Source organism: Cucumis melo, chromosome 4 (assembly GCF_025177605.1).
Source record: "Cucumis melo cultivar AY chromosome 4, USDA_Cmelo_AY_1.0, whole genome shotgun sequence".
In the NCBI taxonomy this organism is placed as follows: Eukaryota; Viridiplantae; Streptophyta; class Magnoliopsida; order Cucurbitales; family Cucurbitaceae; genus Cucumis; species Cucumis melo.
The window spans coordinates 9,082,569-9,154,657 of NC_066860.1; the positions used below are offsets into that span (position 1 = coordinate 9,082,569).

Below are 72,089 nucleotides of genomic sequence, written 5' to 3' on the forward strand. Positions count from 1 at the left end.
ATGATTTTCTAGGTAGTCGATGATAACACTTTTCTTTCTTTGTGTTAAAAGCAATTTAAAAATTGTTAGGCATATGTGTCGATTTTCTTGTGATTTTTGGGTTATTTTGGAAATTTTGTTTATATGGATAACTTAGTGGTTAGAGCTTTCTTTCTTTTTAGTTGCAAGTCTTTCGAGTCTAGTTATTATTTAGTTATTAGATTTTAAAATATTAGTGTGTAACTTTTGAATTTATTTTTTTATTTAATTTAAGTTTCAGAATGTTAAATTTGAAACTTACAATTTCATGGTTGAGATTTATATTTAATTTTTATTTGTTCCATATGTTTCAATATGTATACTTTTTATTCTTGATTTTGACGTTAATTTTCAATCAATTAATTTAATACAACTATGATGTAAAAGCTAAATTAATCATACTTTTTATTTAATTTATTTTTTAATGAAAAATATTTATTTGTATTGTTACATAAAATTTCTAATTTCTTAAAAATATAACATTTTGAAACTAAAAAAAGTTAGAGTAATAAATAAAGAAGGAGCTTTTGGAAGTTATGAACTAAGTAAAACTAGACTTCAAGCTATAGAGAAAAAAAAGATACTTTTTTCCAAATATTTATTAAAATTGACTTTGTTAATATGTTGAGTAATTTAACATATTTGGTTCATGAGCTTAACTATCCAATTTTTTTCGTAATTTGCTTAAAGTTTATGATTTGAGAAATCACAATCAAATTAGCAACAGTTGCAGGAAAGGATCTTGAAGGGCAAGAAGACGATTTGGAGCTTCCATTATTCGACTTAGCTACAATATCTAATGCCACTGACAATTTTTCAAACTCCAACAAGCTTGGAGAAGGTGGCTTTGGTGCAGTCTTTAGGGTAAAATTTATGAGTACCAAAAAAAACATAACCATAATTTTCCTTTTTTTTTTTCACTTAAAAAAGTCGTTATAAACACTCTTCATGTAGTTGATGAAAATTATGAATTTTCACTTTCAGGGTAGACTTAAAGATGGACAAGAAATTGCAGTTAAGAGGCTTTCAAGCTATTCAAGACAAGGGACAGATGAATTCAAGAATGAAGTGATACTCATTGCCAAACTTCAACATAGAAATCTTGTAAAACTTTTGGGTTGTTGCATACAAGGAGACGAAAAGATGTTGATTTATGAGTACATGCCTAATAAGAGTTTGGACTCCTTCATTTTTGGTTAGTTTGTATTAAAATCTAGCTTTATTGTTAGTCTACTTATTCATATCGATTGTTATTCAGAACTAACTTTGACTCATCCTCTTTTACACGGTCAGACTCTGCTAGAAAGAAGCTTTTAGATTGGTCGAAACGATTCAATATCATATGCGGAGTAGCTCGAGGTATTCTTTACCTTCATCAAGATTCAAGATTGAGGATTATACATCGGGATTTAAAAGCAAGCAATGTCTTGCTTGATATTGACCTAAATCCAAAAATCTCGGATTTTGGAATGGCTAGAACGTTTGGAGGGGATCAAACCGAAGGAAATACTCAGAGAGTGGTTGGAACATAGTAAGCTTCTCTTCTGCGAGACTTTATGGCCTTTTTGGTTGACAAATTAGATTATTTTTTATTTTTTCAAATTCACTCGGTTCAACGATATATGATTAATAGATAGTCTAGATTATATTTTTGAAAACTATATTCGAATTTTGTCCAAACCGTGAAAAATCTGAAAACAACATTTTTAATGTTTTCAATGTATCTAGATTTTGAATTTTAAATTTTAAAGTGCACAATTATGTTAAACTAAAATAAAAATGTTTAGAAATACATATTTCCTCCCCAACAAACCTTTTATATTTGTGTTAATCTTTAAGTTTTATGTTCATAGATTGACACATTTTTTTGATAATATCTTGTAGTGGGTATATGGCACCAGAATACGCTATAGATGGACAATTTTCCATTAAGTCGGACGTCTTTAGTTTTGGAATTCTAATGTTGGAAATCATAAGTGGAGAGAAGAATAGAGGTTTTTTCCGTCCTAACCACGCTCTCAACCTGATTGGACATGTAAGTCAAATTTACTTGACCCAATCATTACAGGAATTACAATCTCAAGTTTTAGTTAATGTGATTTTATTTTTGGTTTAGGCATGGAAATTATGGAATGAAGGAAAACCATTAGAGTTGATTGATGCAAGCATTGGAGAATCATATGCTTTATCAGAAGTGCTGAGATGCATACATGTTAGTCTTTTGTGCTTGCAGCAACTACCTGAGGATCGGCCAACCATGTCAAATGTAGTTTTAATGCTAAGTAGTGAGAGCTCATTGGCACAGCCAAAACAACCAGGTTTCTACATGGAAAGAGATTCTCTTGAAGTATTTTCTGTTTCTGGCAAGAATGAATCTTCTACTACAAATGAATTAACTATTACGCTCTTGGAGGCTAGATAATAAAGACTCGATCTACCCTTTTTCTCCAACTTCTACCTAACTTTTTCAGTGCTTTATATATTGTTCTTCCTTTGCATTTTCATGTAAAGTGAGTTTTCAGTTTTTACTTTGATATAATTGTAAGATCAAAAGATCAAAGTTAAGTAGATATATATAAATATATATAGCCTTTTTACTCGAAGACTTGATGATACTACTTACATTTTAGTATAATTCACTCATCTGAATTATTGGATTTATATAAGTTAGGGATTTAGATCCTCATGTGAAATCAATTTAAACCTAAAATCTTGGAGTGTGAATCGATGATAACTTCAACCTTCAATTTAAATTATATTTGATGTGTTTGAAGACTGATTTTATGTAGTTTTATCACATTTGAAATCAACTTAAAAATAAAGTAATTTTCCTTTTTTGGAATCTTCTTCTAAGATGAAAAGCCATTGGTATAAAGAAAATACCTATGTAATTATTTTTCTATGCTTAGAGTTTTAACATGAAAATAAGAATAAAGTTGTGTCTACTGTGTGGTTGTTATAACCTACAATGTTACAACATTCCACACAACAATTATTAAAAATATTGAAGCTATAATGAACACAAGAGATTGGTAGCCTAGTTCGGTGGTAAGTGTCTGAGGCGATGTGTCCAAGAAAAGATAATTATACTAATAACAATTATAAGTACTGTAGCAGTTTGCCTAGAATGAGTAATATGCTTGTCTAGACAGAATGCTAGACTGATCGCTTGATGTCACACCTTGTGTATCATCAAGAAGTTGGTAATACACCTTGTATACCACCTAAGAGTCAGCTCTCAGGAACCTGTCACGTACTAGTCAGTTCGTCTAATGGTTAACTCTCAAGATTAAAATGCCTACTGCAAAATAGAAACTAGTTAAGAAAGAAACGCTGAGCCACAAATTTCACTTTTTTTAAGACGTTTCGCGGCTCTTCTCCTTTGTGCAAATATATTTGTATAGTCTCGTCATCCCTAGGATAAAACAGGCGTTCTTCAATCAAAATTGCACTAGAAACTGATTGGAATCTCAACATTCAAATTGACACACCTTTTGCTCGGAAAGAAAGAGAATATGAATTTCTAGTTTTTTCTCATACTTTGAAAAGAAAACGATGAGAAATTTATATAGTAGAGGAATAAGAACGGTAGTACCTTATTATGAAAATCCCGTTTGGTAATTAAATAAAGAAAATTTAATTGTAGAAACATTTGTAATTAAAGGAGAATAACGTTGGAAATTAAATATTAAATAAAATTAAAACGCTTCTCTTTTATGATGCGAGATAGTCACAAAAATTTTATCTTAAAGAGTTAACCATAATATCATTATTACATCTCATCTAACCTAGCCATCTCGCCTAGGATGGTGGTATGTGCATGGAGATCTTAGCAAATCTTCTAAGCCACATTCTAGGAGGACAACTTGTGTTTGGAGATTAGCCAATCTAATTGCATAGCATCTCTTTGGATGGCAACATGCAACTTATTTGCTTAGCTTTTCTCTATTGTAATAATGACGTTTTCAAAAATTTTCATCAACAATTCAAACATAGTACTGATATGTAATGATTATACAACTACAATTCAAAGGCAATGTGGCCACCAATGCAATCTTATAACATTTGAAGACGTAAAAGAAAAAAGAAAGTGTGAGAGTTAGAACTCATTTTCATGATATTTTGCTTTAAAAATTCCTCCAAGAAATTCAAAATATTTACTCTTCTCGTGGAAGTGGGCACCTTCGCCAAATTGTTAATGTCCTTGAGAGAGAGAGGGAGAGAGGGAGAGAGGGAGAGAGGGAGAGGGGGAGAGAGGGAGAGAGTGTGTGTGTGGAAGTAGGCACCTTCGCCAAATTGTTAAAATCCTTGTTTCTTTTTCATCTTGTTCCTCTCTCTGTTCTCACATCGTCTTCATTCATCTTGAGAGAGAGAGAGAGAGTTTTGTTATGTTTAAAGAACAAGGTAAAGTGACTGATTAGCAGAGCCACTTACCTCAATAACCATCTTTCTACATTTGTATTAGCAATTTTCATATTGGGTCATCTTTCTAAACCTGTTAAAAAAATTAGTATCAGAGCCTGTGAAGAACAAAGCAAGATCACAAGAAGAGGAAGAACTTCAAAAAAAGTAATCATTATTGTTGCAAGATATGACATTGAGTCTTTCGGAAGGCAAAAATGAAGGTTGTTTTGGGCCAACAGAAGCACATAAAGCTTTAGAAGATCCTTCCAAGTTACCTGAAACATTGACAATTGATGCGAAGATAATATGGACCTAATTATGCTCGTGGAACTCTTGTTTTCAACCTATCTAACATTGTGCTTCCATAAGAAATTGATCACGACACTACTTTTAAATGTGGACAAAACTAAAGGAACTCTATGAAGCAAAAGATCTTAAAATGAATCCATCCAATTAAAACCATGATTGAAAATCATGATGATTTTAATATCACAAACTTTTCAAGGGGGTGGGATAGTTTTAATTGAATATTTGAAGGGGATGGGTGAAAATTTGGGGGGGGGGGGGGGGGGTTGAGGATGAAATTTTGAAGGGGTAAGTGTTATTACTGTTTTAAAAATTCTGTAATTTGTGTTAAGATTTGTTTTGCCTATCTTACAGTTATCGTAGTCTTTAGTTCAATTCTAGTTGTTTATTTCTTAGTAGTCTTGAATAATTTTGTTGTTGATTTGGGACGACTAGCATGCAGTTATTGTAGCCTTTTTTCTTTTGAATTTGTTTGTATTTCTGAGGGTTTGAAAGGATGGTAGTAGGGTAGCTTGTAAGCTAGCATTGTTGGAAGGGGTCGGTAGGATGTGAAGATTGAAGTTGTTTGTGGCTAATTAGGTTGTGTAACTATCCTACAGTTATGGTAGCCTCTGTAGTTTGAAGTTAGTTTTAGTGAAAACTTTGGGAGATTGTATATTCAGGTGAATAAGTTTAGGATGTGAGAGGAGAGGAATATGCTTTTAATCAAACCTATATATTTATGTTTTATGAACTTAAACGATGGACAAGAGTTAGATGATACTTAGGAATAAGTTTTCCCTTGAGTATAGAGAGGGAGTGGCCCAATTATTAGAAGTTGCCAAGTTTCACATTGATGCCTACGAACGAATAAGGTGTTCATGGAAGAGATATATGAACTCAAATTAAAACTCACTAAAAGGCGTGGAACTAGATCTATTGACTAATGGAATATCCTTCTACTACACAGAATGAGTGTCTCATGGAGAGTCAATTAGCTTTAAAGGTACAGTAAACTTTGATGAAGGAACTAGTAGTAGACAGTTTGATGAATAAGATGATATGTTTGGTATGCTAAAAGATTTACAAGCCTCGATTGAATAGGAAGAGGAAACGAAGGAAGGTCATTTGAAGGATGAAATGTCGAGGAATATTGGGGTAGATTGTAACGCCCCAAAGTAAGTAATTTTAAGTTTAATTATCCTAAGTTAAATTTTTGTAATTTTTGAAATTGTTTTGGGTGTTATATCATTTAATTGTGGAAATCTTTGATTTGTAGAATTAGAATTAATTAGATACGTTGGAAAAATATCTAATTAATTGAATTTGGAATTAATGATTGATTTGGTTTGCTTTTTAGTAGTTCTTGTTGGGAGATTTGTATTTGAGAGAATTTTGAATAATTATAGGAGTATATAATTGTTTGGATTTAAGGTTAAAATAAATATATTATGAAAATAATATAATTATTTGAGATTGGTTTATTTATTTTTGAAGGATAAAGTGATGTGATTGGTTGAGGAGAGAGAAGTATTGATTTTTTTGAGAAAAGTTAAAAGGAAGATATAATGAAGATTTGGTGAATTGTGCACTTCATCCCTTCCAATTGGTGAAAGGTTTTTAATTGAAGAGAGAGAAATAAAAATAATAGTAATATTATTATTATTATTTATTTAATAAGGCATGGGGAGTTGCACTTCATCCCTTTCAATTGGTGAAACCTTAAATTGTGAGAAAACTCATCTCCGCCGTGTCTCCTCCTTTGCCAGCCGACTACCGTCAAGCTGATCTTCGTCTCTGCAAGCTGCCATCGCCTGTTCGCATCAGTCGCCTCCTCCTTTTTGCAAACCGTTCGTCTAGAGTGTCTCTGTCTTCGTCGTCCGTCAAGCAACCGTTCACTTCCATCGCGTTTTAGCAGTCGTCCGTCAACCGATCGTTTGCTTTTCGTCGCGTCGACAGTCGTCCACCAACAGATTTTCTGCGTTGCTGGAGCAAAAGAAATCGAGCTACACGCACCACCTTTCAAGCCGCAAGCGTCAGCCGTCAACATCCACTTCGAGCCGTCTTCGTGCTCCTTAGCCGAACCCTCAATATCCAAGTTGTGTGCATGAGCCATCCTTAGCGTCTGAGCCGCACTCGACTTGCCCCTGTTTTCCAAGCCGTACCCTAGCCATGTTCTTTAAAGCCAAGCTGCCCACCTATTTTTGATAATTTTTTCCCTATTTCGATAAGCTTGGGTAAGTTTGATTGGGTTTTTGGCATACCCAACAAATATTAATTTTGGACTCTAATTAATTAATTTTGGATTAAATTGGTTAGAGTTTAGCTAGAATTCGTGAGCTGTGGAACCTTGTCCTATATTAAGGTTGAGTTGGATTCAACCTCAACTTTGTGTAAGTAGAATTAACTAGATTTTTGGATCCTATACTGCAAATTAAATTACCATCTCAGTATTTATCCTTACTATTTAGGATTTTCTTGGGAAGCTTGACTTTGCTGTCAGGATTGTATTTCTGTGAATTAAGCTAATCTCCAGGTAAGAGATTCTCCTGCTAGACCTTCGAATTGAAGTATGAGATTACATGTAAATGTTTCCATTATGCATTAATGTAGCTAATATGACTAGTCTATGCTTATGATGACAGTTAGGTCTGACTGAGTTATGTTGATGTTGATGTTATGTATAAATTATTAGTCTCATAAATAAGAATGCTATGGTTAATATGCATGCCACGATTATGATGTTATATTATGCTACATGTTATGGATAGATCGTACTGTTAGCATTATCTATTAGAGTCATATCCAGATGGATGTCCCTCGGGATTACCACCTTTTAATCATTGTGTAGTCCGACGAGATCACCAGTTCAGTATAAGATGATATGTTACGAGTGACTCGACGGGGTCACTCACAGCCCGATTCTCTTAGTATCTCTTTTGAGATTCACTAAAGACCAGTTTCTCCTAGGTGTTCCTTGTGTTCACCGAAGACTAGTTCTGTCCTAGGTGTTCCTTTTAGTTAACCGAAGACCAGAGATGTTCCTACAGGATCACAAATTGTGCATGTTCGGAAACGTGCCAGTTTAGGGGTACCACTTTACAGGACTCTAATAGGAAGTTAACAGTCACCTAGCGGAACTAGTAGTAGGTCCATTATTGAGTATATTTTTATACTCTCTTTTATGTTTAAATTTTTTAGGCAAAGGTAAAGGGAGAGGTAGAGGAAAGCTGGCGAATGACAAGAAGTGACCGTGGCATGCCACAGGGAACGTTTTGCTTCCACCATTATGATTTTAGTTTGATTTTAGTATTTCTGGTACTTTATTATTACTCTTTAAAACTAGATAGGACCTGAACTAGGATTTTGTTATTTGGAGATTTATTTCTATTTATTTATTTATTTATGATTTTAAAAGAGTATTTGAAGTTTGGATCATGAACATTTGTTTTACCTTCCAATTTAATTTAAGAAATTTTATTTTCCTTTAAGTAGTAATGACCTCAACTAAGTATAAAGAGTTGGATCGTTACATAGATATAGTTGAAGATACAACAAACATATTTCAGGCCTTATTGAATGAAGCACGTCATGAGTTACACCTCAGTTGTTCTGAATTTTCCTCCTTGAATTTTTTGGTTAACTTAATGCATGTAAAGGTTCTGAATGGTTGAAGTAACAAGTACTTCGACATGTTGTTGAACTCTTAACAGCAACGTTTCCAATGTGTAGTAGTACTATCTCTAGTTTACTTTATGAAGCGAAACAAAAACTTTATGGCTTGGGCTTAGGATACGAGACTATTCACACATGCAAGTACGACTGTGTATTGTATTGGAAAGAGTTTACTGGTTTGCAACATTGTCTTACATGTGGCGAGACATGGTACGAGGTTAATCATAACACAGGGAAAAAATGCATCATAAGGTATTGTGTCACTTTCCTTTGGTATTGAGATTACAGCGCTTATTTGTATCGTAGGAAAGGTCCACTGATATGAGATGACTTAGGGATAAACGTGTTGAAATAGATAATATGTTGAGACATCCAACTCATGTGGAAGGATGGAAGCATTTTGATTCTGAATTTCCTGATTTTTCTTCTAATCTACAGAACGTCCGTTTAGGGTTGGCTTCAAATGGGTTTAACTCATTTGGTCATATGAGTACCTCGTACAGTATGTGACCTGTTGTGTTACTTCTTTACAATTTGCCACCATGAAAATGCATAAAAGAGATAAATTTCTTCATGTCATTGCTCATATCTGATCTTAGATCTTCTGGTGGTGAAACAAATGTGTATCTCCAACCATTTATTGGGGAACTAAAAGAGTTATAGACTTTCTGGATGCATACGTATGACTCTCTTTCAAGTCAGTTTTTTCAGCTACATGCAGCCTTGTTGTGGACGATTAATTACTTCCCAGTATATGGTGACCTATCAGTGTGGAGTACAAAGGGGTATCAAGCATGTCTCAAATGCATGGATGATAGATCGTAGTTCGGGATACGGGGTAAAACATACATGCTATCTTCCAGAGAACTACATGAGGCGTAGAAGTAGACTACATGATGGAAAGGTAGAGCATAGGAATCCTTCAATTATGATGAATGAGCATGAAATCTTAGAATAGTTACGTCGGTTGGAGGTTCTAATTATGAGTAAACAACATTTATTAAAAGATAAGAAAAGAAGAGCACTCTTAATTGGACGAAGAGAAGTATTTTTTTCAAACTTCCTTATTGGTTGAGGCTACTGTTACGCCACAAACTTGATGTAATGGATATTGAGAAGAATGTTTATGACAACTTGGTTGGTACCTTGTTGAATATTGAAGAAAAAACAAAGGATACCTCGAATGCTCAGTTGGGTCTATAAGATCTAAAGATAAGAAAGGATTTACAACTTATAGAAATTGGTAACTGATTGGTCAAGCCACATGCGAACTATACGTTGACTAGCAGTGAACGAGTTGAGTTTTGCAATTTCCTGAAATTAGTTAAGTTTTGCGATGGATTTGTTTCCAATATTTCACGATGAGAAGAGAAACTATCAGGTTTTAAAACGCACGATTGTCATGTTTTACTACATCGACTGTTACCTATTGATATTTGAGCATTCTTACCAAAAAACATTTAGAATGAAATTACTGAACTATGTAATTTTTTCGTGATTTGTGCACTAGAACGATAAGAGTAAGTGATTTGGACAGATTGCAAGTGAACATCATAATTATACTTTGTAAGTTGGAAAGAATATTTCCACCTGCCTTCTTTAGCGTTATGGTACATCTTACCGTTCACTTACCATATGAAACCAAGGTTATTGGTCCAGTTTCTTACAATGGGATGCATCTCATTAAAAGAAGTCTACACACTTTAAAATAGTATGTTTGAAACAAAGCACGTCTTGAGGGGTCCATTGTAGAAGCGTATGTGATGAATGAATCGAGCACTTTCTTTTCACGTTACTTAAGTGGTATAGAGACTCGATTCACAAGAGATAAGTGACATGATGATACCATTCAAGAGGATGAGGTGATTGGTGAGTTTGAAATTTTCAAGCAGAAAGTACTACCCTTAGGTGCATCAATTCTTTGTACTATATCATAAGAAGAGAAACGCATCATCCATTGGTACATCCTTAACAATGTTGATGAAATATCAAGGTATCGCAAGTAAGCATTTCTTAGCTTCGTATTTCTTAGGTATAGTTGTTGAGTATTTGTTACACATTGTTGTTACACAAATTAAACTCATAATTATCCTCGTCAGGAAACATTTGAGGCTAATACGTTGACATGCTCAAAATGCTATGTAACTGTTCCCGGTATATGCTATCAACGGGGATTCTTGAATTGTTTCAAGCACAGATATATAGCAAGTGTTCGTGTGACATGTATGCACTAATGTATTTAAGCACATGAATGTATATAATCATGGTCACATTGATTTTAGGTTATAGAACTGTGTGAGTTTGAAAATCTATCTCACGATTTCTTCTCACTTGCGATAGGACCATCATTTGACGTTTGTTGCTACAATGGATGCATCATGAATGGGATGAGATTTCACATATCAGAACATGATTTTTGACGTACTACACAAAACAGTGGAGTGATGGTCATTGGTGAAAGCAATGCAAGTGGAAGTGGCGACAATAATTTCTACAGTGTTCTGGATGAAGTATTGTACGTTCAATATCCGATGGAAAGAAATGTTTGGCAATTTAAGTGTCGGTGGTATAATACGAACGTCAACAAAATTCAAAGAACACACGTTGAATTGGGGTACAAATCTTTCAGCACGTCCCTTGTTTGGTTTGTCGAGGAACTTGTAATTCTTACGACGCAAGCACATCAAGAATTTTACCTTGATGACCCAAAAAAATGGTAGTAATTGGAAAGTTATGCAAGTCATCCAGAATAAGCGTATATGGGACGTGCCAGAAGTAGCGCTGTTGAGAATGAGCACTTGAAAGTACTAGAAATTATTTTCAGCCATCCAGTGGACGAGCACATTGAAGATAAAAGTTTGATCAGGATTGACGTTGATCCCACAATTGTTGAAAGATCGATTGTATGTCATGTCAATAACGATTTCATAGATGATGTGGATGAACATGTCACTGACGACTTCATAAATGATGTGGATGAACACTTGTCACTTCAAAACGGAATAAGCGACAACGAACCACGTACCAACATATTAATAACCCTATGAGAGGGTCATCGTCTATAGGTAAAAATTCGGGTGAGTAATAATGGTATACTTTTTAACTTAGGATTATTTGAACTTTTTTTCTAACATTATATGTTCTGATAATTTATCCAGTAGGTACTTTTCAGCCATCTGTGACTCTGACTCCTAAGAGACGTGCATAATCTCGACTCCTAAAGTTACTTGATTCTGCTTCTTTGAACCTCCCGCTCTTTCTTCCATCTCTCAACTCCGTGAAAAGGAAAGGATCCTTGCTTGTGGAATCAGACTCGTCCTAGAGCGGGAACTCACTCTACGGATTGATCAGACTCATCCTATAATTAGAGTTATGGTTTTCGCCCGGCTTCAACCTTGAAATCTTCTTTGAACCTTGCAATTTCTTGGCTTCTCAATTCATTCTTGGTGTAATACTCACTTTGGGATTCCCATTTTGAGCTTCTTGAATTCGAGTTAAGTTCCGATTTCTCTGGATGTTATGGTTCCAACCCCCTCACCCTTTTTACGAGAAAGAGGCAGAAAGGAGAAGAAGAGAGGAGATAGAAGAATTTTTCAGACCTAGAGCTACTTCTATTAGCGTCGGACCTTGAGTCGAATTTCTCGCCACCAGCGGCGAAGGGATGGAGGTGGGTAAGATCAAGAAATTCCTTTGTTCATACGTGCCGTAGGTAACCTGTCGAAAAAGGACGGCTTTCTCAGCGGGGTGATCCAGTCTTCTTTCCATAGGTTCAGTGAGCATCTCGGAGGGCCAAAAGAAAAAGATGTGGAAAGAAGGCATGCATGGAGATTTCGATTTAAGAGAGTCCTTCGGACGGGGAAAGATGTCACGCACCTCTTATTCATTTCATTCATTGCCTGAGATTTAGCTTGACTTCGCCGCCTCCTTCTCCTTCCCCTACCGATGGGCCGTGGACGAGTTCTCGGATGAATCCCATAAGAAGGAAGAGAAATCCTAAGCAATAAGATAGAAGATCGGAATGATCGATCAGTTGAGAAAAGTAGGAGAAATTACTGAATATGAATCAAATTGGAATGCGAAATCCTTTCCAAGGCCTTGTTTTAGTGGTTTTTCGCATCGCAAATTCTTTGCTCCACTCAGAAGCAGAAGCTGTGGGCTTCCGAGAGCCCCAGCACAGAGCCGTCCGGAGGCTGAATTCATATGAGTTCCTTCGTCATTAGCTAAAGAAAGCACTACGCGGGAAGAAAAGAATATCCGAGTCAGTATATGCCTCAATGGTCTTCCTGTCTGTCTTTCTACCTTATCAGTCGAGCCCTAGCTTTTTCTTCATTTGAGCTAAGAAAAAGAAGAAAAAGCAAGGGATTGAGCGCAGTAGGTCTTCTATGAGAGAAAAGAGAAGAAAGTATTACGTTGCAGCCAATAGGTGGATTTTGATGATGATCGCCCCTGGCGCAGAGAATTCTATTTCCCCATACGTCGTTTGCTTCAGCCAGTCGATAGGCGTGTGTGTGCGGAAGATATTTCTCGTCTGCTGCCTTTAGTGGTTGGATGTAAACAAAGAATACATTGAGGTGGTCAAGGACGATCACCAATTAAGTCCAGTACACATTTCTGTTTTCATTTGAAACATATTTAAGCTAACCAAGCTAATGTGTTGTTTTTGTAACTTGTAACAGTTTTTTGTACTTGATTTCAATGATTAAGTAATGAATAGGTTCGTTGTGCATCAGATGGGCAACACCTTTAAAGAGTTTTGGGTCAACTGTCACAAACAAATCAAAAAGTACAGCGACCTCAAGGAGGCCCGTCCAACCCACCACACATATTGGTAGAACATAATGAGGATTGACACTTCCTCTGTGACCACTACATGAGTCGTGCATTTCAGGTGAGCAACTGAACCCTTGATAATGGTTAATTATGATTTCAACTTTTAATATGCATAAGAAATAAACAATATAATTATTTTCATGTAGGAGCAATCACGGACGAACGAGGCTACTAAACAGAAGCGACCTTACAATCATAGCAGCGAGTCAAAGTCGTTTCTACAAAGATAGCACAAGCTCGCTGAGTAAAGAGAGAAGCTAATCTACCGTATGGAGTTGTTCTGATAAACACACGTTTGAGATGGGACGTTCATATTGTAGGCCGTAGATGATGCGCATGTAAGTTAACCAAGCAACACTTCTGCCCTTATTTGTCCTCTTTAATAATATATTTTTACTTACTAACTTAGTTTCTAAATTTTTTGTACAACCAAATGTTGGAACTTCAGTCCCAGCCTATCCCAGAGGGTACTCAGCCACTCTCTAGGGATGAGATATGTGAGACGGTGTTGGGTAGACGATCGGGCTACTCAAAAGGTCTTGGTTGGAGACCTAAGCCCTGACCCGCAAAATGGCCAGTGCAAGAAGTTCCACGACCTCATGTTTGCAGTCCACGGTAGAGCTCCAATTACGGGTTGCACTTGATCAAGCTATGCAACAGATTGATGAACAGATAAGAAATTATGATGTGTTAGTTTAGAAGTGGAACGAATGCAAAAGTTTATAGAAGTCATGAGTAGGGCACAACTAGGACCACCACATAATCCCTAGCTTTGCGATACGTATATAGGTTTCCATTATTATAAGTTCTTAAAATAACAGTATTCAGTGATGATATACATATATATATGTACTAAACTTAGCCACTTTTGTATTATTGTAGGACCCACAGTGTATAATGGCGTACGAGGCTCGTTAGGAGACGTATGTTATGAAGTATGACTTTCTTTGCACTTTTTTTGGAACGAGGAATATTTTTTATTTGTATTATTAACTTTGTTACATTTTTTGAACTTCTTTGTACTATGAACATTTAATTTTTTGTTGAATCTATGTTTGTATTTCGTAATTTACTAATTTATTTTTAATTTTTTTAATTGAATAAAAAACGAATGTGAATATTTTAGGAAATAAATCTTACATATTTAAAATATTTCCCGATGCAATAGATACGTTAGAAATATGGTGTAAACGTCACGTTGGGGATGGTTATTGTCGATGCACAGATGATGCCGGATATACGAACGTCGAGAATAGTTATTTCCGACGCATAGCTGACACCGGAGTTGTAGATGTCGGAGATGCCTTGTTGTCGACCATTGAAGACGTTCTACCGATAACGTCAGAATGAGTATATTCACGATGCCTTGTTGGAAATGCATCGGGAATCGGTCTCTCGACAGATTTCTTTCGAATGTCTTCTAGTGTTTTTATGCGTCAGGAGTCGCCTCACTTCTTCTAGTATGTATGTACGCACAATAACCATGCAGTCGGGCATCGTGATGCCGTTTGCGCACACACTTGCTACTTACACCTGTGTTGTGTGGCCAGTAGTGCCATGACTTAGTTTTTAGGGCTGTTTTGCTATTTTTGCAATTTTGATCATATTTTGGATATTTTTCATGGCCAAAGAATTTATTAAAACCTAAATATGGATTTTTCAGGCCAATGATAATTTGGAGAAAATTCTAAGCCAAGTTTTGAACTGAGTATTGTGAGTGACAAAATAGATTTCTAGATTGGTTTCTAAAGCGTGTTTACAAGGTAATGTTTTTAAAAGCATGTTCTAAAAGTATATGAGCTTACTGATTTCTATTGAAATGTGCAAAGCATGAATGTTTAAGTATTTGCAAGCTGAACTTATGATTTAAGCAAAGCATGATTTTAAGTTGATTTCCAAAAGTCTCTGTGATGTTAAAAAGTATATTATGACCATAAGAACTGAAACCAAAAGTATTGTTTAAGTTTTCAAGCATGTTTTAATCCTAGGAAAAAATGTTTAAAGAGTACTATATAAAGGACCTATTGTGCATATGTGGTTAACTCCTCTACTAGTGGGAAAGCTAATGAGCCTATGGTCTGCAATCCATCAGGGAAGGTATGCTTTGTATGCCTATAAGGAATAGGATACAACAAAAATGGTATCCTATGTCCATCTTTAGATGACAAGGTACTCCATTGCCTAGTATGTTCATTGATGATGGGGTGAATTGACGCCCAATCGTCTTATGATGATAAGATGATAAGGATATGGATCCATGGTTTACGAAAGTTTATGAAATGTATCAAATGTTTAATGTTTACCAATATCATGTTTATGAATTAAATTCTTACTGCTTGAATGTTTTTAAAGCTAAGGTTTTATGCTAAACTATTTGTGAAAACATGTTTTATAAAATCGTCACTCACTAAATTTTTCGACTTAACCTTTCAAATATTTTCTTACTTTCTAGGTATAGATTGTACATCTTCAAGTGTTGAGCTTACTAGTGCCATGCTTGTAGGTGTTTAATGATTGTTAAGTAATCATGGAAAGTTAAGATTGACTCTGTAAGATAAATTCCAAATGAGCATGTCTACTTTTAATGTTAGATTCTTATTTATTTGAGTCAGACTAGTTAAAGAGGGTTGCACCATGTTTAACGCTTCTATTGATTGTTCATGTTTAATCTTCGGCTGATGTCTTATGTAAGTTACAATTAGTAGTCTAAGTTATTAACAAAAGCACATAGCTTGTGTTCATGTATGATTTTTGTTTGGTAAATGCTAGTTGAGTCAGACAAGTTAATCAGTTGATGAGTTTGGTCAAAGTATGGCAATACCAACCCTCGCACCATCTTCTAGAGCTAGCTTGGGAGTTTAGTTTAAGAACTCTAGGAGGGAGTGTGACAAGAGGCAAGGGTGCTTCGGTTGCATGAGCTTCAAGAGTATCGTTTTGAAGCTTATGTGAATGCCAAAAATTATAAAGAGAAGCGAAGGTGTGGCACGATCGCCAAATCCATAAACGCGAGTTGTACCTTGGACAAAAAGTATCAATCTTTAACTTGCATTTACGCCTGTTTCTAGGTAAGCTTTATTCACAATGGTCTGGGCCATTTATGGTAAAAGAGGTTTTCCCACGCGGTACTATGGAGATCACATCACTGGATAGAACAAACTCCTTCAAGGTCAACTAACAAAGACTCAAGGTGGACTATGAAGAGGAAGATCATATCAAAGTCTATGTTAATTTAAAGTAATAACGCCTTCATAAAAATTTTGTTAATGCCTTGATGCATTTTTGTATATTCATGAACATATTCAATTACAAACGTATCATTTTTATGCATCTTTTATTTATTTTATTTTATTTTATTTTCTTTATTGCACTATTTACTCCTTTCTTTACCACTTACTCTTATTGCTTTCTTTTATTGCTTTTTAGAATAGTTATTTTTATGCCTACTGAGGACAAGAAGAGAAACAATTCCTAAGTTTCAGTATGCAACTTCAAAATGAGCACGCGAGATACCTATTAGGTGTTAAGACATACTATTTGTAAACCCAAGATTCTCTTTGGATTATTATTATTTTTATTTTATATAAAAGAAAGAAAAAGAGAAAGAAAAAGAAAAAGAAAAGAAAAAGAAAATGGAAATTAATTATTATATTTTTTATATACTTAAAAGTTTTGTTTAAAAAAAAAAGAAAAAGAAAAGATAGGATAAAAGGGAAGAAAGAGGAAAGGAGGGAAGCAAATTCTTTTTTTCTTCTCTTCGGTGAATATTTCTCTCCACCGCCCAAAGAAAATCCTTCATCATTTTTATCCAAACTTTTAGAGTTTTCTTTTAATAGAGGAATTAGAGAGAACCTGAGGAAGAAGAAGAAGTTCTGTTGGTTCTAAGGTTGAAGAAGAAGAGGAAAGACTCAAGGGAAGTTGCAACCATGGCAGATTTTGACGCACACTGCATACTTCTGGTTTTTAATTCGGTTTGATCTTCTCAAGAAGAATTAACATGTAAGGTTTGAATTTCTTTAAATCTAATGCATTTTTAAACAATTTTCATGAAGGAAGTTTGAGTCAATTCAGTATTTGGGTGATATTTGACAGAGAAGACAAAGCAGGTGCTTTCCACGCGAAATCAGACATCCTTTGGTTTTTTTATCGTTCTAGTGTGTACACATTGAGTTAGTTTCTCTATTTGATATGGTTAATGAAAGATTATTCAATTTTCTATAACTGTTATGAAGATGTGGAGAGCCAATTATGACTAGAAATATGTTAAATTACAGGAACAATTGGAAAAGCTATAGAGTGCGCGATTTTAGATTGGTTCTATTTCGAGGTATTTCTGAGATTTTAGACTAGGAATCCGGTTTACATGTCTTTTGATAAATTATAGAGGACATCCAAATGAAGAACTTGACATAAAGAACAATCATTTTGGTTAAGTATTGAGGGAGTTATAGTCATTTGAAGTTTGCACTAAAGATCTGAAAAATGCAAAGAGTTGTGTGGAATAGGATTTTATTTCTTAAACTTTGAATTTGTGATCATCATCTTTATTGTGACATGTTTTATCTATCTTTAGAAAATCAGAATATTTAGGGTTATAATACTCAGTTTGGTTGTTGATAGTCCGAGAAGAATTAAATCGAGCTTACAGACCAAGGATCTAACTCAAGACAGTGAGTGACAAAACAAGTTTTGAAATTATTTTCCCTAATTGTTATTTATGATTGACCGCTTTACACGTTTATTTACAAAGCTATGAAAATCATTTGAATTCCATGACTATTTTCAAGTATGAGTTTCGAGACTAGATTTCTTGAGCTTTACTAAACATAACATGCATGTTTTAATGTTTTCGTATGATTTTCTAATGTTCTGTTAACTACATGACAAAGATGTTGAATCCGAGGCTATATGGTACCGCGTGCACACATGTTAAATTCCATTGTTAACGTTGAGTATACTTCGTAACAACAATGCTGTTAAATTTTGCATCGTAACAACAATGCATCGTAGAGCTTGTAAACGGTTAAATTTCACTATTGACTTGAGTGTACTCCGTAACAACGATGTTGTCATAAGTGCTAAGTGGGCCCCACTACAACAAAGACAACGGGAATTTCGAGTGGACCCCACAACATCGTAAAGCTTGTAAACGTTGGTGGTACTGGGCGTGCCCTACACAACGTAGAGTTGTGATGTTAGTTAAAATGTTTTGATATACTCATATGTCTTACTAGATTTCAATAGCGTACATGCTGAGTAATTGAGAAAGCTATTCTTATTTGCATACGTGTATATTTATAGCTTGATTAAAGAGATTTATATCTGTAAAGTTTTCACGTGCTCTTATCTGTAGTGTTATGTTGTATATGTCTTTGTACGTAAGATATAGATACTCTACAGTTTGTGTAAGCTCTAGGCGTTGCAGTTGTGTAAACCTTTGTTGATTATGTTTTTTGTTAAGGTGTCTCCATCAGGTTTACTTGCTAAATTAGTTATTTCAGGGGTGCACTTCATGTATGTCTATGATTGGTCTAAGTTTTTCTATAAAGCTAAGGAGTATTTTGTTGAACAATCGTATAGGAAGTTAAATGATCGTATGGCAAGATAGATGATCCCGTAGGAAGTAAACAATTGTTTGAAGGTAGAAATTAAGCTAAACTATCGGGTAAGAGGGTATACAGTCGTTTAGAAAGCTAAATGATCATGTAGGAGGTTGTAGGGTAAACAATCGTGATAATACAATCCGACAACCCAAACCTACACATATTTTACGGGTTGGGTTTGGTTAGGTTGAAAAATGAATTCAGGTTATTTGGATTGTCAACCAAACCAACCCGAAAATATGGGTTGGGTTGAAAATGTCTCCTAACCCAACCTAACCCGTTTACACCCTAAATGTCATTCACGCATGAGATTATACCATTATCCATTAAACTAAGGAATAGACCTCGAGTTGATAGATGTTAGAGGTTGGAGAATCTATGGAAGGACATCTAAGGCTAAGTAAGGAAAAATAAAAGAAAGTTCATTTCTACGAAAAGTGATGATCTCGTTTTGCTTGCTGGAAGAGAGGAAACTTCTGGATTACCTTTTCCAACCAGATAGCAAGTGATCACTCAACAATGGACACTAAGAGAAAACGACTGGGAATGAATACCTATCCATTATTGGAATCAAACCCGTGTCTTCAAAAGACAATGTCCTAACCACCGGACAAAAGTGACTAAAAAGCCACTCTTCATATACCCCAACTCCAAGAATAGAAGTGATTCGTTTTATTTTTATATGCAATTTGATAATTTCATTTGGTTTTATGTTAGCGATTTCTTATGTGAATTCGGCGGGTCTCTCCCCTTCCTTTAAGTTCCCTTACTGACCCAATGATACACCAACCATGCCCCTTCCCATTCTTTAATCATAAAGCCCTTGTCTTTCGTCTTCCATGATGTTCATCCTATACAAATAGTTAAATGAGGCCTTGTTTTTTCTAATTCAAAAAATAAAATTGGGGTTTCCTATCCCGACTATAATGAAATACAAAACAGTGTTCTTATAGGAATACAAATTATAAGATTACTTGAGTCCATTTATGATTCTGAGTTTTCGGACACGTCGCACTTCCACTTGGGTAAAGATCGCCACTCAACTCTTAGACGAATCAAAGAAGAGTGGAAAACCTCTCAGTGATTTTGGAATTCAACATCTTAGAAGGGATGTATAAGTTGAAAATATGTATAAGAAAGAACTGTTTATTTCAAAGGATATGGTCGAGCTTCCCCTCTATGGTTGACCAACTAAACCATCTATACTAATCGATGTGGTTCACATATTGGTGAATCATGAATACTACATTATTGTAATAAGGCCTCCATATCTCCAACATTTATGAATGCTTTTCTAATTAACATTATTTTAGAAGCAAAAGCCTTTCTTTTATCGAATTAACTCTAACTAACCCAATTCATATCTAAAGGTAGTTCTCTGAGGCTAAATCAATTCAGTCTTGTTGTGAAAAAAGCTCTTGCCAACCTCCATATAGTTTAGTGTGTCGCAAGTAAGGATGAGATGAAAGATTTAAATCAAGGTGAGTGATGCATAGAAGAGGACGAGGTCGAAGCAGCACAATGTCGAGAGAGTCAAAGGTTAGTATTAAAGAAGAAAGCATGAAAGTCACCAAGTATGTAAGCAAGCCACCCTGGTGCCAAGCCAAGCTCATCCAAGTTCACCTTTACGCAAATATGCTCAAACCTTGGCTTTAGTTTTCAAGCATGCACTAGTGTCAATCTTAAAACAATGTATCAAGAAGCCCACGAAAGTCTAGTCCAAGATTCATAAGGAATCTCAATATTGATTTAGTGGGGTAAGGCCTAGAGATGTCCACAGGGTGGGGCGGGGTCGGGGATGCCACTCCCCGACCTCGTCCTCACCCCCTATCCCATTCCCCATCCCCACCAATTTTCCTGTGGGAAACAAGGTGAGGATTCCCCGCTGGGATTGAGTTCCCCACGGAAAAATATTTCCCGTTTCTTTTTCAAGTTTAATCTCATTTTCCAATCCACATTTACTTGAAATGTATATACATTTCCAATGTTGTTTTATTTTCGATAGAATATTATCAATTTTCTTATTTAAAACAATTCAAAATGTCAACTTCTCATCGTAGATAAAAATAAAAATTCAACTATTCGAAGATACATTTAGAAATCCACCCATAAAATTCAAAATTCTATACAAAAAGTTAAAGATCAATCCATAAGTATTCTAACAAAACCTCCAATTATATCATTTTTTTTAAGACACAAGAACATATTTTTTTTAAAAAAAGTTTACAAATCACAAGTAAAGTACAACATATACATATACTTTTTATGAAAAGTTCACAACATAGAAATGAAATTAGGGGAAAAAGAAATAAAGAAATGGAATAGAGAAAAAAAAAGGGAAAAGAAGAATATCAAAATAGTTTTTTTTTTTTTACTCTTTTACATATTATTAAATAAGTAAATAAATAAATACTATATTTATATTTAATTTTATATATATATATATATATATATATATATATTAAGTATATTTATGTTTGAGGGAGGGTGGGGATCGGGTCGACGGTGGGGATCGGGTCGGGATCGTGGAATGTATTCCTTGTCCCCAGCCAAAGGTTGCCAAAGGGAAAAAGTTTCCCCACTTCCTCCCCCGTTCCCCGTGTACTTGGGAATTCTCCGCCCCGTTCTGAGTGGGTCTCCGTGGGTTAAATGGACATCTCTAGTCAGGCCTAGTTTACCGTCTCAATGAACAAAGGATTGAGTATCGATCGAAAGAGCTTAACCATAAAGAACTCAGAATGTGTCTAAACTGAGTGAACAACTCTTGGGGCAAGCGTCAGTACGAAAGGGAAGACCAAGAGTCATAATCAGTTTCCTTAGTCTTGTGGAGGAAGTTGCTTTCATCGTAGTCGCTATCTTATAATAGTACTATTCTTAAAAGATAGAATTCTTCTTTATGAATCTTGACCTAGAAAGAGCAGCTGAGCGTGAAGGGTGCACGAGGCAAGGAAGAGTCAGCAAGGGAATTCTTTCATTATCACTTTCCAAGGTTCAAAGAATTTGAGAAGAAGCTATGGATCAAAGGAGATCAACCTGAAAATGGGTTCTGTATTAGCTGTTGTCTAACTTCAAAAGACTGAGAGGCAAAGGAAGTACTCGAATCAGAGTCAAATGAATAAGTACGACCGAAGAATTACTTTTTCTATAGGAAAAGTCAGTCAAGTATGAAGGGTATGAACGAGTGAGAGTTGAGAGGATTTCCTTTCACTTTCTTTCTCGAATTGTTGAATGAGTTCCTTCAAGCTAGGTCAAAGCAATAGGAAAACATAAGACGTTCTATCTTGAACTCATTAGGCCTACCGACTTATTTAGAATGAATAAGCATGGGATAGGAAGAAAATCGATCTTACAACTTTCCTTTGAGTAATATCATTATGAAACAGTTTGCACTCCCGAGAAATTGAAGAGAGAAGATTATCCTAAAGATTCAGTAAGTCGCTCCACTGAAATCCATACAATATGAGACTGGTTGACCAATGAGATACTTCGATGACCTAGCTAATGCCATGCCAGCCCAGCACGCTCTCTTTCATTAAATGTCAAGACAGTATCCAAAAAATTATATCTACTCAAGACCAAAATTTGTGCATCATTTGAGGCTAGGGGGTCAGATTTGGACAGATCCAAAAGTATCCCTTTAAGAAGTAACAGTGGCAGGTCTGGCTCTCCTTTCTTTTGTTCTTTGTTTACTATATCATATTTCTAATAGAAAGCTAAATAAACTTGGAACATGATAAGTTCATAAATTAATCTGACTATCGATGGTGTAAGAGTATAATGGAAAAAAGAGAATATGGGTATAAACAAGTCCTTTGGATGGGTCCTTTGAGGCATGTCAAATCTGAATTGAGGTACAGTTCTTTCTCTTTTAGAAAGTCGGAAAAGATATATTTTTCTCATTCGGGTCAAAGACGCTCACGAGAGGAAGGAAGCCTACCTTGAATAGTCTTAAATCAGGTTACTTTCAATATTGCTTAGGAAAACGAGACCCAAACGTAAAGACTCTAATACATCCTGTACACAAATACTGGAATGCAAGGTTGAACTCTATTCAAAATAGAATGGGGTTAGGTTGGCTCCTCATTATCTTTTTATCTTGAATTTATTTATGAGAAGCTGGTCGGCTCTCCTTTCCATCCAAGTTTCAATGGATCACTCGTCGTTCATAGCCCTAGCGCGCGAGATCGAAAAGAGTAGCCTACGTAGCAATAAGGTCAGTAATGCTGCTACTATTTGTTTAGTTTGATCGGTTTCACACTAAGGCATGCTTTTCCTTGAATGAGGTCTGATGAAAGAGATCTAAGGAAATGTATAATTCATCGACTCATCTGTCTAAACAGAAGAAATTGAAGGGGCTATAATGAAAATGGGTTGGATAGAATTTGAAATAACGGAAGCACCTTAATAAAATATATTTGCATAATTGGTGCTAGAGAAAAGTGGTTTTATTAGTCTACAAGTTTGGACGTATGATGATTTTGGATATAATAGGAGGAAAGTAAGTATGAATATAAGAATATTGGAATAAATCGATAGGTGCTTGGAAGCCGATCTTCGTATGGTTAGTAGAAAGCAACAGAGAAGAATCAAGTCGAGGAAAACGCTTCTTTCTAAGTAGAGCATATAACGTAGAATAAAGGCTGAATTCAACAGCTCGAGTCAGATTGAAAGTGAGAGCCTTGGGGCTAAACACTTTAGGCTCTAGCCTTCGAAAGGTCGAAAGAGAACAAGAAGATCGATATTCTTCACCACAACTATCTTCATCATATAGATTGACTTATCTAATTTCAAATTCTCATTTCCCTTGTTCTTTCTATTATTTGTTGGGATCAACAAGAACTAAAGCTACTTCTTCCTCGACCTTTGTAGGAGCCTAGGCTTTCTTCTTCTTCTTTTTTCTTAAGGGGAGCCATCGCTCCCGATTCCTCCTATTCTTTATAGGTCAAGTTGCTGAATACCTCTTCGACTCGATAATAGTTTTACGAAACGGGGACAAGAACAACGACTACCACTTTTGAAACATCCATTTCTTTTCACTTTGACGTGGGTTGTCTTCTTATCTGACGTGGTCGATCTAGCTTACTCAAGAGAGAAAGACCCCATTATAGTTTGCATCTTCAAATGGCTTCTTTTTTCGAAGTTTATTCAATGTGAACAAGTTGATCTTCCTTTCTCACTTAACTTCAAAATACTGGAATAACGAAAGACCCTCGTATTCTCGACCAGGGTCGCAGCTTATGCAGCTTCTTTATTTCCCCTTTATGACTCAACTGAGATAGATCCATCCGAGTTGGTCTTATTCTTACTTGTGACCAAGATAAGTGATTGATCACTGCCTAAACTGATCATACTACTTACGATCCAGCGGAAGGCTGATTATTGCAGTCGGAGGATAGGCTTTTCGACGGCTAGGATTTCCTCTAAATAGTAGGCATAGAAGGAGCTCTTACCTCTTTTGTCCAGACGCTGGCTATTGAAGAGGAAGATGTGAAGCTAGTAGAAAGCCCACAGAGTGGAAGGAAAGCCTACCAAAAGGAGTGAATATAGTCGTGCAAAAGATGAAATTGCATACTCTCATTTCCTTTTCTTGCTTATAGTATATGCATGATCTTTACTCTTCTTGCTTTTTGATGCATGTCTTCTCCTCTAAATAACATAGAATAACATAGAAACCTTTGAAGACGTAGGATTAATAGAACATAGATTAAGAAGAGAGAGGAGAGAAAGAAACTTAGAAGAAAATACTTTAGGGCCAATCAATCCTCAAGAAGATCCAACCTTAAAAACCCCAGTTTGAGAAAAACTTAGAACAACCTAGAATGGGAGAGGAAGCTAGAGATAAAACTTTAAGATAACTCTTTGAGGCCAATATTAATAAAAAAAACCATCTAGCATTGTAATTCCACCTACCACCCATCCTTTTAAGTTAAAATCCAATATCCTTAATCATTTGCCAATCTTTAGAGGATGTAGTGGGGAGGATCCAAATAAGCATCTCAAAGACTTCTCCACGGTATGTGAGTCAATAAGACCACATAATGTGACGAGGGAACAATGGAATTTGAGAGCCTTCCCATTTTCCCTCATTGATGGTGCAAAACGTTGACTTATTACCTAGAACTCGACTCTATTACAACTTGGTCCCAAATGAAAAAGAAATTCCTTAAGGAATAAGTTGCCATAACCAAGGATAACTCAATCATGACATAAATCTATAAAATTAATCAAGCTAATGGGGAAACTTTGCATGAATATTAGAAACGGTTTAAGGAACTTTGTTCTAGTTACCTAAACTACCAAACTAATGACCAAGCCTTACTACGATGCTTCTATAGTGGCCTAACCCCTTTAGAGAGAAATTATGTCAATGTGGTGGCGGGAGGTGCACTTACTGATAAAACCCCAACTGAGCCTAGGGCATTTATTGCTAGAATGGGAGAAAATACTCAAACCTTTGGGAGTAGGACCGAAAGCTCAAATTCTTCCTCTAGTGAGATAAGTGGGCTTAAAAATCAAATGAGATGCCTTATAAGCATGGTTAGAGATGTCAACCGGACACTTTAATGATCAATGTCCACAAGTAAAAGTTGTCAACCTAGCTAATGGGTTTAGGAGATATGAACCACCAAGTTCCAACTTTTGCAATCCTTCATGGAAGGATCACCCAAACCTTAAGTGGGGATCTGAAGAACCTAGACAAACATACCCATCAAATCCTTCTTTCTCAACTAGCATGAACTTAGAGGACATTTTAACCAAAATGGGAAACAACAATGCGATTTTTTGAACAAACTATGCAAGATACCATAGCTTTTCAACAACAAACAAGGGCTGCAATTTTTAGTTTAACTAGCCATTCTTCTCACTATAGTGTGCATGTACTTAACTACTTAGAAAAAGTGGATAATGAGTACGAGTTAGAAGATGAAAATGCAAGCTTAGAGAAAAATGTAAGCTTAGAACAAAATGATTTGTTTGACTTTGATTATTGCATTGAGGCTTTAAACTTTAAGCTTGTTATCAACTACATCTTTCTAAGGCAAAAATATGCAAGGAATAAAACTTTTCCATCTAACATTTTTTGCTTTCCTCTTTCTTTTCCATCCACTCCTAGCTTGGAAGTCCTCCATCGATAGTCAACCAAAGCTCGGAAGGTCTTCAAGAATCACACGAAGAGGAAAGAAACCCTTGGTCATTGATCCGGGTTGAATTAGGGAGAGTACGATCGTGCAACCGAACTTAAACGATGCAAAATTTTACTACTTTCTTCTAAATTCTGCACGTTTTTTATAGAAATTTTTATTTTCTTTTTGTAGGAATAAAGGAAAATGAAGTATAACCAAACTGGGAACCTTTACAAGCAAGCTTCTACGAAGGACTAGATTACAAGGGGAGGTTTTTTGTTCCCCGTCTCTTTCTTTTCCATTCTTAGAATTTTTCTTAAAGTGCTTTAAGGACAAACTAAGTTTTTAAGTGGGGGTGGGTTGTAGCCTTGCATGTTCCATGTCTTTTGGAAAATTTTCATTTTGCCAAAAGTGCCCAAATTTTAAAAACTTTCAAATGCTCTATTCTTAGAATAAATACCATGTCTACTTTGCTTTCTAGCTTAAAAAAACATGTCTACCCAACCTTGAGCATAGAGCTTGGGTTTGTGATTGTGTTTGCTATTTGAATATCTTGAATATGTTGAAAATGCATACTTTGATAGCTTAGAAATGAGTAGAACACATGCTGTCCATTTTCTAAATATTGTGAATTCTGTACATACTTGATAATATGTGCTGAAAACATGTGCTGTTGTTTTTCTTTTATATTAATACTCTTCTTTTGGTCATACCCACTTGTATATGATTGTTTGAATGCCAAGTATGATTGTTAGTGAATGCTTGATTGTTTGTATAAAAGAATAAATGTATAGATGCCTTTTCTTAGCTAGTCTTCTTTGTTGCTTAACTAGAACGTGCCTATGATGCAATTGTCTAAATTTTAAAAAAAAATTATATTATGAGGATAATATAATTATTTAAGGGTATATGTTATTTTTTAGAGAATTTTTTATTAATTATATTTAGGAGTATATAATTATTTCGGTTTAAAGTTAAAATAATTGTATTATGAAAATAATATAATTATTTAAGATTGGTAGTTTTTATTTTTGGAGAAAAAGGTGATTTTATTAGAAAGAGAGAGAGTATTGGATTTTTAAGAGGGGATTTTGTGGGTTTTAAATGAAGAGAGAGGGTATGAGATTTGTTTTTGAAAAAGATTAAAGGAAAAAGAAAAGAAAATAATAATTTTATATTACTATCAATTTTCTTTAAGTAAGCCTTGGGAAACGTGGGGTTACTATTTATCCATCTTCTTCCTCCAGCAACCCTAAAAGAAAAAACCTAACTCCAAACTCCATCAATCCGTCGCCACTCTCCTCCGTCCAACAGCCACCACGAGCGTCACCGTCGTCTGTAAGCCACTCCGTCAGTCGATCGTCCGTGTTCGCCCTAGCCGGGAGTCATCTCCGCCGCGTCGATTCGTCAAACCGATCCTCTTCTCTGTCGAGTCGCTTCTTCGTCAGCTGTCTACCATTTTACTGTGCCATCTCTTCAACTGTTGGTCGTCTGTGCGTCCCAACCGAACGTTCCTTCAACCCGAGTCGTCTTCAACCATGCAAAGTCCAAGCCATGCCAGAAGTCCACATCGTGCCTGAGCGTGCCGTGTGCAAGCTGCGTCCGAACCGTCCTTGTCCACCAAGCCACCCGCATAGGACTCAGTCGAGTCGTTTCTCTTTGAGCCATCAGCCGTTTTTGTCTTCAAGTCGAGCCGCCTGGCTGTTTCTTCTTAGCCAAGCCGTTTTTCAGCCGTCAGTCTTAATTTTTGGTCCTTTTCCCACCTACTTTGGTATGTTTTGGTAAGTTGATTGGGTTTTTGGCATGCCCAATAGAGATGGATTTTGAACCCTAAATAATTTAATTTTGGATTAAATTGAATTATTTTCTTAAAGACTGGTTAGATCAATTGGAACTTGAACTGTGGAATTTTTCTCCGTTAATGGTAAATTGAATTCAACCTCAACTTTGGGTAAGTTGAATTAGTTGGATTTTCGATCCTTAAGCAATTGTTAATTAAATTATTAGACTTAGTTATTTACCCTTATTGTTTAAGATTTTTTCTTGGGAAGTTTGACCTTGCTGTCAGGATTAATTTTGGTTTAAGCAAATTTCCAGGTAAGAAATTCTCCTACTCGACCTTCGTATTGAAGTGAGAGCTTGCATGAAATCCTTCCATTAAGCTTTGATGTAGCTGGAATGCATAATGTGATCATGTGTATGGTGATTAGTAGTCAGGATTATTCCATGATTATGATTACTGATAGATCCGATTGAGATATGTTTATGATGATAATATTTAAATATGAATGCTATGATTGATACTTATGCGATGTTTATGATGATGTGATGATATGTTCATGTTATGGATAGAGTGTACTGTTATCTTTATCTATTAGAGTCGTACCCACATGGGTGTCCCTCGGGATCACCACCTTTTTATGACTGTGGAGTCCAACGGGATCACCAGTCCAGTATGACATAGACATGATTATGAGTGATTCGACGGGATCACTCACAACCCGATTGTCTTAGTATTTCCCCCGGGTATACTAAAGACCAGTTTGTCCTAAGTGTTCCTTTGGGTTCACCGAAGACTAGAGATGTTGCTACGAGATCACAGATCGCTCGTGTTCGGGAATGTGCCAGTTTAGGGGTACCACTTTACAGGACTCTAATATGAAGTTAATAGATACCTAGCAGGAGTAGTAGTGGGTCCCTTACTGAGTATATTTTTATACTTACCCTTTCTTGTTTAATTTTACAAGCAGAGGTAGAAGTAAGGGCAAATGAAAACTGACAATTGACAAGAAATGGTCGTGGCGAGCCATATGGATCATTTTTGCTTCCGCCTTATGTCATTTGATCAGATGCACTATTTATATTTTATTTTTTTATTTTTTTCTTTTAAAACTAGATACGGCTTGAGTTAAGATTTTATTTATTCTTAATTTATTTCTATATACATTTGTTTAAAATTTTAATGAGTAATTGGAGGTTTTGTTTTATTTTCTACTTTAATTTGAGAAATTTTATTTTCCTTTTTATTTGTAGCAACCTCGGCTTAGTATAAAGAGTTTGGTCGTTACATTTTAATTCATAAAGTTGCTAAGAGAAGTGAGCTTTTGAAGAACTCAAGGGCTCAAAAGACAGAAACATCTTTTTTTTTTTTGGAAAATGAAGTATAGACTTGACTATCTTAATAGAAAATAAAAGACTTGGACTCATGAGAGAAAGATGAGCAATATTAGAAAAAATGAATGAAATGCCTGAAGGAAGAAAATAGCTACCTAAGGATTTTCGAGATTAAGCTCATGCTTATATTTAACCTTACATAATTGCTCTTGGCATGTCTGAAGGTACGCATCCTGATTGTCGCTTGACCAATAGAACTACATAAGAAATTCGTCGTCAGAGGCGCAAACAATGGGTGGCTCAGGTTAGCTATGCAGTAAAGGGAAAGAATATGAAAACTAGGGGACTAGGACATCTTTTGACTTGCAGAGGGGCTTAGTTCTCCAAGTGTGATTCATTCAATAGATCTCACTCACATTGAGAACCACGATTAGTAAGTTCATCAATCATAAACTCCAACATCATACCTTGGCCTAACGTATGAGGAATAGTTGTTTAGCGTGTCGGTTGATATCGATTACCTCTCTACTGCTAAGGTTGAAAGATTTAATGGATGGTAGCAATAGGGAATTCATTTAGCCTCTCAACTGATTCAAAAATTTGGCAACAAGGTCACTCAACTCTAAAGGTTAGTTCTAGCCTCGAGAACACCCTATACCAACTCATGTATTGACCAATGTCATTCATTTTGAACAATTGCATCCAACTCATCATTATGTAGCCTCTACTAACCTAGGTATCGTTGTATATTGATAATTTCATGGGTTCATGTCGTCATTATCCATAAATACAACAAACAAGAAAATGTTTGGCTTACAACTAACCTTTGTTCCAACCAAAGGCTCATGCACTATTCCAACATTGTTGACATTTATATTTTCACAAATTTTCTCAACACATACATATATTTGTGGCCTACCACAATCCAGCTTAAGAATCAAACATTTACTATTATCGTCATCCATTATACACACTGCAGGACTATCATCATCTAACTTATACTAAAACCTCATAGTGATGTCGAACTCTAAAGAATTGAATCCTTCAATTTCGTATACTTGATATCTTAATTCTGCATACCTTAATGTGGGTGTCACCGCGATGTCCTTAAGACAACTTCACTTATAGCATTATTCGCCATCATTCCATTTCCCATCATGTCGTATAAATAACTGCTTTTTCACCCATCCCTCCATGGTAAAAAAACAAATAAAACCACACAATTAATATGGGGTGAAAAAAGTACAATTATGTAAGTTTCTCGATATAGACTCTCACTCTCAATTTCTGCTTCTCATCCACGATTTTCGGTTACATTTCCAGCTCTCATGCTCAATTCCCGATCTCGTTTGTCACGCAATATCATAGTTTCCCATCATTCGAAACTATCACTTGTAACATTCCCGCTCTACTATCTTACTAAATGCTACTCATTTTCACCCCACTTGCTCTACTTATAATGCGCTTACCTAGTTAGCAATTCACTAAACCCTTTGGTTCTCCATTGTCATACGCCATGTACACTAAAAAAAACTACGAAATAAAGCATATATCTGCGTTTACTTACTTGATTGGTGTGGGAAACTTTGCTTATCTTTGGTGATTCAATAATTACAATGTTAATGTTCTAAACATTGGAGATGAACAACGACCTTTTATGAAACATATTGGTTTTCCATAAAGTTTGGACTTCCCGCCTTCCACAAGAATGATTTTGTTTGTCTCAATTGTTCATGAAGCTTGTTAAACAATTTTCATTGATTTGATTTGATAGATTGTGTGTTATGACAGTTCAATTTCCAACTTGACTTCCTATGGAGCACGTTAATTTCCACGGATATTCGCTGACGAGGAATGGGAATTGGGGAGTGATATTTGGGAGCAGAAATCAGAAAGCATGAAACATGAACCATTTGAACGAGGTTACATGATTGGACTCATAAATGTGGAGTAGGAAGTGTAATTGTAATTCTTATCAATCGAGCGTGATCTTGGAGCATGTATCAAGAATAGGGAGCGAGATTTGGATGGAGAGAGATAGAAGCAAAGAGGGCCTATGAAGAACACTAAAGTGGGAGTATTTGCTAAAATCACATTGACCAAATATCAACAAAAGACCATTCCCCCTTAAAGCGTGATGCCATTTCTCCATTGGGTCCTATTTTGGGTTATCTGTACAAAAAGGGTAATTATAATGAGTAACAATTTTTAGAATTATTATTAAGTATGTAGCAATATTTTTAAAAAATTGCAAATATAGCAAAGTCTATCATTGATACTCTTAAGTTTTATCATTGATAGACCAACATTTGTTGCATGGTCTATCAGTGATAGACTCCTATCATTGATAGATTTTGACAGATTTTGCTATATTTGTAATTTTTTTAAAATATTGCTATATACTTCATTATTTTGAATATAATTGCTATATTTACAACTATCCCAAAAAACATGGGATGATTCATTGTATAAAAATCTCTTCTCATCGAAAAAACCCAAGCACTTTAATGAAATAAGAAAATTTGCCTAGGTGGCCTAAAATAAAAGACCGAAATGAAAAATGGATACTTTTTTTAAAATCAATAAAAAGTAGCCTTTTATTCATGTCATCAATACTTAAAATTACCACTTTAGTTTTAAATGTTTTCTTTCCTTTTCTTCGTTTTGAAAGATTTTTCTGTTTTTTTCTTTCTTCTTTCTTCCTTTCTTCTTCCTTTTTAACGATTATTTTCTTTTTCAATTTTTTTTCATCTATCCTTTGGTTTTTATACTTTTTTTCGTTTTGTGTTTTCTTATGGACTTCTTCTTCCATTTTTTTTCAGCATTTCTACTTTCTTTTACTTTTTTTTGTATTTCATGTTTTTGTATTTTTTTGGTATTTAAGTGTCAAGCATCAAGTGATAAACATATATAAAATAAAATAAAACGTAGAGCATCAAATATGGATTATTGAACGTCAAAGCATAAAATACAGTTAGTATCTAGGATCGAGTATTTAGTATTTAGTGTATAACATGAAACATATAATATATAAAGAGCGTAAAGGATAGAGAATCAAATGTCGAGCATCAAATAACCTTCTTTAATTGTGAGGGTGTAAATGGTTTTCAAGAATGAATTAATAAATTTACGAAATGTTGAGTAAGCATGTGACTTTTCATTTACTCTTGAAAACTAGACCATTTTTCATTTGACCTCCAAACAAAGTCATCACCTAAAGAACACACCTTCAGAAGGAAAAGCATCGGAACAGAGACTGTTTTCTTGGATTAATCTTATGAAACGGAAATTCTGGGGGACTCCCATGGGTGTTCAATCTTGCTTATTTCTCACCAAGCTCTAGTTTCTGATTCATGCAACACTTGCGATGTAATGTGATAAAGTAGAGAAATAAGAAGAATGTCACGGTTCCCAAAAGCGCGTGTGATACTTACTCCAAATAATTCCGTCTCATCGGAAATAAAAAGATCACAACTCAGAGCAAAGCATGGATTCTTAATAATTGCACGAACGCCCCTTTTGGCTGTCAACACTCATTCTACATCCGCCGAGTCTCTACCCTTGCACGGACATCAAAACCATATTCCCTCCTACTTACATTCCTCTCCCGTATCCGCTTTCTCTCCCCCACCGTTGTCTCCTCCGTCGGTTTCAAAATTGGAGAATTTCTTCTGTTTTGGCCGCAAATATTTTAATGCGATACTCTTCATTAAAGACCGTGGCCGGAAGTACTGTTTAGAATTTGCATTCATCTTTAACTCTCTTTTGTTTGATGGGTTTTTCTTTCCCTATAGATGAACCCGGGAAACAGGTAAAGAGCGCCTTCAGAATGAAGAATACAAGCAGATCCCATGTAGCTTTCAAGGTGTTACTTTAATTATTTTTCCATTGCAGGCCTACTTTCACTTTTTCTTCTTTCAATTATTCTTATATCGATTTCTTACTTCTTAAGTCCCAACAAGCCGATCGTACGGAAAACGCTTAACTCAACGTCAGTGCATATGATTCTGTTCTTCCATGTACCTTTCTCAAATTCCATGCATGTTAATTATTTGTTATTTTTTTTTCTCGGGTAATTAATGTTTTTGGGAACTTTATTAAAAGATAAAGATAGTTTCAGCGAATCCATCTAACAAACTGCTCGTCTCGTAGTATAGTTTGTCCCGGTGGTCTGCTTGATCATCTTAAATTGTGAAAATTTGCATTCAAAATTGTTTTCAGCTTCTTGTAAATTTGTGCTAAGAACAAGGTAGTATGGGATCTCTTTGTCCACGGATTGGAATGAGATAACGAATGTGATACTTAAGAGGCTTGACTCTCTCACCCCAATAACTAACTTTTGGATGTGGTTCTTCAAGGTGCTTAAGTACCTAATAATGGCATCAAAATCAGCTGTTGACGTTTTGAAGTGGAATTGTGGAGGGTTCTGATTGGGTGTGGCCAAGTGAAGTACCATCAGGACATCATGGAAAGTTTTTAGGAACCAAGGTAGTATAGGATTCCTTTGTCTCACATTGGTTAGGATGGGATGATCAATGTGGTACTTAAGTGATTTGGCTCTTCCACCCTAATAGTTGACTTTTTGGAGCGTGGTTCCCTAAGATGCTTAAGTACTTAACAAGTTGTTCGGTTGAGGCAATCAAATTTGTTGAAGGTTTTATCTGCTAATAGGTATGATTTTATATCAATCATTCTTTTCGAGTTCTTATTTTTCCGAAGAATCATTATAAGTTTTAACTAATTCATCAATTAGATCGTTGGAGTTATTGTATTATTACTCTAGGTTCTGATTTCCTATTGACATTACCAGCAAGGCAGGTGAGGCTGGTGAACTGCATACTCGTTTGAATGTCATTTCAAATCAATGTGAAATCTTCATTTTCATACTTTAGATTCTACACAGAAGAGAAAAAAAAGGGAAGATCTACGGGAATCAAAAAGACAGTCCGTTAAAACCGGTTTATATGACTTGATTCTACACGGAAGCTAACATTACAGGCTTAAAATTTTTTTTATATGACTTGATTTTTTTTTTTAAAGTTTTAGAAGCATTTCTAATTAAATTTTTGTCTATATGATGTCCTATCATTGAAAAATGCAACAATTCATGCAGAATCCTGTTTTCTGTACACTGCTCAATGATATTTTCAATTTTAAGTTATCTATACTGTAGATTGTGTCATTGGTTCTTTGTGTATTGATCAGACCTTCTTTTCAATTGTCACGCCAGGAATCAGGAGATGTCTCTACAGAAGATGATGTGAAACAATGATGTTCCAGCTCATTTGCTCATTCCTGTGGATAAAATTCTTTATTGAAGTTAATCCATGTCACAAGTGGTGAGATTTGGGCATTTACTGAGGACCAAATGGTGGAATTATGTTATGTTCTAACACTTACAACCATTTTTTTTTCCTCGAGGGCAAAAGGCTGCTTAGCTTGTCGCATAGTTTAAACTACTAAGATGACGTGAAAGTTCTCTAAAAAATTTGTATGTTTACGTACCTTTTTTTCTTTTCTTCTTTTTTTTTTTTTTTTTTTTTTTTTTTTTTTTTTTTTGCTGTTAATATAGCATCAGATCAGAGGTCGATTCTAGTTTCTACAAGTGTAGTTTTTTCCATGTATGTTGACCTGTTAATCATCTGATGGTGATGTTATAGGAGGGAGTACAGCAAAAAGAGCACAAACGTTTGGCCCTTTTTTAGATTTTCTCCTGCTATTTCTTTAAAAATTTCTTTCTTTTATCTCTAACCAAATCTCAGTACTTAACCATGCAAAACCACAACACCTGTAGTTTGTCGTTGAAAGGAGTGCCAGAATGAGTTGTTCAATGTAGCAGCAGGGGAATGTGTCATATACTAGCTTAGACGTAACTCATCAGGAAAGCTCATTCTAGCTTCTAGAAATGACTTGACTGCTGAGAAAAAATAGTTCACTTCTACGGCTCTCCTTGCAAAGACACAGCAACTTGGAGACAGGCAAGGACCACACAAAAGCCTAACCCCCCTGCCCCCTTTCTTTTCGGTGCATTTTGACCATTAACTACATCGTAGATGAATCTAACCAAAAATTGAGTGTCCTGAAACTCTCAAACCCAACCTATAAAGCACGACACTCCTAAATGGCTCATTATCGCTCGATGGATACCCACACATGTCCAACCCATGCCAGCTGGTGTGTCCATTATTATTATTTATTAGTTCTATTTTTCAACGTGTTAAGACACTCGATGGATACACGAAGGACAAGCAATCTGCTAAAATTTAGGGGGGAAAAATATAATGTAGAACATGCTACTTTGACCCTTTTAAGCCCATTAGGGTTCAGTGTTCAATCCATATTGTTTGAAATTCTAGGGTTTTAACCACAATTCCTCAGAATTGCATAATACACCGACTCTCAAACCCATGAGCAACAGCTAATTGATTCTGTCTTGTAGCTTGAGGAAAATATGCAGAAGGCTTGTTGGATTCTAATTTGTAGTTTTGTTGTGTTAAACTAATTACTAACTTATTGGGTTTTGAACAATGTTATGATGTTGGCCGTCTTATCTATTGTTTTCTTTTCATGAATTGATGACTGTTATTTCGATGCTTAAAGGTAATATTTCATAATATGTCAAAATATGCATACATATGTTTACTTTTGTAAGAAAAAGAAAAAAAAAATAATAGTGTGTCCCCAATGTGTCGTGTCCTACTTTTTCTAAAAATTGATGTGTCGTCGTATCTGTACTGTGTCGTATTTGTTTCGCATGATAGTGCCTTTGCTTCTTAGAATGCAACAAACCGAATCTTGTATTGAGCAAAAGTGGTAGCAGATATTCAATGTGAAGTTGCCATTGATTTAAAATTTTTGTTGCTTTCTCTAATTGTTTGTTTCCCCTAATGGGATAGACTTCTAATCTTTGAATTTTGACCTCACATTGATGTTCGTGAAGCTGGGTTGATCCCGTCTCCCCCCAAAATAGTTCTAGTTTAGAAAAACTAAAGTCTAGTTTGTTGGATTAGTATATGTATTTAAACTGAAGACATAATGCAAGCATAATTAGCCTTATTTATCCTGTTTGAATTGAAGATCAGTCATGAAAAGGTGGTAAACCTGCCGAAGGAAAAAGGTTGGTGCTTCATGTTAAATATGGATTACACCGTATTAAACTCTCAAAATGGACTCTGAACAAGTATGAAACTTCTAACCCAAAACTTCTTGTTTTCTATGTTTAGTAAGTTAGTAACCATAATTGGAATCATTTTGGGTTAGAACTCCATTTCTTTTCCTCAATTTTCTGAGTAAATTGTCCATGTCCCTTGCATCGTTCTTGTAGGATGCTACTTTTGTGGCGCACATTGTCTCTCTAGAATTAATGAACTATATGGAAGTTCCGGTGTTGATATAGCATCCAGAAATCTTGTAGAAGGGGTTTTAATGATCTATATGGAAGTTTCCGTGTTAATGTAGATGCCTGTATCTTTCAGGTTGAAAATGTTAAAGTTGTTTAATATTAAATATGAAGAAGTCTAACAGTTTCTTCCTTATTTATAGCTACCATGTAAATTTTATTATAATTCTAAAATAACGTACACATGTCTATAATTGGGTTTAATCCAAGTCCTAAATTCTATTAGAAGTTTGAAAACAAGCCTATTGTGATCGCACTACATTCATTAAGTTCTACAATGAGATTTAGGTAATTTCCTTGAGCTTTCATAATGGAATAAATTGATAATGTAGTAAGGTGACTGTAAATTTTAGTTGATTGTGTCAACTGCCAAAAGAACTTCTGTAATGAATTTATGTGTGCTATGGAAGTTTTCGCATGCTCAAGCACTTCACAACATTTCAAACTATTGACCATATTTGTGTCGCTGTTGTTATAGATTTGGTATGTAGAACTTAAGGACGTAATTATACAGTTTACAGAAAGTTTTGTTCAAGTTAGGTCATTATTGTATTTTTGGTATTGCAATTGGAAGGAGATGGAAAGATTTCTAAGACAGTTTTGTTACATTGTGATGGTTGGATTAGAGTTATGATTTATTTATTCTTTTAGAGTCGAAATGTTAAAGCTATAGAAATTGTTTGGAATTGTGAGTTTGTATTGTTTGTGTTTTTTTTTTCGAGTATATCTTATTCCCTTATTATCCTCTTGCATCAATTCTTTAGTTAGGGGTCAATAAATTAGTGTTCCATTTCTAAATTTTAATATGACTGTTGACCAAAATTATTTGGTCAAACTTTTTAAAGGGACGACGTTGTGTTATTTCTTCTGATATTATCAATTTTATCCTATCTCTTTATCCAGTAAACTAGTAGTAAGTCCCTTCGGTGTCCTTATCATCTGTCTAAGAGTGTGCTGTCTATTTCATGTTTTTTTCATGTTTTTCATTCGTTCTGATGTAAATCCTAAGCTGTGTTCTTGTTAGACTCTTTGAAAGCTATAGCAAAGAAAAATATAAGAAGATTCTCCAAATTCCATTATCTTAAATTCCAAATCAGTATCCCATCATGTCAACGTTGAAGTTTTTTTTTTTTTTTTTTTTTTTTTTTTTTTTTGTCATATCATTTGTAATCCCCGGTGTAGATGAAGATATTTCTCTTATTCCTGTTTAGCAGTTTGTCTTGAACTCCTCATTCAACAAGTTTATAATATCATGTACGTGCAAAGGAAATTGCTTGGAAAATTGCACATATTACGGCTATGTCTTATCAGTTGCTGTTCTGCGTGTAGTACATTTGTTCCTTTACATAACATACCCCCTGGTAGTAAAGAGATTACAGTGTGAATTATTTTTTGATCTAATACGTAGAAGAGAATAGGACTTTTTACAAAATATATATTGATATCTATTTCTCTATAAGTGTGTATATTCTCTAATCCAGCTTGTTTGAATTTTTGATGCATTTTTACAGAGCTATCATTTACTTTGGTCAGGTAGAAGCAATTGCAACCTTTCCTAAACTTCTGTCGAGCTAAATTGTACAAAAGGCTTAGAAGGAATGTGAACCTACCCAGATGTTCGATATCAGCATGGATGCAAAAAGTTTGTAGTTCTTCGGATAGATTGAGTTCTGCAAGCCTACGATATTAGCTTCTCTGGAGAAATCAAGTGATATAAACAGGCTTTTAATAGACCGTCTTTTTTTATTTGGTCTAATATGATCCATCGGTTGCAGCAGAATAGTGATGCTAAGGGATTGAGTAGTTCAACTTGAATTTTATTGTTCATCTGTGACGGTCTTTCCATGGAGAAAGAAATGTGAAGTTTTAATTCTATAATATTGGTTGCGCATGGCATGGCAATCGCGGTACAGACATGCAAATAAAAGAAATTGTGTAAGTTATTGGCTTTTGCATTTCTTTAATTTCTTTGTTTTCTTCATTTGTCACCTTTAGATTTTCCTCTATGTGTAGACGTGAATTACCGTTAGTGCAAAAGCTTCTCATGGAAAGTTTCTGCAAGTTTCTTCATGTGCCTTGTTTTTCCCTTCTTACTGGTTTTTATTCCACATTGGGCTCCAACACGGCCCATCCCTGCGTCTTGCGCTTCTGTTTAATAATTATATCTAAGAATCGTGTAACAATTTTGGAATTCAATGTTTTGAGATCCTACGGCACAATCATTTTCTAGGAAGTTATTGTCTTCTGAGGATTAAAGAATCTATATCTTTTTAATCTTTCATTTCCCGTTCTCCCTCCGGTTTGGTTTCTAAGAGTCACTGAATAAGATTCATTTTTCTAATAGTTTATTTGATGCACTGTTTCCGAGTAAGAATCTAACAGTGACATTATTTGCTGCCTATAATTATAGTTTCTGTCGCAGGGTGCTAGTGTTGGAACTACATAGACCGTTAAAATTGTCAACCGTTCTTATTAGGATAGAGGGTCCCTCATTTACTAATTGTGAAATTGATTTTTGCTTCCCTTCAAGAGTCTTGCCACTATCTTAATTAAATCTGCTTATTCAAATTCTTTTTATCTATTGAGCAATTTTGGTTTTTTCGGTATATTTATCCTTACCTTTGTCATTTGAACATCAATTTTTACTGCCTTAGATTACTTTAAATTTTGATGAGTTTAATTCATGCAGAGGAAAACATAAGTTTCTTGCACATTTATATTCTGCTTTTATTGTGCTAGTTTATTTTTGACGATGTGGCCTGTGAAAGGACTCAACATTGGGTGTTATTATAAATACTTTGACGAACTAATAGTGGATGTTGTATTTAGAATTCTTGTCTAGGTACTTCTAATCTTTACCTTACACTAGATGAACACGGATGAACTGCTCAGTTCACAGAAGAAAGACTATGTGGGGGCATTTTTAAGTTGTGCTTAGGTACATCCACTTCTTTATGAGATAAAATTAGGAAGGGTGGGAGTGGGGGGGCCGAAAGTAATATGCTTAAGAAGACATAATTATGCAGCCCTTTTTCATTCTTTCATAGGGGTTGACAGTAGAGACATGACACACCACTTTCCTCTCTTTTTAGAAGCATTTGAAATGGGGCCATCATTCTCTCTTATACCCCATGTCTCTTTGCACCACCTCACCAACCGAGCACAGTTTCAAATATTTATCGGTCAAACACAGTGCAATTGAAAGGGAAAACATGCTTATATATATATCTATATATTATATGTATATTTGTTCTGTTACTCTTCCAGACATACTGGTAATACTGTATAGCACATATATGATCCTCGAACCCTCATTAAACTTTATTAATTTTCAATTTCAATTCCTAACCATGTTAAGAGAACAGAGCAACACTGTTTCTCAACATATTTTCTTAGGTACATTGTTTTTCAACTGCTGAATGAATATGTTCCCCACCATTACCTCTTCTCTATATGTCATATAAATCCCTATCCACTGGTCACTCCATTTTCTCAAGAAAAGAAATGGGAAAAGTTGAAAGAGAGAGAGCGAAAGAGAAACCCACAAAAGAAAAAAAAAGAGGAAGGTTTAATATGCCCTTCTTATAATATATACATGATTTTTATCATAATCTAAAAGAGATACTTTTCTTGCGTACTTGTGGTCAAACAGGTGTTCGTGCTGTAAGGACCCACTGGCTATCCTATCAAGCGACAAGAAGCGATGGGCTGAAAGGTTGAAACCTAAGAAGCCATATTGCTCTTTTGTATTGGATATAAACTTCAAGGTCTAATCACGTCGATGCTTTGAATTTGCTTTTGTAGGAACTAGAAACAAATATTTATATGAATTGCAAGCACTTAGCTTAGCGATGGAAAATCGCTGCTGTGGAATCATAAAACCCTTTCTTGTCATCTTCATGATTTTTAAATCTCTTTTTGGGCCATCATGTCAGGTATTTTTCTTTTTAAATTAATGTTTATCCTTTGCTACATGCTACACCATAATCAAAATGCATGTTATATGCCTGGGCACAAAGTGTTATACATCACTAGCCATCTAATCCTGGCCTCCAAAAGTAGCCGACCAACAGAAACTTAAAAACTCATTTTATTGGTGATAACATGTGATTTGTGGCCTCAATCACAGAAACCCATTGGCTGATTTTTCCTTTTTCTCTTTTTCTGTCTCTTCCTTTTTTTTTTTAATTTATTTAATATTACGAAGCATCGACAATGACTTGCTAATGGTTTTTTTTCTTACCTAATCAGGAAGTGTTCCTTAGTTGGCCTTCGGTTTGGCCTATGAAGTCATAATTATAGCTCTGACTTTCATTTTATTGTCGTATAGCTCTGACTTCCATTTTTTTATCTATGAAACAGCGTCATAATATTGGTAAAATGTTCCATAATCACATCTAATCCGAACCTCTCTTGAAGAAATATGTAGTGCTTAAAAGTAATGATATCTTATAAAGTAAGAGATAAGATGTTTGATTAATGACACCATTCGTTGGATGAACAAATAGCTGAGTCCAGCTAGAACCCAGTTCTAACTATCTTAGATTCTAAATCCTATTATACTTTTTATTTAAAGAAATTTGATTTTAAATTAGCTTTAATACTAATATTCTGTCATGTTTTTCACTTTTCTTATACTGTAGTCTGATGGGACAATAATTTGTCCTATGAAGTTTTCTAATTTACTAGAGGCTGGATACAATAATTCCCCAGCTTGACTTCTTCTGAATGAAATGAATATTTAGTTAAATGCAGGATGTTCTCACTTTGCTCACAAAAGATGACATTTGGTAAATATGAAATGAAAACAATGCTATAAGAAAAGAATCACTAACAAGCTCGATATTCATTCTGTCTAAAGGAAGTTGATCTTGTGGTAAAAATTAGTGCTTTATGATTTAGATGTTGTTCAGCATTAGTATTTAATCTATGTCAAGCTCTCCTTTAATAAAAAAAATGCATGATTCCATTTTTGACAATGTCTGGAAGCTTTTCTTTTTGTTAGTTCCTCACCATAAACACGTGGATAACCTCTCAAGTCACTGTAACCTTAATGTTAATCATATATCTTTGGGGACAGTTTTGGCATGGGACTGTGCATTTTCACAAAATGTGGTATTACAAATCCGTTATGAAAAGCACACAGTGAAGCTTTTTTTTTTTAGGAAATTGGAAAAGATAAAAGTGTGACATTTTATTTTAATTTTCTAGGAGAAAGATGGTTCTTAATTTATAATATATATATATATATATATATATATATATATATATATATATATATAGTTTCTTTTGACTATCTCTTAAAGGGGAACTTACTTTCTGCGGCAGCTTTGAGATACAGTTAGCATTTACTTATTTAATGTCAGGTAGTTGGGTTGGGGAGGCAGGCCATAATGCTGTTTATGATCCTTTTGTCGGCGGAAAACATGCATGGAACGAATTACGTGTCGATATGAGGCAAATTAGCTTCATGAAAATTGAAAGAGATGAAAAGAGATTGGTAAGCAGCAGAAATTAATCGAGTATGTGATCAGCCTATTATGATTTTTTTTTCTTTTTTACTGAAAGAAGAATTATGCATGCATTCCAACTTTAAGTTTCTGTTCTTTTGGTTTTAATTGAGATTGAACATTTCTGCAGTTGCATACCAAGTTTGAATTGATTGCATGTCACCGAAAGAATTTCAATTGTTGACTACAGTTTGAATACTTTAGTTTGGCCAGTGTGTTTGAGTTGGATACTTTGGCTTGGCTAGCATATAAGGCCTAACATTTCTTAAACTTACATTGATTTCTTGTTAATAAAATATAATTGGAGTGGGGATTTGAATCAAGAACCTCTTAGTTTCTGGTACATTTAGATGCTATTGAGTTAAGCTCTTAATTGAGTTAAGCTCTTATTAGCACTTATTAAGTATACTATATACAATTATATAAAGTATAGTAAATAGACTATAAGAAAAAATAATAACCTTTTAGTAAAAACTAATTAAACTAATGTTTTAATCATAAAATGCATAAAGTTGTCAATTTTAAACATATTTCTCGTATAGAAATCTTATATATTTTAATTGTAATAAAGTCTCACTTCTATGTTGTGTCCTAGATTTAAAAAAAAAAAAAGTAAAATAATGTATTAAAATGTTTGTATTATATCATACCTGTGTCTCATATGTATATTTGTGCTTCTTACTTCCGGATAGTTCTAAAAAATTTCTATGAAGTTCCTGCATAATAATGTTGTTAAAATCAAATTGGTATATGATTCTATGGCATCTGAAGTGTCATGCGATAATAATTAAGTAGGTATTTCTTTTTCTTTTAGTTAGGTTATATGTTTAAAATATTCCGTGAAAATACTTCATTGAGTGGATTTAAAATTCATGTAGGGTTAGTTGAACTTTTAAATGGGGTAGAGTGATATAGATATTTAACATTCCATAGGCACTGGGCTATAAAATTTCTCTTAAAAAAATAATATTCTTTTTAAAATACCCCATTTCGATATACTTTTTTCTAGTTCAATCATTGTGTATGTCATACAGTAATTGTTGTCTCATCTACCTAACTATAACCATAGTAACTAAACCAAAATCATTATTAAGAATATAACGAAGAGTTTGTTGGAACATGGAAGAAAAATATCAATGTGATCTCTGTATTTAGAGGTATTGAATGATATAATATTAAATTTGATTCGACCTAAAAGCTTAAGCTAGTGAGTAAAAACAAATTTAGTATTATATGATTCAACACTCCCCTTCACATGTGGGTTAGAAACATGAATAATGCACTACAAGTAAAAATCAATTTTAATTGGGAAAGAAAATAACATTTCAGGGGCTTGAACATTAGATTTTCCTGGATCATATGCACTGATACCATCTTAAACACTGATTTTTCATTTGTGCATTTTTCATATTTCTAGCTCACAAGTGAAGGGATATTGACTTATAATATTAAATTTGTCTATACTCAATAGTTTATTGCTTTTGAGTCAATTGGTAATTTAAGAGGTTTGGTGTTTCATTCATTCATTTCATCGAAGTTGCAGGAAGAAAAGAAAGGAGAAGATGCTAAAACTTAGGATTGGGATGATAATAGGGGCAAAAGAGATATTTAGTGGATCTTTTTACTTTGTAAATAGAGATCTTAATAGATGTCAGAAAAGTCCGGATTACTTTTCATTGATATTTATTTCTGTCTGAATATGTTTTGAAACATGTAATTGATATAATGATGGTTAGACATTGCTTCGTTCCCTAGTAGAAATTGATTTTACCTGATTATGCGTCCAGCAGCCTCTAGTAATTTTACTAGTAAATCTTAGTATATAAAGTTGGATAAAAATTCACAATATGTTTCGTTTTTTTCACACTATTTCTCTGCTTTGAATATGATTGTTTAAAGTCATTAGTTTGTTTTTTCTTTGCTTTTTGTATGGATAATAATCATAGTGAAGTGTCATTGAAGCAGGTTAAAAGGTGAGAGAGCCTCGAATCTGCCATGAATTGAAAGATACGTTTCAGTTTGTATGTGCCCAGGGAAATGGCTGTGTGAAACCCATGATTTTGTGCCCCTTCCCAGTGGGGAACTGTGAAACTCGACCCCCAAAGCCTTCCTTGCGGCGAGAAGATGAAGAAACCCTCTCAACTTTTTTTTGGTTTAGAGTGTCCATAGAGGTGATCAAATAGGTATTTGGTCGGAAAATAAATTGAATTTCAACCTAAAAATGATGTACTTGAAGGACATCTTGAACGGACGCAAATTTTTAATAATATTTAGGAGTTACTCTTATTGTAGTACATTTGTTTTGAGGTTAAACTTTATGTATATCATTTGGCTTATGTTATACAATTCATGTATCTCTTTTCATGAGATGTGTTGTGTTAGATATATTTTAAAAATTGTAACACGTTTTTTTTTTTTATAATTGAGTTAAATTGAGTTTTAAACATTAAGTTAAATCGAATTTTGATGGTAATTCATGATGTGAATAAGGCATTTGTTTATACACAAAGCCATAAAACTAAAGATACATATATTATGTTAAAGAGAGTCAAAATTGGGAAATCTTTAGTTTATAAATATTAATGTTAGAAATTAATTAATAGTCTCTTCGCTCTTCACACATTGAGAGCAGGAATCCTTCCTTAACGATTTGGTTTCGATTCTTCCTTTATTGATCCCATACATCTTTAATTGATAACATCAAAATTTGGATGGACCACTTCTATTTTATTTGCGATCAAAATATATTATGTTTATCTTCTAACTTTTAATGTATAGATATATAATTACACTTTCTATAGGTGGGGATTCAAATATTAATTTAAAAGTGCTTCTAATATTTAGAAACTTTTTGTTTTTCATCTTCTCTTCTAAATCCTTTGGTTAATATTTCTCTACTGTTTAGGAATTATGACTTTGAAGGTTAATCTTGCTACTTTAGCAGAATTTTGAGGGAATAATTGATAGACTGTAATTTGAATTGCATGAAAATAGTTATAATTTGCAAACCTAATTTTTTTTTTGTTTTTTTTTTTAATTTCTTTGAATTTAACTAATAAAATTATTAGCATAGAGACTGTAATTCCACTCCATACCATATATTTCCAAGTCATGGTTTCTCCCGTTCTATGATTCTTAACATTACTTACTCAAAATTGATGAGAGACATAAAATAAAATTGACAACCAAATCATGTTGATTCAAATAAATAAATGATAAAGAAAAAAAAAAAAAGAAAAGGGTAATGGGCAATTAGTCCCCCCCTCTCTCCCTCCACTTTGTGCAAATGGTTACCAAATTTGGTAAGAAAATGGGTAGTGCGTGGTTAATGGGATAGCGAAGAAATGTGTAATTAAGATTTGTTGCATTACTTTTTGAAACCCTAATTATTATTTATCTTTTGTTATCAAAATTCCTCCCACTTTGAGTTTCATATAATGTCTGAAATCAAACAAATAATAATAAAACAATATTATAACATCACACTCCCAACTCAACTTTTTCTTTCTTTAAAAATAAAAACCACTCAACTGTCTCCAAGTCCATGGTCAAAGATCTACATTTATGCCCCTACCCCATACAACCTAAAACTCAAAATTCAAAACTAATCGATACAAGTATGGTTTGTAGGCTTAATTTTCATAAACCAAAATGTTTCGAACAACATATTTATGTATTAATGTTATAGTGTAACTTTAGTTAAATTATCTACTATATTTACCAATAACTCAACTAAATAAGATATATATGAGCTTGAAAAAAAAGGTTAAAAGTTTAAATTTTTCATATCACATGTTTTTAAATTCTAAATGTTAAACTGAATAATGACTCTCTTTGACAAATTACGTTATAATTCAAATGACATATATGTAGTCAAGAGGTTAAATTTAATTTCTCGTGGATATTAAGTTGCGCTCGTCCTCTTCATGAACCATTTTCAAATTCGGATAGATACATAGATAAGAAAAAGTTTATTGCATAGATAACTTATATTTGAGTAACTGGATGCAATGCACAAAAAATGTAGAAATGAAAATGCATCCAATTATTCAATTAATAATAACAATCTGATAAAAGAAAGAAAAAAAATCTTGTATAAAGAGGGGCTGTTTTTGATCACAATACAACTATAATTTTAATGTTTTAAAAAGTAATTTAAAGAAAAAGTATGTAATACAATTTGGTTCGAAATCTCTTTCACTTATCTCTCGAAATGATCAAGCAGGACATGCCAATAAGTGCGGGCCTACCGGTGTGTAGGTGCACCAGCTCTCACCCCACAACTTCTCCACCTCCAGTTCTAATTTCTTAAAAATTCATATTAAATGGCTTTCAGTCTTAATTGCATTTTGAAAATGAAAAAATAAAACGATTAATTACTGAACCCTTTTTTGGATAAATATATAATTATATATAATAATGGAAATGGTTGGGAGCCACACCGCCGGTCGGGAGTTTGACCGCGTCACTCCGGCCGCCCGTCCACTCAGCACGTGATCTCAGATATGGTGGTGAGAAAAAAGTCAGCGGTCAAACCACCCTCATATTATTGGGGTGTCGACACGTGTCCCACTTGTAATCTAGTGGATCCTCTTCTCATCATATCATCACCTGTCTACTCTCTAATTCCTTTCCACATGCGGACTTGACTTAAATTAAATCATACTGTCTTTTTCTTTTACATACATTGGGTGTATATTCTCTTGTCTCACTAAATGATAATATTTCTCAGCTTAAACTACCAATTTTTGCCTTAAACATCTCTGATTAATAACACACAAATTCTCTAAAATAACCGGTTCAGTTTCACTTTTCGAAAAATAGCACACTTTTTAAAAAGATGTCAAAGTTATTCTTCTCCATCCTTCTCGTCTGAGATCAAGCCTGAAATTTAGTTTAAACTTTAGGATTTCAAACAGCTCAATGACATGAAATAATGAAATTACCTTTGTTTGAAAAAATCTTTTACCTTACTGAAATCACACTAGGTCCTCACTTCGTCCGACTTCTCCTTCATTTTATTCCCAAATTCGATTGTTTCGATTGTGACTTGCATCTTTCAAACGTTTATCCGCTACATTAATCTTCGTTTTGAAGTGGTATTTCATTAGCTATTTTTTGTATTTAGTATTTTAGTTAGAAACTTCAGTTTATATTCGAGAAATTATGGTATTTGAAGTTGGGTTTTTTTATAAAAAAAAAAAAAAAAAATTATGTTTTCTGCATGTACCTTGTAATGATTTTGTGGATATTTCTACCTTTCACGAACGAAACTAGGGTAAAACTTGATAGAGATTTCATAAATTAGCAATGAGATTTGTTGAAAGTGTCTCGAGTTTTGGCTTTTTCTTGAGTTTTTACCTCCATTTTATATAGATCGCAGGGTTATATGTGGATCGAAACTATCCTAAGTTTTTATACATAATGGTGATAAAAACACTAGTTGTCACACCCCCTAAGCACCCTGCTTGCTTAGCCCGAGGCGTGGCATGTGAAGCCAACCGATATCGCCCACTAAAAAATGACACCAATTGACTCTTAAACTTAAGCCCTTAAACCTTTAAATTGAGAACGACAGAGGAAGCTTTTTAACAACAACTGAGTAGAACCTTTTCCATTAAAACAAACTTTATATAAGTTTTATAGACAGAAAGCAACCTTATTTAAATACCCAAAATCGACCTTTCTAAGACCTAAGTTTGATACCACGAAGACCAACAGAACATAAGACACGTACAATAACGAAACGACACCCTTCAGTAGACAAGTAGCAGCGATTCAGGCTCTGAGGGCACAGTCTCTACTTGGAAAGTGTGAAAATATTTTAAAGAGCGTGAGCTAAACGAGCCTAGTGAATGATAGTTTTCAAAATAACTTTTTGTAAACCTTTTAGAAATAATAATGCATAAATCATTGAAATAGTAAATGCTAAATCATAACATGAAAGTTTAAACCTCAAAACATTCAGAAATGGTTTAACAAAAATCCTTGCTTCTCCTCCTCGAAACCCAAGTATCTATTCTTGGGAGGTGGTGGAGATTACTCGACACCAACTCCATTTATTCCTGGGAGGTGGTAGAGATTACTCGATATACCAACTCCATCTATTCCTACGAGGTAATAGAGATTACTCAATACTAACTTCAATCCTGCCCTGTAATGGGTAATATATAATCCTATCCCAAAATGGGTGATTTTATAATCCTGCCCTATAATGGGTAATTTTGAGACATCCTGGTTTCGAAAAAAACATTTGTAAAACCGTAAACCTTAAACTTTAATGTCTTTCAAGAATCCTTTTACATAAACTTTAAACTCATTTTGTCAGTAAACAGTAAACATTTCCTTAATAAATAGTAATATGGAATAAATACTTTAAACAATAACATGCTTAAAAACTATTCATAAATCATTTAAACTTTTAAGATAAATAATTCATAATATTAGTTTAAGAACCATGCTTGAAATCACTTTAAATAAATCATTTTTCAGTCAAAGATACAAGCTCAAATCTTTGGTTTATAAACTTGCTCGATCTTCTCTTGTATTAAAATAATGGTAAAATAGTCCAATTAATTTCTTTTTACCAAGAAAATATCAAAAGTGTACTTAAAAACTCCAAAAACAACTGAAAACTGCTCAAAACGCCTCATGACACTATTTGGCATGCATGGGTGGGGGGCAGGGCCTTGGCTGCACGCGTTGGGCTTGGTTGCTCGCATGCTAACCTCTCAAGAGATTTTTCGCACGCCTCACCCTGGGCGCGTGTCTGGCATCTCGCACAACCCTTCTCGTGTGTTGTCTTGGCTGCACGCGCGCCTTGCGCGCAGGCTGTGCGTCCAACACCAACCTTCACGAACACTAACCTCTTTGTTCCCAGGACATCACCCCTATTTCGTCTAACTTACCATTTCACTCGGCCAACCACCAACATGTCCAGAAACATTTTTCGTCCAAAAACATAAACCAACTTGGAAAGTTCATCACTAAAAATTCAGAACTCTATTTGAGGAAATTTTCTTCTACAAAAATGCTTAAAAATGTGTTAACTTTCTTACCTAAAAATTTTAGCTCCTAATTCAAAATGATGAGCTCTGTAGCCTTTTGGAAATCCACGTTGCTCAAATTCACCCAAAATCTGACATTTCTTCCTTTCTTCAACTCAAACTCAACCTTCCTTTGCTAAAAATTGTCTGACATACCTAGTCTAAAAATTAGACTCAATTTTTGATATTTTGAGAGTAATTTCAGCCAAGACGCACAAGTAGTTTTGGAGAAATATTCATCCAAAATGACCCATTTATTCTGATCCCCTCATTAGTCTTTATTTACACCTCCTACTAGCCGAAATCTAGATTAAGCATATGAAAGGACACTTATAAAGCACTTCACCGACTCCATCTCTTCATCATCTCGTTTATCCAAAATGCCCAATGTCCCTTGATAAGCTCAAATGCCTAGTTTCAGTGCAATGCTAACCTCCAAGCTTTTCTCGCGTGACATGCTTTTCGCCCAATTCCAAGTTGCCAAGCCTTCTTGCCTAACCTCTCAAGAGTCAAAATAACCTAAATATGGGAGCCCCTCGCCCAAAGACACTTCCTTAGAGGTTCACTTCTTGCCTAATGTATTTCTTTCATGTGTTAGTCACTTTGCTGAGCCTAAAACGCCTACTAACCTCTTTAGAGGTTTTTTTTCCTTCTTTTGACCACCTAAAGTTCAAGCAAGATAAACTCTAAAATGCCTAGTGACACTCATTTAGAGGTTATTTCCATCCTTTTGGCCGCTTACTCAACACCAACATAACCTTTAAATGTCTTTCTCTTTAAGTCTTAACACTTAGCCAAATTTTCGTCTTTCCCGATAACCATGACGCACTTTTTATCCTTAACTCCCTTCAATACATAAACTTCTTATTACTTCAAAGGACTTTAGTTTTCCTAAGATCCGGAGTTTACACCAATCTTGAGACTCGATAAAATGTCTCGAGTTCTTCATGGGAAAAACTTGATCTCGATCGAGATTTCCCAGTTTGCCCCAAGATTTACAACATTGTATGTCAATAATGTTTCTGTTTTGTTGTGATATTTTCTACATTTCATTGCCCATTTTTGTTTATTTGGTAGATGCGTGGTATCTAAAATTTGATTTTTTGACTACTTTCTGGCTAATTTGATTTATTATTCTTATTTAGCTAAAAATTTTATTGAACATCAAGAAGATGTTCAACACCTAGACAGTTTTTCATGTTTAGGCAAACTGTTTTCAGTCATCGTTTGGTTATGAATGGCCTAGACCATGTTGGGATTGATTGATAAGTGGGAGGACTTCTATAGTTACGATTATTTAATTGAAGATAATACATAAATTTGAGGGAAAAAGTAATGATGAGATGTATGTATTTATATATATAACTAATTATTGGAAAATATTTTATTTTATGAAGAGAGAAGAAATTAGATATATATTTGTGTATATATATTTAATTAGATATAAAGAGGGTTTTTGGAAAATTGACAAAATTAGCACCTTTTCAGTTTTATATTTTAAAAGGAGCATAGTTTTAGAAAACTCATAATTTTATTTTTCTCGGGGTCAATCCTAGTTGAGATAAACCCAAGATTCTTTCCAAATTTTAAAAAACTCTTTGAAGGAAAAATTTCAGTCTCTCTTAGCCGAGTGCGTCACTCACATAGTGTGTTTTGTTACACTACAAGAATTAAGGGCTTTCCCGACGCCAAAAAGGACATCAACACAGAGAACGTCGGGAATAAGGGTATTCCTGACGCCGGACAGAGCGTCGTGAAAACCGCATCGGAGAAAACCCTATTCCCGATGCCACGCACAATGCGTCGGGAGTGGCGTAAAAAAAAGGGTATTCCCGATGCGTCAAGCACGTGTCGCCAAAACGACATCGAAAATAAGGCCAAATTAAATTTAAAATACACCTTATTTCCAACGTCATGCATAGTGCGTCGGAAACGGCGTCGGAAATAAGGGGTTTTTCCGATGCACTATTGCGCGTCGAAAAGACCTTTTAATGAGCGTCGAGAATACCCTTATTTTCGATGCCATAAAGGGGATCTCTCGACGTTTTCGTGTTGCATCGAGAGATCCCCTTTTTAAACGTTTCAGTTCTGTTTTACACAGAACTAAAAATGAAAGGGCAAGGGAGAAGAGAGAAACGAAGACTCGTCGCTGTCCGTAGCTCGCTGCCGTCTGTTCCGTCGTCATTACCGTCCGTCTGCAACCTTAGGTAAGTTTAAATATAAGTTTTAAGGTTTTTTTTTTAAGAAAATCGTTTTAGGATTTTTTTTTGGAATAGATTTTTGTTTGTTAAATGTATTTTTGTATAAAATGTGTGTAATTTATGGTTGAATTGAAATTTGAAAGGTTTAGAGTTTATGATTTATAGTTAAATTTAAAATTGAATTGGGGGGGGGGGGGGGGGGCGTTTATAAAATTGAATTTTGAAGGGGAGGGGGGTTACAGTTGAATTGAAATTTGAAGGGGGTTTAGTTAATTTGAAATTTGAAGGGGGGTTTAGTTAATTTGAAATTTGAAGGGGGTTATGCTTAAATTGAAATTTGAAGGGGGTTATGCTTAAATTGAAATTTGAAGGGGGGATTACTAGCTAAATTGAAATTTGAAGGGTGTTACTAGCTAAATTGAAATTTTTTTAGGAGGTTATGGTTGAATTCAAATTTGAATGGGGAGGGTTATGGTTGCATTCAAATTTGAAGGGGGGTTTATGTTTTGAATTGAAAATGTAATATGTGTGTTAAGATTTGTTTTGGCTATTCTGCAGTTATGGTAGCCTATTTGTGTTAAATATCTTTGTTGTTGATTTGAGATGGCTATCATGCAGTTATGATAGCTTTTTTTGTTTTGAATTTGTTTCTGTTTGGGATAGCTATCTTGCAGTTATGGTAGCCTTTTTTTGTTTTGATTTTGCTTCTGTTTGGGATGGTTTCAAGGGGTGGTAGTAGGATAGCTTGAAGTATTTTGTTGTTAATAATTAGGTTATGTTGGCTATCTTGCAGTTATAATAGCCTCTGTAGTTTGGAGGGGTTTCTAGGATGCGAAGATTTTGAAGTATTTTGTTGTTAATAATTAGGTTGTGTTGGCTATCATGTAGTTATGGTAGCCTCTGTAATTTGAAGTTAGTTATTGAAAAATAGTGAAAATTCAAGAGAGTAAGTTATGGATGTGAGAGAGTGAGAGAGATATGTTTCTAATCAAACATATTTATGTTTTAGGGACTTAAACGATGGACAAGGGTTGGATGAAACTTAGAAATAAGTTCTCCCTTGAGCATAGACAATGAGTGACCCAATTTTTAGAATTTGCCAAGTTTCACGTTGATGCCTACAGTGCGTAGCAAGGACCAGTTGAGTATAGCAAGGACCACTACATGATCCTTAGCTTTGCGGTACGTATGTATGTTCTCGTTATTCTTAAGTTTTTGCAATGATAGTATACAGTGAACATAAGGATATATGTACTAAACTTAGTTACTTTTATATCATTGTAGGACCGAAGGTGTAGACTGACGCGTATGCGCCTCGTTGGGAGACTTTTTGTTATGTTTGCGGTTTTTTATATTATGAGAACTACATTTTTTGTATTAAACTTACTAATATTTTTTAAACTTATTCGTATTATTAATTTTAAATCTTTTTTTAATTTGTATTTGAATTTCTTAATTTATTAATTTATATTGAATTTGTTTTAATTTAATCCAAAACGTTGGGAAAAATTTGAGCAATCCGAATGTCGTTGTGAATGTTTGAGAAAAATATTTTAGGGAAAAAAAATTAAAAATTACATATTTTAAAAAATATATAAAAAGGAATTTTCGATGCAATGAAACGTCGGGACTAGGATGCATAAGACGCGTCGGAAAAGGGTTTCTCGACGCACAAAAGACGTCGGAAAAAAAACGTCGGAAGAGGCATTCCTGACGCCGCGTCATGCATCGGCATAAGGTCCGCGAGAGAGAAACTCCTGCCGCCACTTTGGCTGATGCATGTCATAGTGTCGGGAATGCCTCTCCTGACTCATTTCTCCCGACGTTATTCCCGATGCCATGAAAAATATCGGCATATCCTTTTCTAACGTTTTATAACTTTCCCCTACATTTTTTTGCGTCGGGTGTACCCCCGTCTCTTGTAGTGTTATTAAATTTTTAAAATAAAGATAAAGAAGACAAACAACGTAACAGAAAACTTTGGATATTAGAATAATTTTTTGCTTAAAAACCTTTGTTCCTTGAGAGCATTAACAAGAACAACCTTAAAGAAATGAGGATTGTTCGATGTTTTACAAGGTCGTTTAACGATGTTATTTTTCTTGCGACTTGAGAAAGTCATGAAGGGGAGCTCTTGTTCAAGAAATTTTACAATATTGCCCCAAGATACCCTTGATCTAAAGAACATAAGCATTATGTAATATGATCTCTGGCTAAGGTTAGGCCGAGAGATCCCTTAGTTAAAAAAAATAAGCTAAAATGGAAACTATAAACTAACACATAGACACGTTTTAGTCATTTTTAGAAAAATATCTTAGCCATAAATTAAAGAAGATGACCAATGTGGATGATTTTCCATCACTTTTTAGGGGTTAGTTATTTCTTGGTCAATTTATAGAAGAAATTTGTTGAACTTTTTCTTCAGCAAGCTAAATTCAGTTGGATCATAATGGTTTGAAAGATTTTTCGAGTGTTGAGCATAGGTCTATTGGATCACAAAGGTTGTTGGTTGACTTGTTTGATAGACACACCATAAATACTTCATTAAAGCTAACACAAATATAATGTAGATTGGTTAAAGTTCAATTTTTAGTTTTCTTGGGACAATATTGTGGAATTTCTTAAACGAGCTTCTCAGCAATTACCACTTTGAGGTGAGTGACTTGTTTTCCTTAATCCATTAATTACACCCAAGCTTCTCATTAATTACATTGCTCCATCTTTCCCTCGGTACACATTTAATAAATAAGATTTTTAGTTCTCAGAAAAGAATACTTGAATTTCTTAAACAAAAGCTCCCTTTCATGGCTTCCTTCAGTCATCCAAAGAACGACATTGTTAATGAACCTTGTAAAGCGACAAACAATCCCCATTTTTTTAAGGTTGTTTTTGCTTATGCTCTGAAGGAACAAAAGTTTGTAAGCAAATATTATTCTAATATCCAAAGTTTCGTTGTTTGACTTCTTTGTCTTTATTTCCAAAATTAAAAAAAAAATGCATTATCTCAGTGACGCACTTGGTCGAGAGAGACAGAGAAATTTCCTTTAAATAGTTTTTTAAAATTTGAGAAGAATCTCGGGGTCGATCCCAATCTAGATTGACCTCGAGAGAAACAAAGTAACGAGTTTTCTAAAACTGATTGAAATATAAAACCAAAAAGGTTCTATTTCTCAAAATTTCTCATAAGGTTATTGTTAGAGGTATAAAAATAATTATTTTGGAGAAAAGAAAGAAGTAAAAGAGGAAAATAGGGTTTGAGGTATTTAATACCCTAGAAATTTGTGGCTTACTATAAAAATCAAAAAAGAAATTATTTTTTTGAGCTTTCATCTTCTTCCTTAAGAGAATCGTCGACCCCTCCTTGAATTTTTTTTTTTTGTAACACCCCAAACCCAAGATTCGGACCAGGATTTGGAATTGACATTTCCCTGCATCCCCTACATTCCCTGTGATCTGACAACTTCATATTTACTTGCCTTAAAGACTTAGTAGAGTGAATAGTTGTTCCAAAAAACCAACACGAGTCATTTCAGCATGCGTCTTTACTCACCTATATCCTAGGAAAATCTTCGAGAACTCACCCAACATAGGAACTTCGAAGTTAAGTGTAGGGACAATTCTACCACAAGCAATTAGATGTTTTCTCTTTTTCCTCATTCTTTTGATTTTCATTTTATATAATTTAATTTCAAATATAGTTAATTATTTGATCAATTAATTAATATTAATATTAATTTAACAAAATTAATATAAATATATGTTTTAATAAAGCAATATTCATTTATAAAAATATTTAATTAACATATTTTTTCCATAAAAATTTATTAAAGGGATGAAATTACTTACTTACGTGAATTACATGAATTATCTTAAAAATATTTAATTAAAAGGTTAATTTTTATAAATATAACAAAATACCCGAACATTTACGATCATGTAACAAAATAAAAAAAGCCCATGATATTTTTGTAAGTTCTAAGTTTGCCCTTGAATATTGTAAACGATACATCACTTTTTTTTTTCTTTGCAATTTATTCATCTCCTATTTATATTATTAATTTCTGCATATTATTACTTCTTCTTCTTGGTATTCCCACTTGTTCTTGTTTGTGATTTCTTCATTTTCTCTTCTAGAATTTCTTCCTTCATCATCTCTCATATTTTATTCTTCCTTTATTCACTTCTTTAAATTCCCACTTGGTAAATGATCTTCATCATCTCTCGTATATTTACTCTTCTAAATCTAAACGATCGTGTAGCAAGATCTAAACGATCTTAGTTCAAGATCGTGAACCAAATATATCAAGATCGTGTACCAAATATAAAAGATCTTGGTACACGATCTTAAACAAAAATCGTTTAGATATTGATACACGATCACTTAGCTCTTGGTACACGATTGTGTACCAAAACTAAACGATATTGGTACACTATCTTGTACTAAGTATAAATGATCTTTGTGTACCAAGATCGTTTAGATTTTGTACATCACCGTTTAAATCTTGGTACGCGATTGTGTGTCAATATCTAAACAATCTTGATTCACGATATTTAGAAGAAGAATTACATATGTGTGTGTGGCTTGTGTTAAATACTACTTACACGATCGTGTATCATGATCGTTTAGAAGAAGAATTACATGTGCACGTATGGTTGATTAATCGTGTGTTGGCTAGGGCGGTTTTTGTATTTTTCATTATGGGTCTGTGGGCTTTTTCGTTTTCAAAATTGTTCTATACAGTGTAAATATTTTGCTGATTTCTTATGTTTTTTTAAAAAATTCTAATTATAAACTCACATTAGTTAAATTTAGTGAGAACAAAAATTCAATGTTAAAAAATAATAATTGATTAGGAGCACCAACGATTTATAACGTGGATGTCGAGAAATATCAAGATCTTGCTTTTACAAATTTTTTTATGAAATATCAATGCCAATATCGATGGATATTATTGAAATATTATAAAAAAAAACATTTAAATGGTAAATAATCATTTTTTTTATTTTTAAACACATTAACATGTCTATCTAATTGTATTTAACTGAACCGGCATTTTTAGATATAGCAAATAAATTGAAACTATTTACAAATTGTAGCAAAATCATGAAATTTTCTTAATGATTTTTTTGGTTAATTTTTTATGTTTTGTAAACTTTTCTACAATATAATAAAAATAACAATTCACCTCGCGTCAATATCGAACTCATGATAATGCGGAAATATTAATGTCGACAAAAAATTATTACTAAATGTTGATTAGATTGCCATTGATGATTATTTATAAAGATATAATTATTTAAGGAACATTTTTAAATATTACAAAATAAACTAAAATATTTAAAAATACAATAAAATTATAAATTTTATTAATGATATAGATTGATAGAAGTCCATCGATGTGTATCAGTGTATATTATTGATAGAATATGAAGTTTTATTATATTTTTGTAAAATTTTGACAATTTTCCATTATTGATTGTGATTAAATTTTATTGGTTCATTCATAGTACCGTTAACATATCATATTTATAAGTATTTTTGGAAAATTATTGAAAATGACAAAACGACTAAAAATATTTGCAGAATATAGCAAAATATCAAATTCTATCAACGATAAATATTGATAGAAGTCTATAAATATCTATTAAATACACTAATAGATACTTGATATCTATTATTGATAGAATCTGAAACTTTACTATATTTTGTAAATATATTGGTTTATTACGCTATATTCGAAAATGTCTCAATATTTTTTTTGTATATTTTATTAATATTCATTATTAACATCATATTTTCATAAAAAAATTTCACTTCTTATATAATCTATTTTTTATTAAAATATATTTTCTTATATTATTTAATTAAAATTAAAATTACTGAGGTTGAACTTAATTAATTATAAAAATGATTTAACTTTTCAATTGTAATTAATATGACATTTATTCAATATACTAATGAGTTATTTCTAACTATAAATTACTCTATTTTCAAATATTTATGCTTAAAATTATTATTGATTCTTAACTAAGTAATTTTTATCTTAAATTTTAAGTTTGTATAATTTAATCCAATAAACAAATTCTAAGGTTAATTTACGTGAAACTTGAATGGTATTTAGGGTGAAATTTGTTCAAGTAATAACCTAAACGGTCTATAAGTATTTTGACATGACCGAAAGCGAGATGTCGTTAATCCTCACTTCGAAAATCTATTTACTTAAATCCTATGACTACTACTATAAAGACGTAGAAATAATGGTAAATTTAGAGTTCGACCATAGGAAAACACTAGTTATGATGCTAAATTAAGTCAATTGTCTAATTAGTACAAGGACAAGGGACATGACATGCATGTGAATTTAGCTTCTATCAGTGTATTTATTAGACATAAAATGAAAAAAAATGGGAGTGTAATGATAAATTAAAGTGTCTAGCTATGAGAGAACATATTCCTGTGTACATTTGATCATTCATATTGTAAATTTAGCTTGACTTAAACTAATGTACATTAGTAATGACTTCCTTATAGCGCCTTAATTAGCCTCTACAAAGGCGAAAACTAATAGGGAAGGACCTAAACAAGCGTCCTAACTACATAGTAATTAAAACTTAAACCCTAATTAAACTTCACACTCTAAATTCTATTGGATTCTAAGCAATCATATAGAACTTAGTATTATGAGCATTGAGATCAAGGATTCCATTGCTTGGTTAGTTACTTTACACGGCCTAATTAACTAATCAAATTTCTTTAACTATTTTAAAATAGACATAACTAAGACCTTATAAAAGCTATAAGCCCTAGCTATAAGTTATAATATTTTGCCACTTGGTTGATTGAAAATGTTGACAAATTATAAGAAACATGCAAGCTTTGTGTTGGAAGGTATCGTAGTTTCAGGTAATGTTGCTACTACATCAGAAAAAGGTACAAATATGTCTATGTTATGACATAGAAGGTTAGCTCATTTGAGTGAAAGATGCTTATAAGCACTTTCTCAACAAGATTTGTTGGGAGGAGTTAAAGATGTAGAACTCCCATTTTGTGTGCATTACATAATAGGAAAGTCTACTATAGTAAAGTTTGGAAAAGGGTAACATACAACCAAAAGTATTTTGGATTATGTTCATTTAGATTTGTGGGGTTTTATTAAGATACCTTTTATGGGAGGTTTGAGATGCTTGTGTCTATCATTGACAATTTTTCAAGGAAAGTGTGGATGTATCCGCTTAAACAAAATGATGAAGCTTTTAGGAAATTCCTAGAATGGAAGAAGCATGTTGAGAACTAAATAGATAGGAAGGTCAAATATCTGAGAACATATAATGGTTTAGAGTTTGTGAATAACAAATTCAAAACTTTTGCAAATCCAAAGAAATCACAAGGCATTTTACTGTTACATACACTTTATAGCAAAATGGTTTGGATGAGAGGTTTAACAGAACAACTATGGAACGTACAATATGTCTCTTGACTAATGCTTCAACCCTTGAAATTTTAGTGGGAAGCTACCCAAACCGTCTGTTACCTTATTAATAGGAGTCTATCTTCAACTTTAAGCTTTAAAACTCTATAGGAGGTATGGACAAGTAAAGTTGCAAGTTTAGATCATCTCAGAGTGTTCGTATGCTCAACTTATGATCATGTTAAGGATGGAAACCTAAATAGGAGTGCACTGAAATGCATGTCTATTGGTTATCCTTAGGGTGTGTTTGGGGAAAGGAAAGGAATAAGGGGGAAAATGAATAAGGAAAATGAGGGATTATGAAAAGGAAAGGATTATAATAATTCTTGTTTGGGGAAGGAATAAGTGAAAGGATTATTTATAATCCTTGTTTGGAAGAAGGAATAAGTGGAAGGATTATGAGATATTATTTATAATCATTGTTTGGGAGAAAGAATAAGTGGGGAAGAATGTGAAAATTTTTTTATCAATTTTTTTTAATTAGTACAAATATAATTTTTTAAATATTCATATTGTAAATCATATACACAAATATTCGTATTTTATTTACCAAAATTTGAAATTTTTATAAGAAAACATGTCTCATTAGTTTTCATAAATACGATGTCAATTTTGAACATTTTGTATATAAGTTTTCCGTGCCAAAAAAATTAATTGATGTGTTACATGTGAAAGAAAGTACATGTATTTTCTTTAAATTGATGTTGTAATTGCAATATTGAAAAATTCCATGTCGTTAACAATCGATTTAAAAAACTATTATCTTACTTGTCACAAGGCTTGAAGGGTACCGAATAGTCTGAATCTAATGGTGTACAGTTTCAACAGGAGAGGACTTTGATTGATAAGGGAGCTTCCAATGAAGAAAGCTGAAGTAGGAATAACCTACAGAACTATCATCTTACTCGTCACAAGGCTTGAAGGGTGAGACATGCTCATACAAGGTATGGCGGTATGACGGTAGTACACGTAACAAGATATATAATATGAGCATTTAGGTTCCCCTATGAACTATTTCCACTTTGTATTAATCATAACTACACGTAACAAAGATAACTGAAAGATAAGAAGGTGGGAGAGTGATAATATAAGTCAATTGCATTAATAAATAAAACTATAGTTCTCGCGCCCATGAGATTCATTATACAATACAACTTAAGTAAAAACTACAAATAGATAGGAAAAGAAATGTGTTGTGCCTCTAAACATTATCTCTTGTGTTCTTTAACTCCATTTTTTCCTACTACACTAAGGAAAAAGGGATTTGGACTCTTTACAACTCTCACTCTAAGCTCTCACCTAAAGTGGAGAAGAAAGGTTAGGGATGAAGTTAAGCATTTTTGCCAGATTTTCACACATTATGGATGAAGGAGATATGCTTGTATTTATAGGCGAACGATGGGACTAACATAGTTTGATACCTCACTATTTCTCTAACACTGTTGCACAGAGTTGTAGACGTCCTTTCGTCTTTTAGCTGACAATCTCACTAACCATTCTTGTCTTCTAATGATGTATATTGCCTAGTGTACTTCATTTTACCAATTCAATTTCTTTTACTAAAATCCTGCATTAAGACACAGAAAACAATGATAAATAGACATTTTACTCTTTTGCTACTTTTATTGTGCATTCGTTCTATTTTAACCTATTTTTCTATGCGTTTTCTTTCTTTATAACATGTTAATGCTCCATTAGGCTATAATAACTTGTGTTTCTACAAGTTATATATTAATATAACACTCAATGGATAGAAGAAACTCCACCTTTTGAGGGATGTCAAACAAGTTAAATTTTTGTTTTTCATTATATCTTAAAAGGAAATAAAAAAGAATTAAAAGACTCAAGAAACTCACATGGGTGCAAAGTAGAAAAAAGACTCAGCCTAGAAAAATGGCTCAGCCAATTTGCAAGGAAAATATGAGCAGTATTGAAAAATGTAAGAGATGCGAAAGGAAAGAATAGAACGAGGTCTTTCAGACTTTAACATTATCACTTGGGGCTTATCATGATAATGTCCAAACTCGTACTTAACCTTACAAACTAACTCTAAGCACGGCATGCCAAATTTGAACTCCTTCTTGGTATCAACTACGACTAGGGTACCATGGCGCGAAGTACTCGTCATCTTCCTTTTTGTACAAACAAATTACCTCATGGTAGGACTCTTTGGCATGCTTGAAGCATAAGACTACATCTTGACTTTCTCCCATATCCTAACTAAGCCTGTGATTTGTGCAAGTTTGATCGCTCAAGTGATGCACCTCAGCTTTAGTCTCCTCATGAAAATTAGAAAGATTATTTTGTTGAAAATATAGAGGTTCCTACTGCCTAGAGAATTGGTAATCAGTCAATTTCCTAACTATATCTTCTAAATACATACCTTGGCCTCCCGACTGAGTAAGTTTTGACTACTCAAGGATGGCAGTATGATGGTAGTACAAAGACAGTGCATAAAGAATACTATAGTTGTAGGAATAGCGATCTACCCAAGATGAGTGTAAGGCCCAGGCTTCTAATGATTGTCATCATCCCTCAAGGTAGGACTAAATGACATCAGGCTATTTTGAATTGCCTTTTAGCCAACAACCGAATGGAGGAGAGAAGTTCGCCAAGCATACCTCTAAGCTCAAAGATTTGTTGCATGCCTTCTTCCTGTGGGACGGCTTGCCTTGCATACAACACATAGTACATATTATACGATCTCTCTACCATAACAAAACTAACGAAAAAAAAAAACAAGTCAAAGACAAAAGAAAGTCTTAACTAGACTCTTGATCAAATTAAACATCAATGATGTTTCTTTTCCTAGAACAATGCCATATCGACAAAATCGAAAGCGAGACATCATTAATCTTTACTTCGGCAATAAAATAAAATTATATACTCAAATCCTATAACTATTACTATAAAGACGAAGCAATAACTGTATGTTTAGAATTGAACCACAACAAACACTATTTTTTATGCTAAACCAAGTCAATTGTCTAATTAGAACAAGGACGGGGGTATGATGTGGATGTGAACTAAATTGTGTAAAATAAAGGCATAAAATGAAAAATACGGAAGTGTAACAATAAATTTGGAATATCTAGCTATAGCAGCAAAGGGATTTCTATGTACCTTGGATCATTGGCATTGTAGATTTAACTTAACTTGAATTCATGTGTTAACATGACATCCTTATAGCGCCCTAATTTGTCTCTACGAAGATAGACAACTAATTAGGAATCACGTAAGCAAGCGTCCTAGATAATAATTAAAGCCTAAGCCCTAATTAAATTTCATACTTTAAATTCTATTGGCTTCTAAGCGATCATATAGAACTTAGTAATATGAGCATTAAGATTAAGGATTTCGTTACTTGGTTATTTACTTTGGATTGCCTAATTAACTAACCAAATTTCCTTGGACTACATTAAGACAAGCATAACTAAAACCTTAGAAGCACTATAAGCCCTATCATACAATTTCTAACATTTTGCTACTTTGTTGATTTCAAAAGTTGACGAACTAAAAGGAATATGCGAGCCTAAAATCAAATAGCAGAGATATAAATTTGAGGGTTAATACATCAATCCATTTAATAAATCATATCTAAATACGCATAAGTTCAATAAATACTTGTGCCAATGTCAAAATCATAAACTACAATGTTACAAAATATGCATAAAGTTTTGCTTCCAAGCTAGAACACTAATCTCAACAATCCATAAACAAATACATGACGAAGATCAAAGATGTAGTTACAAATCCAAAGAAAAGTGAAATCCTAAGCTAAAATGATGAGAAAGAAGGTAAAGAAGACTGTTTTTTTTTTTAAGTTGTCCATGTTTTCTCTACATTCTCTCCTTATTTTTCCTTAAAAAAATGATTGAGATATACATAAGGATAAAAAAAGTGCAACTGCAATTTGGTCATAAGTGTTGTAGGAAAGTTGTGCGCAGGGTAACATGAACATGTGATCCATTCGTAACATCCATGCACTCCCTAGTGCATCTACACTAAAATGCCGAGAGGCTATTGCCTTTGAGCATTAAGCGAGCTATCATGCCCCACCCCAAATGCCACTTCCTACAACTAGATGGGGGCATGTCGCCAAGACACCCATTGTGTATCTCACCGCGAGACGATGCTCTAAACGCCTAATAAGTGGAACAACATCTTTCACCTGTCTCATAGCAAAGCTCTTACTTTGAACTTTAGAGACCTTCACAAAACTTACCGCAGCGGAAAAATACTTAGCTTGAATTCAACTACTAAGCGACTAGTACAACATAAATTCTCTTTATTAACTTAACACTTTATAGAATTCAACACTTTACAATTACATTCCTTTTCTTGCAACGCATAAAAGTAAAACCTAAGTTCTACTCTTTACGCCTTCCTTCATCCACTGGGATGGTGCTCTTCGCGTCAAGTTATTTAGGAGTAGAAGAACGTAGTTTTCATCATTCTTTGATCGCCCAACAATCTATCTCAAGGACAATCTTTAGGGCTTCATTTTTCTAGCTTCGTTCTTCCACTCATCGCCTTCGACCTCACAAAACTATGACGCAGCGGGAGACCTCTATTTGAAACTGAGTTGCAGCGCTTAGCGTTAAGGAGTGAAGTTCTTACCTACTGACTCCTTAAACGCAATATGGAAAGACATGTCTTGCATGCAGCACATGTTTACGTAACAACTCTCCTTTCCCTCCTTTACTTCGCTTCCACGCTACATCCATTCTTTACTTAGTTTCAATGCCTAAAAACCTGGGGAGGAAAAACTTAAAACATTGTCAAAGACTTAGTAAGTGATGAGTTTAAAAAGAAAACACCTTTTGAGGGAATACAACAAAGATAACACTATTAATAATATCTAACATTATTTTATAATCATGAAATTCTTAGAAACAAAAGTTTTCATCTCATCAAATTAAAATCATAGCAATAACAAATAAATTCACTCGTTTCAATCATTAGTACATTCACCACTCTTTTCCAGGACTTGGGACTCTCCCATCGCCTAGACCTGGGATTCTCATCCAATAGACTTGGGATTTCTATTAACATCTCGGAATAATCATACTTTTCTCAGACCTAGGATTTGGTCAAGACATAGGATTCACTTTCACCAACATCAAGCAATAAACTTGAGATTCACTTTCACCATCGTCTCTCAATTCATCCCTTGCCTAGATCTTGGATTCAATTCAACCATCCTCTAGCTATCAAAAACACATTCCTTGCTCAGACTTGGGATTCACTTCAACCAGAATTTACCTGCCCAGACCTAGAGTTCACTTCACCAGTGTCTTGTGTTAAACCTGAGATTTCCACCAGCATCTTACAATAGATCAATCCACACTACACTACATCATATAATCATCACAATCAACAACAGGGAATTATCAACTTATAAGCTTTTCATACAACACAACGTAGCACATTAGTAATAGTTTTAAGCAATCAACAGCAGACATAAGATTATAAGAATCAAAATCATTCATCAAACATTTCGTTCATTTATAGAGGATCAATCATTGATTTTCAAGATTACTTGCAAAAATGCTCGTTTTACATATGAAAAATCACTCACAGAAGTATTGGCCTTCACTCTTTACTTCTTTGCTTTCGGCTTTCTCTTCTTGTCTAGTGACTCCCTCAACTGGCGTTTTCAACACTAACTTTATCTTAACAAATTATCATAACGCTTGCATCTCATGCCTTCTCCTCTTTCGGTCTTTGCTATTATTTATAGTGACCTTTCACCTTCACGAGTCCTTTATATGCTTTCCACGTGCCACTTCACCTCTTCGCCGCACTATGCAACCAACCCACACTCGACACATAAGTTAATCGTCGCTTCGCTATTAGATATTTTTCTTGAAATGCTAACCTTATCTTCTTAGAATGATCAATTCGACTGACTCTCTTCTCCATGAGCAACAAATATTTAATTTCGTCAGAGGGTTGTCTAGTCTTTTCAACAGAACACCTACTTCACCGCAACACGCATACTTAGGCGTAGGTACTTCTTCTCGCATTACTACCTTAAACGCCTAGTTCATAGCATCAAACGCCTGCTTCTTCTTCACTAGCTAACCTTATCTCATTACTTACTCTAACGCGATAGCATTTAAGCTCAAATACTTCTCTTCGTATCACCTTATCTTTCATCATATCCTTCTTCACAGAATGCCTCCTATCTACACTTAATCATCATACCTCTTCTCAACAGGGCTTCTTTTCAACAAGACTCCCTTTTTGGTTCATTGCCTCACAACTATTCCTTCCTTTGTGGAATTTCATTCTCAAAGTTTTACTTGATAGCTTTCTTTCCTTTGTTCAATCTAAGGCCTCTTTGTGAAACTTGGTGAACAAAATGAAAAGCCACTCTTATTCGCCTAGTTTCTTCACCAACTTTAGTCGTTTCTGGAAAATCCTTATGGTAATGTGCAGCTTGTCCGCACTTAAAACAAACCTTGTTATATCTGCAAACTTCTGAGTGTCACTTATCGCACTCTAAGGTTTCAATCGTCATTCTAATGCAATCCTTGACTAAACCCAGATTTAGCTTGCTTACTAAATCCTTCATCATTTCCCTTTTCTTTACTCATTTCCGCGCTTGGCCTCTTCTCTTTTGAATTCTTTCCTTCTCCAACTTGTGTATTCACAACACGCATAGCCACCTCTACCAACTTAGAGAAATTTGACTAATTTGCACTTTTCATCACTGCCACTCAAATTCTATCCGTAAACCTTCCTCAAAATGCTTACGTTTATCCTCCTTATCCATTATAAGGGATATCACGTACTTCGCGAGCTCTGTGAACTTCCTTTCATACTCTGCGATAGTCATATTGCCTTGCTTTAAATTCAAGAATTCCTTTCTCTTTGCATCGACAAATGAATGAGTGTAGAACTTTTCCTGAAATCCTTCCCACGACAAAATCTTCACCTCTTGCCCTTGCTGCATACATGATCCACCAATCCTCAGCGCCTTCTTGCAACAAGAATGTTGCTAAATTTACTTTTTTTTATTCGAAGCACTCCGTTACTCCAAAACATTTCTCAACCAAGTTCAACCACCTCTTTACGTCAGCTGGATTCGTGGTTCCTTCGAAGGTCGTAGATTCCAATGCCTTCAATATTTCAATATTAAATTGCTTTCCTAACTTACTCAATGTCGCCCAACTCTCTCACACTACAAGAAAATAGAGGTCTTCTGACGCACAAATGCTTCAAGAGATATATGAAAAAGTGTTGGAAGAAGTTAAATATAATAAAAAATTATAAACTTCTTTTGACATCATTATGCATGGCGTTGGGATAAGTTAAATATATTAAAAAAATTACCTTATACCACCGTCTCCTTATGTTGTGTTGAGATTGTCGAGATTGTCAACCTTTCTCGATAGAGCTTCTACAACATCAGAAGCAATGGCGGATCTAGAAAATATATTGACGGGGGGCTAAAAGAAAAATATGGAAAATAAACTACATAAATAGGATTTGAACCTGGGTGGGAAATGGGGCTAACAGTCAAAATAACCACTAAAATAATGATAAATATTAATAATTAATTAGTTTTATTTATATATATTATATAAAGACAATAAAGTTGAGGGGGGGCTCAAGCCCCCTTGGGCCTATACTAAATCCGCTGGTGATCAGAAGAAGCTTTTTTTCCCCAAAGTTACTTATCTCGATAATCGTGTTGTGCGTTAAGAAATACATTTTTTTATAGTGTCAAGCAGAACCTTTTCTCTTTCCCTCTTCGCATCTTGATCGATCAAGTGAGCCTCTGCGTCCATAGTGGGCTCGGTAGGAGTCCACGATCTAGTTTGTCCTCTTTCTATCCTCGGCACGACATATCCTTCTTCCTACAAGATAACTTCAGAAATTTAGCTCAACTTTTCCAGTAATGATTATGAGTCCTTACTTATGTTAAATACATGGAAATCATTAAGAACTTTTACTCCAAGAGATCAATATTAAATGATACAAAGTTTATCATAACAAAGTATCCAAACACATAGCGAAAATAGCTCACCAATGATCAGGAAATCATACGGCCGAAGTTAGCTCTTACACGTTAGAATCGTGTGGCCAAATTAGCTCTCACATGGTAATTCAAGCAACCAAAGCCAACTCTCACACAATTAAGGAGTCATGCGGCTAGATTCAGCTCATGCACATATTTAGCACTTGTTTTCATGACAACTTGTACGCAATATCGTACTTAGTAGAATACCTCACATGTGAAACCAAGCAACCAAACTACTTAGCTCAATTGCCAAGAACCTTCATGCGAATCAAACTCAAGCCATCTTGTTCCAACTTTTCCAAGTACGGCTCCATTTTGTACTTAGCAGCCAAAATCATCAAGCTCTTTTACTCATGTTCTACTACTTTAGTGGTGAAATATTCAACACCACTTAGTTCTCCTTCCTCGAGAGCTTATGTTCTAAACTCTATAAGTTTCTCAAAACCATGCTCTGATACCATATGCAATATCCTGTCTCGAATGTCACTTCCTGCAGCCAGATGGGGGCATGCCGCCTAGACACCCATTGCATATTACACCACAAGACGATGCTCTGAATGCCTAGTTATTTAGGAGTAGAAGATCATTGTTTTCATCCTTCTCCTTGATTGCCCAACAATCTATCTCAGGGACAATCTTTAGGGCTTCCTTTTCCTCACTTAGTTCTTCCACTCATCGCCTTCGACCTCACAATACTGTGACGCAATGAGCAGCCTCTCTTCAAAATTGAGCTACAGCCTTTAGAGTTAAGGAGTGAAGTTCTTAACTACTTACTCCTTAAACATAATATGGAAAGACACGACTTGCGCGCATCACATGCTTACATAACAACCCACCTTTCCCTCCTTTAATTAGCTTCCACGTCTATCATTCATTCTTAACTTGGCTTCAACGTCCAACAACCTAGGGAGAAAAAACTTAAAAAATTGTCGAAGATTTGTGAGTGATGGGTTTAGAAAGAAAATACCTTTTTGAGGAATACAACAAATATAACATTATTAATAATATCTAACATTATTTTATAATCATAAAATTCTCAGAAATAAAAGTTTTTATCGCATCAATTTACAATAAAAGCAATAACAAATAAATTCACATGTTTCAATCATCAGTACATTCACTACTCTTCACTGGGACCTAAGATTCTCTTAACGCCTAAACATGGAATTCTTTTCACCAGCACCTCGTGATAGATTTGGAATTTCCACCAATGTCTCGTGATAATCATACTTTTCTCAGACCTAGGATTCACTTTCACCAGCGTCTCATCGTCAAAACCTAGAATTCACTTTTACTAGCATTAAGCGATAGATCTAGGATGCATTTTCACCAGAGTCTCAATTTATTTCTTGTCTAGATCTGGGATTCACTTCAACCAACATCTAGCTATCAAGAACACATCTCTTGCTCAAACCTTAGATTTACTTCAACCAGCATTTACCTACCCAGACCTGGGATTCACTTCACCAATGTCTTACGTTAAACCTGGAATTTCCACCAGCATCTTGTGATAGATCAATCCAAACTATACTACATCATACAATCATCACGATCAACAAAAAGAAAGTATTGGCTCAAAAGCTTTTCATGCAGCACAACGTAGCACATTAGTAATAGTTGTAAGCAAATACAACAAGCATAAGATCATAAGAATCACAATCATTCATCAAACATTTTGTTCATTTATAGAGGATCAATCATTGATTTTCAAGATTACTTGGAGAAATACTCGTTTTATGTATGAAAAATCAGTCACACAAATGATTAGCCTTCACTATTTAATCCTTTGCTTTCAACTTTCTCTTCTTGTCTAGCGACTCCCTCATCCGACCTTTTCAACACTTAAAACCTTCTCTTAACAAATTATCAGAAAACTTGCATCTCATGTATTCTCTTCTTCCAATCTTTGGTATTATTTATGGTGACCTTTCACCTCCATGGGTCCTTTACGTGCTTTACACATGTCATTTTAATCATGCAAGGACACACAGTTAAGTGATGGTATAGATTTAAAATGGCTTATGAAGCCAAGTATCATTCTCAGGAATCAAATTAACAAGTGTGTTTAGCTGTTTTTGAATTCTACTTGATTTTAGCAAAGAAACCAAACTTAAGTGATTTATGGAAACAAAGAAATTGAAAGAACAAAGTTTTGATTTCCATTGTAAAAGGCATTCTAGGGTGTTGGTATCCTTACAATCATCATTAGGTTATATCTTAGTCGATCATTATATCTTACTCAATCATGGATTTTTGTACAGATATTATGACTTCAGTTCGAAACTAAGTCTAGATTAATTTTTTTTAAAGACAATCTTTTCTCATGCAACTTCGATAAAAACTAACATCTAGAAATCAAATTAAGTAACATGGCATTAAAAACTTTTACTATTCACCTAACTATTCATATGAAAGGCTAATAGCAATTGAATGTTATAGATCGATTCGATTAAACATGTAATCTATGAAATTAAGGATATTTAATCTAACAAGTATTGAAGGCCAATCAATAAGAATAATGCATAATAACATAGAAAATCATAATATTCGTGAGTTAACATAAAACATGAAAGATTCATAAGTAGTTGAACGAACCTCCCTAAAACTAATGAGACCCTTGTATGGTTTTCACAGGATCAGGCCTTGAATCTTTAGAGTTTTGAAACATTGAAAATCTTCAACATGGTCTTGTTTTAAAAAAAAGAATGTGGTTAAACAGGGGTGCTTTGTATTGTCCTATATATATATATATATATATATATATAGATATATAGTGGATATCAGAAAACTTTGTGCTTCTTTTATTTAATCTCCTTCAGTATGTGTCTCGTGACTTCAATTAGACAGCTCACTCCTTGGCTAGATCAAGGGAGTGAAAGATTTTGAATGTATCTTGTATTGCCTTACTTTTTATTGATGATAAAGGTACTTATTTATACAAATTACAAATGAGTGAATATGGTAAAATTACAATAGAATCAATTTACAATAAGTGCCTAAATAATGGGAGAGGATTGTGGATCTTGAAATATCAAATCAATTTACAATAAATACCTAAATAATGGGAGAGGATTATGTTTTAAATATCTCCTAATACCCTCCCTCAAACTGATGACTTAGGTTGAGTCAGTAGTTTGTCTTGAAGGTGAAGGAATGTAGGAGATAGAAGTGGCTTTGTGAGAATATCAGCAAGTTGATTGTTGGAAGAGATGTAACGGATGGAGATGTCTTTGCGAAGAACTTTTTCCCGAACAAAATGATAATCAATTTCAATGTGCTTGGTGCGAGCATGAAAAATTGGATTATGAACCAGAAATATAGCGAAAACATTGTCACACCATAATGTTGGTGATGTCTTAAGGAGAACATGGAGATCACATAGAAGCTGTCGGATCTAGTAAAGATCGGCAGTAGTAGTGGCAAGGGAACAATATTCTGCTTCTGTGGAGGAACGAGAGACGGTAGATTGCTTTTTAGAAGACCAAGATATTGGATTAGAACCGAGAAAGTCAATGAAGCCGGAGGTGGAACGTCGATCAGATGTATCATCTGCCCAATCAGAATCACAAAAGGTTTGTAGAGAAAACGAACCTTTTCAAAATTTTATTCCAAGGGTTGGAGTACCACGGAGATACCTGAGGATGCGTTTGACGGCTGAAAAGTGAATGACAGTTGGTTTTTGCATGAACTAACTGACACGATTTACAGAGAATGCAGTATTAGGACGAGTGAAGGTAAGATATTGCAAGGAACCAACTAGTCTGCGATAAAGTGATGGATCATTAAATGGTGGTGCAATTGTATAAAGATCAAGAGAAGTAGACATTGGTGTGATACAAGATTTGGCAGAGGTCATTCCCGATGTGTGGAGGAGATCTTTGAGATATTTAGCTTGGTTAACAAATATGCCATCAATAGAGGATTGGATTTCGAGACCAAGAAAGTACTTTAAAGGATCAAGGTCGGATATTTTGAATTCCAGGGCCAATTCCAGGTCCAGTGACAATGATGTCATCTACATACAAAAGTAAGCAAGTGAGAGAGGATCTGACTAATCGAATGAATAATGAGGGATTAGTTGTAGATGCAATAAAACCCAAAGTGAATAAATAAGATGTAAAGCGTTCAAACCAAGCGCGAGGGGCCTGTTTGAGACCATAAAGACTCTTGTGGAGGAGACACACATGATTGGGACATGTTTTATCTTGGAAGCCAGTAGGTTGAGCCATGTACACTGTTTCCTGAAGAATACCATGAAGAAAGGCATTTTTGACATCTAACTGGGTTAAGAACCAATTGTCTTCAGCAGTAAGAGCAAGAATGATACGTATGGTAGGTTTCTTAACAACAGGACTAAATGTTTCATCAAAATCAAAACCTTATACCTAATGATAACCTTTAGCAACCAGTCGCACCTTGTGACGAGCAATAGTGCGATCGGGATATATTTTATTCGAAAAACCCATTTACAACCAAAAACATTCATAGATGGAAGTCGAGGTACTAGGGACCAGGTACCTTATGCTTGAAGAGCATTGAATTCCTCATGCATCGCAGTTCGCCATTCTGGAATTTGGAGGCTTCTGTATATGATGTGGGAGTTGGGAGAGCAGTGGTAATGTGAAAGGTCATTGGCTTAAAAATACCTGATTTTGCTCGAGTTTGCATAGCATGAGTATTTCGAGGAGGAGGTGGATCAGGTAAGTTAATTGTGGTAGCATTTATCTCATTTCCTGTATCGATTGTAGATGAAACATTCAAAGACTGACAAGTGGCATTAGTATCCATAAAAGATGAGCAAGTAATGTCAACAGTGAGAGGGTGAATAGGTACGAATTGGATATTGGGAATGAGAACAGAATTTAAGGGTGTATGTTGTGGAATGTTTAGTAAGGTGAGTAGTATACTTGGATCAGAGATGGATAGTGTAACGACCCAACTCTTTATACTAAGCTGAGGTCGTTACTAAAACGGAACGATGACAAGAGACACTTTTTTTGAAACGAGGGAAGAATAAATTTTCATTAAAAATGGAATATTAAAACATTGAAACATAGACGCGGAAGCAAAACTGAGTCCCCATATGGCATGTCACGGATCCTTCTCTGTCGCTCGCCAGCTTTCCTCTACCTTTACCTTCGCCTGAAATGTTAAACATAGAAAGAGTGAGTATAAACATATACTCAGTAAGGGACCTACTACTAGTCCCACTAGGTGTCTGTTAACTTCCCATTAGAGTCCTGAAAATGGTACCCAATCTCTGGCACGTTCCCGAACACGTGCAACATGCGCTCCCGTAAGAACGAAAATCTGGTCTTCGGTGTCCCGGGGGAGCACCTAGGACATGCTGGTCTGTAGTGAACCCGGGGGTAACACTAAGAC

The 72,089-nt window shown here is 34.4% G+C and overlaps 1 protein-coding gene and 2 long non-coding RNA genes across 21 annotated transcripts in view; 2 read left to right on the top strand and 1 right to left on the bottom strand.

The window, feature by feature from the left end:
• LOC103494982 (G-type lectin S-receptor-like serine/threonine-protein kinase At4g27290) overlaps positions 1-2,621 on the top strand; it is a 4,311-nt gene extending 1,690 nt beyond the window's left edge. The window contains exons 3-7 of the mRNA XM_008456393.3: positions 746-882; positions 1,003-1,213; positions 1,312-1,549; positions 1,903-2,053; positions 2,135-2,621. Coding sequence (XP_008454615.2) covers positions 746-882; positions 1,003-1,213; positions 1,312-1,549; positions 1,903-2,053; positions 2,135-2,440 — 1,043 coding nt within the window. The 3' untranslated portion in view covers positions 2,441-2,621. The remainder of the gene's footprint in view (positions 1-745; positions 883-1,002; positions 1,214-1,311; positions 1,550-1,902; positions 2,054-2,134) is intronic.
• A 29,577-nt stretch (positions 2,622-32,198) lies between these two features.
• LOC103494981 (uncharacterized) lies at positions 32,199-44,326 on the top strand. 19 transcript variants are annotated; one of them, XR_007820003.1, is made up of 10 exons: positions 32,211-32,915; positions 33,409-33,538; positions 33,625-33,721; positions 34,281-34,389; positions 37,983-38,384; positions 39,279-39,387; positions 40,102-40,164; positions 40,254-40,384; positions 41,816-41,949; positions 43,925-44,326. It is a non-coding gene; the product is annotated as an uncharacterized LOC103494981 (long non-coding RNA). The 19 variants fall into 19 exon arrangements; XR_007820000.1 differs by having other exon boundaries at positions 32,200-32,915; positions 34,281-34,541; positions 37,983-39,387; XR_007820005.1 differs by adding an exon at positions 34,472-34,541 and having other exon boundaries at positions 32,213-33,721; positions 37,961-38,384.
• A 27,376-nt stretch (positions 44,327-71,702) lies between these two features.
• LOC127148894 (uncharacterized) overlaps positions 71,703-72,089 on the bottom strand; it is a 1,468-nt gene continuing 1,081 nt past the window's right edge. The window contains exon 3 of the long non-coding RNA XR_007820111.1: positions 71,703-71,849. This is a non-coding gene — a long non-coding RNA (uncharacterized LOC127148894). The remainder of the gene's footprint in view (positions 71,850-72,089) is intronic.